This window comes from Anastrepha obliqua, chromosome 6, assembly GCF_027943255.1.
Source record: "Anastrepha obliqua isolate idAnaObli1 chromosome 6, idAnaObli1_1.0, whole genome shotgun sequence".
Taxonomy (NCBI): domain Eukaryota; kingdom Metazoa; phylum Arthropoda; class Insecta; order Diptera; family Tephritidae; genus Anastrepha; species Anastrepha obliqua.
This window is the reverse complement of record NC_072897.1, coordinates 53,297,817-53,369,905: the sequence shown is the minus strand read 5'-3', so window position 1 is coordinate 53,369,905 and position 72,089 is coordinate 53,297,817. Positions and strand designations below refer to the sequence as shown.

Here is a 72,089-nt window from a genome sequence, read left to right as displayed (position 1 = left end):
GAAGCAAAAATATTTGCAGGCAAGATTATTATGAAGAACTGGAGAAGAGAATCAATAAAACCGCAATTCAAAAGAATGGTGGAGCCTTGCCAAAGAAATAAGAGGAGAATCATTTAAAGTTGGTGTAGATATTACACCATCGGAGTTTAAAAACTATTTTCAAGACTTACTAAATCAGCCTCAATTAATAAAAGATATTCATTATGCACCTGCTTTGCATACAGATACGGTCCTTGATAAAGATGTAACAATAATCAAAGCCCAACAAGTAATTAAAAATGCTAAAACAAACAAAGCACCTGGAGAAGACAGAATACCTTATGAGCTACTAAGGCTGCCTCAACAGAATTTATCACGGAGCTAACGAAAGCATACAACATCATCTTCGAGACGGGAAGAATCGACGAAGCATTATGTAAAACAATCGTTTTCCCAATCTTTAAAAAGGGAAATGCAAATACAGCAAGTAACTTTAGGGCAATATCCTTTATGAACTGTATCGCAAAAGTTTTAATGGGATTGATTAACGAAAGACTTACAAACTGGATAGAAAACACTAACATGCTCACTAAATTTCAAGCCGGATTTAGAAAAAACTACTCAACGGTGGATAACATATATAATCTTGCATCTATAAAACATTTAAAGTTCAACGAAAACAAAAAAGTTTATGCATACTTTGTGGATTTCAAAGCGGCTTTTGACAGGGTACCCAATCTGAGATGATGGTCTTTAGAAAAGGTGCTCAACTAGCCAAGGCAGAAAAATGGTGGTACAAAGGTGAGGAAATAAAAGTGGTAGGAGAATATAAATATCTTGGTTTCATTCTAACATCCAAAATGACGTTTGCTAAACATGTGCAAGCCAGAAATAATTCAGCAAAAGCTAGCATTAATAGTACATGGAACGATTTCTTAGCTAAGCCATACATCTCATACAAAGCCAAATTGAAGCTGTTTCAGGCTGTGTGCAGAGCCATACAAACATACGCCGCTCAAATCTGGGGTTATACGCTGTTCGAAGAAGTACATAAACTTCAGCGTTATTTTATTAAAATAATTTTCAAGTTACCTGACTTCACCCCGAATTATGCAATAACGCTAGAAACTAACGTAGAAAATAGCTACTGATGCTTTCCATTTCAATTCAACCGGGCTATTCGGGTCATGTTCTTCGATTTCGATGTAACTCAAATATGTTGCTCTCTGGTCAAAATAATGAGACACGTATTTTTTTGTTCGCCCGAAAAAAATTTTTTTCAAGAGTTATCGGCAATTTTGTTTTTCGGCTCAAACTCGATTTTTTTTAATTATATAAGAAAAAATTTTTTTTAAATGCCCATAACTTAGTCAAAAATGAACCGATTTTAATAATTCTGGGTTCAAAATGATCGTAATTACTTACACGAGCGACTTCATGTAGAAACAATTGCAAAAAGGTAGTTGAAAATTGTTTATTTAGCAAAAAAAAAAAAAATTGAAATTTTTTCGAAATTCAATATTTCAAAAAGTGTATTTTTTTTTTTTATATTGTAACTTTTTCCAAATCAAAAGGACATCTCAAACTTTAATAGAGCTGAATGCCTAGTAGCTAAAATGAGTTGTTTTTGAGTAATGAATTTTTGAGTAAAAAACCTGTTCGCACTTTTTGTTTTTTGCAAAATAAAAAATTTTCAACTACCTTTTTGCAACTGTTTCTACATGAAATCGCTTGTGTAAGTAATGACGATCATTTTGAACCCAAAATTATTAAAATCGGTTCATTTTTGAGTAAGTTATGAGCTTTAAAAAAAAAATTTCTTATATTATTAAAAAAAATCGATTTTGAGCCGAAAAACAAAATTGCCGATAAAGCTTGAAAAAAAATTTTTTCGGGCGAACAAAAAAATACGTGTCTCATTATTTTGACCAGAGAGCAACATATTTGAGTTACATCGAAATGACCCGAATAGCCCGGTTGAATTGAAATGGAAAGCATCTACTTATATTTGTTAGAACTACATATGAAATATTATATTATATATTTGGAAAACTATCTATAAATACAACAGCAGTAGACTTCCACACAAACTTACACAGTGCATATTACGAAAAAACGTGTTTTGGCTCAAACAACTCAATGACTTAGGGATGGAGTTTGGGCTAAAGCTTGAAGAAAATATAATTACTACGGACTGGCAAGATCGCTGTACCCAGCTTTTATCAAACATTAAACTACAAAATTTAAACACGGCAAAACAAAAAGCACTATCAAGCACCACACAAATATATAAACATTTCGATCACTCAAAAGGAGAATCATACTTTAGAGAAGATATGCGGTTAGCTGACATATCAACAATATTTAAAGTAAGATGTGGTTTGTTAAAACTGAATGCAATAGCTTATGGAAACGCGGTAAAAATTTGCACACTATGCAACTCAAACGAAGAAGGAAAGTGCCCTGTACTGAAGGAAATCAGACAAAGATACTTAATTGCAGAGAAACTAAACGACGCTGAAGTAATATATATACTAAATGGCCAAAATTGGAGAACACTAACTGGCTTCATATACTCAGCCTGGCACTATAGAGATTTTCTTATAGCAGAGTTCCATTATTAATTAATTTAAGAGCTGTGACAGACAACATCGTTATTGTCACAAACATTTTTATTTATTTCTTTATATACTTTAATATATTAAATGAATTAAGGTATGAATCAAATCAATTGTTAACCATAATTTTTTTATAAATTAAATAAAGAATTACCTACCTACCTACATACGACAGCGATAAAGCGGCGAAGGCTACAACTGCATTAAACCTGATTACGATGAATACGAAAGGCCCTAAGCAGGCTTCTAGGAAACTACTTAGCAGTGTGGTATCATCTATCTTGCTATATACTGTACCGACCTGGGTTGAAGTAACAAACTGCAGCTTATACATGAAAGGCCTTAAATTGGTATACCGGTAATGTGCATTCAGGGTATACTACGCATTGGAGGATGATGTATTAGTCCACGCTGGAGTGCTACCGGTTAAACTAAAATAAAATAACAACACAGCTAACCAACCGAAAGACTGAACGGCAACGAAGCATCCGTGCGTGGCAGAAGAAATGGAGGAACTCCATGAACGGACGAAGGACGAATCGATGGATTTCGAATATCACCAAATGGATAAATCGAAAATATGGACAGATAGATTTCTACCTGACCCATGAACTTAGTGAGCATGGATCCTTTAAATCTATCTATTAGATTTAAGTATGAAGACGACCCGTATTGCACCTTTTGTGGTAATCTAGTTGAAGATGCAGAGCATGTTTTCTTTGTCTGCCCTCGTTTTGAGCTTTTAAGCTATGATTTGAGCAATAGGGTTGGGAAGCCAATAATGGTTAGTAACCTAGTAGATATTATGCCTGACCTAAGAAGTAGTACTACTTAACGGTTGTACCGCGGGAAGTGCTAACGTGGGCACTTTTCGGCTTTCAATACTTTTTGCCACCTCCAAGCCCAAGTGAGATTTACGAGTTGCTGAAAAAACTTAATAATTCGAGAATGTTTGTTTACTGCATCATCAATCGTTTTCCCAAGTGTCGGAAGGGACAAACAGAAAACGGAGTCGCCGGCTTCGCGTGGTTCGGACCAGGGCAGCCATAAAAGCCGGCTGAGAAAGAGTTCGCAGAAATCTCCTCATGAAGCAGAAAATCATGTCCAGGGAAATGAATTTATCGACCACATCCATGTCAACTGGTCATCTTTTGACAAACAACAATACTCGTATGCACTTTAACCTTGTGTGATAACGATGTACAAAACAACAAAACTTATCTCAACATGATTCACTACCGAACTACAACGGACAAACAATATAACAATAGAAATACACTATTCCTAAGACAAACAATAATAACCTCTACTAGCAAACAGATAACGACCTATGTACGCATATCAATGGTATAAATAGTTCTAAGATTCATGTAAACGAGTCAGTCTAAGATTATGAATAAAGAATGCACATCTTAGTGTAACAACATATTCTTTTACTCAATTATCGATACAAGATAATAACTGGGGGCTCAACCGACTTTAAGCCACTTCTATACCTAAATATAAAAGGATAGAAAAAATAAATTCCACGGGACATAAGACGTCCAACACTATATATTTGAAAAAAGTGTATAAATAAGCAATAACCAAAAAAAGTTTCTAAAAACTTTAGAAAAAAGTTAAAAGAAACTGGATACCTTACGGAAGCTCCGGTTAGCAGACAAGCATAAAACTCACGACGCTCTCAGAAGACTAAGTAGAGTTACAATGGAACAACAAATGACCCAACTAACTGCCCAAATTACCATGCTGAGGGACCAGATGCAGCAACAAATAACGGACTTCACGGGGAGAATAGCTATGCTAGAACAACAAAACGCTCCGCAAGAATTAGTTTTATATGATGAAGTAAAACTAAACATCACCGACCCCAAGGATATCGACCTTGAGCTATTAAAATCTCTCCCAAAATTTGACAGAGATAAGGAACAATACCGATCATGGAGATCACAAGTCTGGACCTTCATGGAAGCCATAAAGATCTTCCAGAATCATCCAAAATATTATAGCGCCCTGGGAATAATGCGAACGAAAATCACAGGACCAGCTGCTCATATCCTTACGAACCACAACACCAAATTGAATTTTTATTCAATCATAAACAGATTGGACTACACGTATGCGGACCAACACCCACTATATGTGCTTCTTAATGAATTGAAGAAAATCACCCAAGGAAGAAAAACTCTTGCAAAATTTCACAGTGAGGTTTCTAAGGCCCTTAACTTAGCCTTAACGAAAATTGAGATGTCTAATGATGACAATAGCGAAGGAATGAAAACATACGCTTATCAGGAGGCAGTAAGAACATTTATTCTCGGGTTAAGCTCCAAATATACCAGCGGTACATTGTACAGCCATAACCCAGGGAATTTGGAATCAGCATATGCAACAGCCTGTACCATTTCCCACGACAACGTGAACGAGGAGTTTGAGACGCAGTTCAGGCCTCTAAATCAACGCCAACACTACTCGAACCAGAATCGACATAACTACCCACAACCACATAAAGAAGAGAGGGAGTACAAGCCGAACATAAGGATACAGAGGAGCACCTATCAACCAAGAAATTTTTACCAGCAGCAACAACAACAAACACCACAACAACAACAACCCACGACTATTCCAATGGACGTAGATCACTCCAGGCAGTATATGCAGACAACCAGGTACAACAACGCCGTAAGTCGAAATCATTTTAAACCAAACAATGCATATAAGAGAGATAGGGCATCTAACTACAATAATGCGACTTCCCTGCAAGATAGGAAGTTCCAAAGAATAAATCAATTAAATAGAGAAGATCTAGAGTCAGTAGATGTATCAAATTACGAAGAACAATATGAAACAGGCAGTACTTTTTTAGGCGAGTAAACGAGTTGCCTTGCTTACGAACACAATGCGGCCTAACCGGCACACCCGTTACCTTATTATCCGACACAGGCTTTACTAACAATTACATAAATATAAATTGTAATATAGGGAAATCTATTAAATTGAAACCATTTAAAACCAAAACCTTGCATGGCTACTCAATTATAAATTCTAAAAAAATAATAACGATGTACGGGCATCATTTAACATTCTATGAAATTAAGGAGTTGAACGATTTTCACATGATACTTGGAGAACAGGGATTACGCCAAATAAAGGCAGAAATTAGTTTATTTGACTATAGTTTGAAGTATCAAAAAAATAAGACCTTAGAAGTAAAACCAAAGATTAATTATACAATAAATAATGAAAAATTTAAAGATCAGGTGGAAGAGCTAATGAATAGATATAATAATACTAATGGGAAATTGCCCTTTACAACCACAATACAAGCAACTATCAAGACTGAATCGGAAGACCCCATATGGACAAAACAATATCCATATCCCATGTCCGATCACGACTTTGTCAAGAAAGAAATTGAGAAACTTTTAAATGACGGTATAATACAACCAAGCAAAAGCCCATATAATTCACCTATACGAACTGTTCCAAAAAAAGGCACCGATGACCAAGGGAAGCCCAAGCGAAGAATGGTTGTTGATTTCCAAAAGATAAATTCTCATACGATTACGGACAGATATCCAATTCCAGATGTCAATATGACAATACAAAACCTCGGAAAAGCAAAAATTTTTTCCACAATAGATTTAGAATCAGGCTTTCATCAGATATTAATTAAAGAATCTGATCGAGAAAAGACTGCATTCTCTGTCAACGGCGCGAAGTATGAATTTATAAGGATTAAAGAATGCACCCTCAATCTTTCAACGATGTGTTGACGACATACTAAGAGAATACATTGGAAAGTTCGCATATGTTTATATCGATGATGTGTTAATTTATTCATCTACTGTAGAAGAACATATGGAACACATCCGAATCATAATTAATGCCCTTCACAATGCCAACATGAAAATTTCTGACGAAAAGTCAAATTTTTTCCAGGATTCAGTTAAATACCTTGGACATATTATAAAACATAATAGAATTACTGTAGACCCAAAAAAAGTCGAAACTATAAAGAACAAATTTGAAAGAATTGAGATCTTTCTTAGGACTCACTAGTTACTACAGGAAGTTTATAAAGGATTTTGCTAAAATCACAAAACCTTTAATGATTAATTTGAAAGGAGAATTAGGAATGGTGTCAAAAAATCAAAGTGCTAAAGTACCGATACAATTAGATGTAGCAGCAGAGGAAGCCTTGGAAAAAATAAAAAACTCTTTACAAGAGCAAGTTGAACTTTTCCAACCCGATTTTTCTAAACCATTCAGTCTAACAACCGATGCCAGCAATTTTGCTATCGGGGCAGTTTTGTCACAAAATCGCCACCCGATCGCATTCATTTCACGCACACTAAATGAAACAGAACAAAACTACCATATAGTACTAATGAGAAAGAACTACTAGCAATCGTTTGGTCCTTACAAAAACTTAGAAATTATTTATATGGTGTAGCAAACTTGACAATTTACACGGACCACCAATCCCTAATATTTTCAATTTCTGAAAAAAATCCGAATGCGAAATTAAAGCGTTGGAAAAATCTAATTGAAGAATATGGTGCCAAACTTGTTTATAAACCGGGTCACCAGAATGTCGTTGCAGATGCGCTTTCGCGTCAGCAAATCAATAATACAACAAATTGTTCCGATAATTCACAACAAAGTTCTCCTGTCGAAACTATGAAAAAAGTTAAACAACCACTTAACTCTTTCAGAAACCAAATAATTATTTTACAAGATAATTAAAGGAATGAAGTCCTCAATCAAACAATATTTCCCGGTCAATTTAGACACACAATATTTTATAGAGACACCCCGGATTTACTATCTAAACTTAAAAATGTAGTTAATGCAAAAGTTACTAACGCGATAAAGGTAGATGAAGAAATACTGTTTCACCTAAAACAAGAAATTATCTCCGCCTTCCCAAATTATAACCTGGTACTAGCCCAAAATAAGTTAAATGACGTAACATCTTTAAACGAACAAAGAGAAATTGTCACACAAACACATAAACGTGCACATAGGAACTACAAAAATAACACACAAGAAATATTGTTGACCCATTACTGGCCCAATATTAAGGAAATGTGCCGTAAACTAGTCATAGGCTGTGAAATTTGTTTACAGCACAAATACGAAAGACAACGAAATAAACAACCGATTGGAAAAACTCCAATACCAACACAAGTAGGAGAATACATACAGATGGATGTTTTCCATATTAATAACAAACAGTACCTTAGCTCCACAGACAGATATTCCAAATATTGCTTCTTACGAAAACTAGACACAAAGATAAACTGTCATGAATACATTGAAGAAGTACTTACACAAGTTTACCCAAATGCCAAAAATCTTATGACTGATAACGAAAGAATATTTATCGGAAACATAGCAAAATTCTTGTACAGTCGGCTACAAATAACGCACTCCGTTACGCCTGTACATCATTCGACATCAAACGCCCAAGTTGAACGGATACATTGTACTCTAATTGAGCTCTGCCAAAGTTTAGCCGCAGAAAATCATACAGCTCCTGGCGACGAATTATTCAACGCAGTTCGCCAGTACAATAGAACAATCCATTCTTCAACAGGACATAAACCCGAGGACGTATTTTACAACCGCGAAAAATATCCTGATATCAAGAACATACTTGAAGATAAACAGAAGAAACTACTCAGGCATCACAATAAAGGGAGACAGGCCATAATATACAAACCAGGCGACATAATTTATAGCCGAACGGATCGGCGTAATATGCTTGCAACCAAGTACAATAAACATAAGGTAAAAGAAGATCGTGGGGACACAATTTTAACAGTGAGGGGGAAAATTATACATAAAGACAGCATTCGAAAAAATAGCACACCATGCAACGAATCGGCTTCCTAATTTTAATGACAGTTACTTACGGATTTTGCGATAAAATAACAGATTTGACTGGTAAAAAATATGTACTTACTGAAGTACATAGATACTGTGTATACCTACGAGAGCTCATCCTTTCTTTACCACGTATCGAACTTATCTATAATATTAGAACCATATGAAAGAATAGTGCGAACTAAGTATGAACCAAGTCAAAACGAGGAAGAAAATATACTAATTGATAAAATAGAAACTCTGAAGTCACAATTAATACCATCCGAGTATCGTGCCAAACGTGCCCTTAATTTCTTAGGTTCTGCGTTAAAATTTGTAACAGGAACACCAGATCACGATGATCGTGTTGAAATTAAAACAGGACTGAACCAGCTTATTGAGAATAATAATCAACAAAGGAAAATAAATTCCCGGTTTGAAAAAATTTTAGCAACATTAAATCCAGAATCAATTTTTAATCAGTCAGTACTAACAGAAATATATAACGAATTAATAACTATTACAAACACTATTAACTTTGCAAAAACGGAAATTTCTTCTCTGGCACACTTAATTTTGAAGACGTACAGCAGGTAATAAAAGGCGAAATATATAATATGATATTCCAATAATAAATATACTAGAGTATTCTGATATCCACATATGTACTTCTAATAATGCTATAATTAAAAATAAATAAATAATTGGCGCGTACACTTCGGTTAGGTGTTTGGCCGAGCTCCTCCTCCTATTTGTGGTGTGCGTCTTGGTGTTGTTCCACAAATGGGGGGACCTACAGTTTCAAGCCGACTCCGAACGGCAGATATTTTTATGAGGAGCTTTTTCATGGCAGAAATACACTCGGAGGTTTGCCATTGCCTGCCGAGGGGCGACCGCTATTAGAAAAATGTTTTTATTAATTTTGCTTTCACCGAGATTCGAACCAACGACCTCTCAGTGAATTCCGAATGGTGATCACGCACCAACCCATTCGGCTACGGCTATAATTACAATTTATAAATATCCCATAATAACAAATAAGTGTAAAATGTACAATATAACCCCACTAGCCTTTAAAAACGGAAAATACCAACTTTATAATAAGATTGCTTTGTGTAATAATAATTTCACCAATTTATCAAAATGTAAAAACTATGTAGGTACACATATCTGTAAAAAAGAACCAAATGATAATTGTACTATCCCTTTATTATTGAAACAAAAAGCCCATTGTAATATTATTCAAGAAAAAAAATTTCCCTTACAAATATTAGATAATGGCAATATACTTATCGACAACGAACACACGTGGAACGGAATTAGGATAAATGGCCCACATTTAATCCAATTCCATTTCAACACAACTATTGATAATAAAACATATATTAATCATAATCAAGAAATAAAATATGTAATACATGCTCATCAGAACGAAAAAGTTAATGTACTGAGAATCTTAAACTCTGAATCAGATTATAAATTTACTAATATACAAGAAATGTATAAATTATTTTTACCAATTGAAGAACATCCTTGGAAATTTACTCTATATTTAACCATAATCATAATTATATTAGCCTTAGTCACGTACTTAATTATAAAATTATATACATATCGACAACTACAATTAAACATCAGACACCAAAGAGAGTTCGAATTGGCTTATCTAACCGAGTTACAACGACTACAAAACCTGAGCCCTTCGAAATGAGGACATTTCATTTTTAACGCAGGGGAGAGTTAACGACGTTAGTCATATACATATATACATTAATAACACTGGTTTACAGCCAAAATGCACCAGAGACGCCGTTATGAAATTCCTATGTAAAATCACCGTCTGATTCCGAAAATCAAGGTTATTTTTTATTCTATGGTAACGTTTTTGAGATATTTACGAATTACCGTTATTTCAAAAAAACAAAAAATTGGGCCCACTTAATCATATATATCTCGAAAACGAATTGAGCGATTCCAAAACCGTTTAAAGCTTTTAAAAGGTAATAAAATTTCCTATAAACTGTGTGTAAAACACTTTTTGCTAGGCCCTGCAGATTCAAAGATAACGAACTATCATAACGGATTTTTTAAATTTTTTTAGTAAAAATATAAAAAAAATTGTACTTTGAGAGAAAGGATCTCGAAAACTTTTTACTTTTTCGTGTATTTTTTGTTTTCACTCTAAGCTCTGTTTTATTACAAAAAAAATAAACTTTGATTAAACAAAATCGATGAACTAATACAAAAGTTACAAGCATTCAAGTAAATATATCCATATAGTAAAACTTAAGTATCCTACAAATAATAGCATATGTACTGTATGTATTCTGTCTTAACTCTATGATCTTATTTTATAATTGAAAAAGTTATGTGTCTTGTTTTGACGCTTATTTATATAAGGATCGGTTTCTCTTATGAGAAACCAACAGTAGTCACCCATCATAGCGACATCCCAGAATCCTTGATACCGACTTTCAATCATTTTCATTTGCTGGTGAAACCTTTCGCCATGCTCGTCACTTTCGTCGCCAAGATTTTGCGGGAAAAAATTTAAATGGGAGTGCATAAAATGAATTTTTAAAGACATATTTACTCCTGAAAGAAAATTAAAAAAGGAATTAGATAAATACGTAAGTGACACATTAGCATATAATTTTCTTAGGCTGGGTTAATCTTCCAATTCAGAACAAATTTTGGTCGTTCTTGTTTGTTCGGAGCAGGGCAATAAATTTAGATTAAGAGCTATATATTCTCATGTAAATTTAAAAATTTGCTTTAACATTTTTTGTTTAGTTTTAAAGTTAACTGAGAAAACGGTCTTATATACATATATATATATATTGTATATATAACGGTCTTATATGTGTTTTTTATTTACCCATTTCCGCATTGTTTTTGATTAAATCGTTCTCTATCAGCTCGAAGGACTTTTGTGTTTGCCTAAAAAAGAAGTAACGACCTTTTCAAAAGAGTCCCACGCCGCTGCCTCCACTGGTGACAATAGTTCTTTGAAATGGGTATTGACCATTATTTTCCTTATTTGCGGCCCCACAAAAATCCCTTCCTTTATTTTTGCTTCTGAAATCTGTGGAAAGATTGTTTTCAAATAATGAAAAGCTTCGCCTTCTTTGTCCAAAGCCTTGACAAAGTTTTTGATAAGGCCGATCTTGATGTGGAGCGGAGTATGAGTATTTTATGTTATCCACCCCAACTTGAAACGCGATTCGTTCTGGCCAATCCTTTATGATGTAGTGGTCTTGACGTGCTCGGCTATCTCATTTGCATAGAAAGCAACAGTATTTTGTGTATCCAGGTTGTAGACCACATAGCTTTCCAACGACTTTTAGATCGGTACATATTTTTCAATCATGTTCTTCGTATTTAATTAATTCAAGCAATTTTTGCATTGTCTCATATGTTTCCTTCGCATTTACTGCATGCGCGATCGGGATAGATGGCTTTTGGTTGCCAATATGCAATAATACGGCCTTTAAACTTAATTAATTGCCGTCTATGAACAATCGCCACTCTTTTGAATCATATGGTTCACCAAACTGTTTAAATAGACCAGCAATGTTTTTGCAATAACAAACACTGTCCTTCTTCGTATAGTACTGGGAGAATTGTTCGTGACGAGTCATATAATATGTTACCTTAACACCGGATGAAACAAATTTAAATTGTTGCATACGAGAGGCGTGTAGTTTGGCCTTTTCTTTTGACAATTCCAAATCCCTTATCCAATCATTGAGTTGTGCTTGTGACAAAGGGTTTCTTTCGTTTTCCGTTTGCAATTCAGTACAACATGATGCCGCGTAATCAGATACTGCTGTTGACAATGAAACTGGAGCCGAAACTAAAGTTAAATTTGATTCTGGCAATGTAGCTTCCGTTGAATTTAGTTCTGGTAATGACACTGTAGATACGCTCGCATAGGTTACTTTTCTTGACTTTCCAACCCCAAATACTTTTGTAGTACAAATATAGCAGTCCGTTGAATGGCAAGTTGGTTCCCTCCTCTTCATTGGTGTAATAAATTTCATATGTCGCCTAAATAGATAGTTTAAGAATCATATGTACATATGACAGAATCATATGTACATATGCTACTATTTGTAGGGTACTTAAGTTTTACTATATGGATATATTTACTTGAATGCTTGTAACTTTTGTATTAGTTCATCGATTTTGTTTAATCAAAGTTTATTTTTTTTGTAATAAAACAGAGCTTAGAGTAAAAACAAAAAATACACGAAAAAGTAAAAAGTTTTCGAGATCCTTTCTCTCAAAGTACAAATTTTTTTATATTTTTACTAAAAAAATTTAAAAAATCCGTTATGATAGTTCGTTATCTTTGAATCTGCAGGGCCTAGCAAAAAGTGTTTTACACACAGTTTATAGGAAATTTTATTACCTTTTAAAAGCTTTAAACGGTTTTGGAATCGCTCAATTCGTTTTCGAAATATATATGATTAAGTGGGCCCAATTTTTTGTTTTTTTGAAATAACGGTAATTCGTAAATATCTCAAAAACGTTACCATAGAATAAAAAATAACCTTGATTTTCGGAATCAGACGGTGATTTTACATAGGAATTTCATAACGGCGTCTCTGGTGCAGAAAAAAAGTTGAAATTTGTGATCCAGTGTAATCAATGGTTACTCATCATTGTCTATACCGACAAACAACAATACTCGTATGCACTTTAACCTTGTGTGATAACGATGTACAAAACAACAAAACTTATCTCAACATGATTCACTACCGAACTACAACGGACAAACAATATAACAATAGAAATACACTATCCCTAAGACAAACAATAATAACCTCTACTAGCAAACAGATAACGACCTATGTACGCATATCAATGGTATAAATAGTTCTAAGATTCATGTAAACGAGTCAGTCTAAGATTATGAATAAAGAATGCACATCTTAGTGTAACAACATATTCTTTTACTCAATTATCGATACAAGATAATAACTCGGTCAACGGCCATGAAAATATTCATCTCCCAGATGAGAAAATTTTGCCCTGTTGAAGAAATGTTTAATGAAAGAACGACAAAAGATATGCTTAAACTAAAGGGGCAAAAAATGTTGTTGTAAGGGTTCAGCGTGGCCGACATCCAGCCTCCTTAATGGTTTGGTGGGGAGGGTATTGTAAAGGTGTTACATCTCTTCATTTTCCCGAAAAAGGGGTTAAGACCGCAGATGTTGACCAGTACTATCTTCAATGGAGAGCGTTGAATCTTTCAGCAAGATTCCGCTCCAGCCCATAAGACAAAGACCACGTCTAGAAGTCCAGATCTGAATTCATTGGACTACAGTATGTGGTTAGAATTGGAGACCACGGCCTGACCTGGACCTGGCCTGAATAAGACCTCACAGAAATTGAGGATTCTCAAACCATCTTCGTGCGTGCTGCAATAACTGAATAGCCTAACCGTTTGAAGGCTTATTTTAAAGCAAACGGTGCCGATTTCGAATGAATATTTAAATTTTTTTTAAATATTTAGATGATTAAAAAAAATTATAAATATAGCCGAGCGACTCCTTCTATTTGTCGCGTGCGTCTTGATGTTGTTCCACCAACGGCTGCCCCCGTAGCCGAAATGGTTGAAACACCGGTGAAACACCAAAATTAAGAAAAACATTTTTCTAATAGCGGTCGCCCCTCGGCAGGCAATGACAAACCTCCGATTGTATTTCTGGCATGAGAAAGTTCCTCATAAAAATTAAATAAAATTAGCTTTATGGAAAAAAGTATAATTTCATATCTATAACAGACTTAATTTGTACCAGAATTTATGGCAGGACTAAGTAGAAAACGTGTTACATGGGCAGGTACAATGTGGGCACTTGCGTAATGTAATAAAGGACTCCACCCCGAAATCATGCCAGTGCGGTTCCTGGGGGACCTAAGTTTATGATGAGGATAATGTTTTTTTTAATGGACGCAAGTCTCCAATGGAGGATGGTTCCATATGTAGAAGTCCACACAAGTGGGGAAAGTTATTGATCGCCATTCACTTGTGAGTGGCAACGACGATTTTTCTACATATGGTTCAAGCAGTTCACAACTTCCGGGATTAGCCCACGTATTCTCTGGGTAGCTTCCGAACACCCGTTCGGGAGTGAGCCAACGTGAGAAGGCGAAGCATCCCAGGATAGCTGGTTGTACGCTGGATTTGGGACCCGCCACTTAAAAGCGTCGCCCAATGAAAACACGAACAACGCCTCGGATGAGAACTTCCTATTCTGATGACGACCCGTGCAAAAGAACTAAGGACTACGATTTGAGGGCATGCACCTGGAATGTTGGGTCTCTTCAAGGGGACGGTGTCTCTGCCCAGCTGGTTGATGACCTCGTGAGAATAAAGGCTGACATCACTACCATTCAAGAGATGCGATAGACGGGCAAGGCAAGAAAAACATAAGACCTTACGACGTCTACTACAGCTGCCATGTAAAGGGGCACCAATTCGGAGTTGGATTTGTTGTGGGAGAAAGACTTCGTCGCCAAGTACTGTCATTCACTCCGGTGAACAAACGTTTCGGAATAATCCGCACCAAAGTGCGATTTTTTAACATCTCACTCATTTGCGCCCACGCCCCGACGGAAGAGAAGGATGATGCGACCAAAGATACCTTCTTTAAGCGCTCGGAACGTTCCTATGAGCGCTGCCCTCGCCACGACACAAAAATCGTGCTTGGAGACTTCAACGTCAGGGTGGGAAAGAAGGGAATTTTAGGTCGCACAGTCGGAAAATTTAACCTTCACAACGAAACATACAGTAACGGACAGAGGCTGGTCGACTTCGCTGGGCCCGAAATATGGTAGTCAGCAGCACCAGATTCCAGCATAAAAAGATACACCAAGCTACCTGGCTGTCTCCTGATCGGAAAACGCGAAACCAAATCGATCATGTTGTAACAGATGGAAGACACGTTTCTAGTGTTTTAGATGGACGTACGATGGACTCAACATCGGCTCGGATCACTACCTCGTTGCAGCCAAACTGCGCACATGCCTCTCGTACATCTACGCAATTCTCTACGCAAAGAATGTTCAACATCGAAATGCTGCAATCACAACAGACAACCAGAAGATTCTCCACTCGACCCTCACTCCTGCTATCAGAGAGTACTGCCTAAAAAACCAGCATGCACGAGCAATGGAGCAACATATCTCGTTTTATACGTTCCGCCGCTCAAGAAGAAATCAGATTCCGGCGAGCCCAAAAAAACAGTTGGTACGAGGAGGAATCTCATGCTGCCCCAGAAAGGAAAGATTAGACAGCAGTCACGCTGTGATCGGGCGCAACGCGAGCCATGTAGAATCGCTACCGAGACCTAAGAAAGGAAGAGAGACGTATTATCAGAAAGAAAAAAACGTGGGGAGGAGCTTGAGATGTTGGCCAATAGGAACAACGCCCAAAAATTCTACCAGAAAGTTCGACGGCTGACAGAAGGTTTTAAGACAGGGGCGTTTTCCTGTAAGAATAATGACGGCAATCTGCTGACTGACTTCCAGAGCATATTTATATAATGGAGGGAACACTTCTCGAACTTGTTAAACAGTAATACCTGCGCATATGACAGAGAATGTGAAGATCCCGATACCGCAATCGTTGCTCGGATGAAAGTATGCCTGCCGATTGGAATTTAAGTGGGCTCTACCCAATCCATAAGAGTGGTGATCCTGCAAACTGTGCCAATTATCGCGAGACTATTCTTCTAAATATCGCCCATAAGGTTCTAGCGAGCGTATTATATGAAAAGCTTAAGCCCACCATCAACCAACTGATTGGACCTTATCAGTGTGGCCTTAGACCTGGAAAGTCTACCATCGACCAGATATTCACAATACGCCAAATCTTAGAAAATACCCATGAGAGGAGAATCAACACACACCAAAACTAATACGGCTATGCAAGATGACGTTGCTCAATACTAGCAGCGCCATCAGAATTGAGAAGGACTTCCCCGAGCCGTTTGATACCAAATGAGGTTTCAGACAGGGTGACTAGCTGTCGTGTAACTTCTTTAGCTTGATGTTCGAGAAGATCGTACGAGCCGAAGTGCTTAATCGCTCAGGCACAATTTATAATAGCGTACAATTGTTGGCGTATGTCGATGATATTGACTGAGGCAAAGTGAATGGGTCTGGTGGTGAACGAGAACGCACTCGCGTATCGGCACCGACGTCACTATTGACAGTTATAATTTCGACGCTGTAAAAAACTTCGTTTATTTAGGAACCAGCATTAACACCGATATCAATGTCAGCCTTGAAATCCAACGTAGAGTCTCTCTTGCCGACAAATGCTACTTTGGACTAAGTAGGCAAATGAATAGTAAAGTCCTCTCTCGGCGAACGAAACTAACACTCCACAAGGCTCTCATCACGCCCGTTCGAACGTATGGCGCAGAAGCGTGGACGATAACAACATCCAATGAAGCGACGCTTAGTGTGTTTGAGATAAAGGTTCTGGGCACGATTTTTGGACCTTTGCTCTGTGGCAACGGCGAATATTGCAGGCGATGGAACGGTGAGCTGTATGAGCTTTACGACGATATAGAAGTAGCGCAGCAAATAAGGATACAACGGCTACGCTGTCTGGGTCATGTCGTCCGAATGGATACAAACGCTCCGGCTTTGAAATTACTCGATGCGGTACCAGCTGGTGGTAGTAGAGGAAGAGGAAGGCCTCCTCTGCATTAGAAAGATACGGTGGAGAAGAACTTGGCTTCACTTGGTGTGTCCAACTGACGCCGGTTAGCATGAGAAAGAAACGACTGCCGTGCTTTGTCAAACTCGACCAAAGTCGCGTAAGCAGTTATCGCTCCAATTAAGAAGAAGAAGAAGACCAAAATGCCAGGGTTTCGAACCTGGGCACTTTCGAATGACAACGTACCATCCATTCGGCAACGGGGGCCCTTTATATATTTATATATACCATCTTGATCAAAAAGTTCCCGGAATATATTTCGAAAATTAAAAATGTAAGTTTATTTCTCTAAAGAGATATTGTTGCCTTCAAAGTACTCCCCATCAACTGTAACACACTTGTGCCAGTGTTTAATCGAGCTTTCAAAACATATCTGGAACTTTTTTCGGTATTGTCATCAGAGCATCTTCGATTTTTCCATTACTTTCTCTTACCAGTCCATTACTTTCTCTTACGCGTTCCTCGTAATTATATTTTGACTTGATCAAATAGAAAAAAACCGCAACGAGCCATTTCTGCAGGCAGACTCGTGGGAATGTTTTTATTATGTAAAATAAAAATAAAAAAATTTTATCAATTCTCAGATTTTCTTGAATTTTTTTTTTTTCTAAAAAAAAATTTTTTTTCTAAATTTTCGGCATAACTTGAAGGGACTCCAAATTTTTAAACAACTTATTAACCTTTAATTTATTGTTTCATACTACACACTCTGTGCCGTTTGTGTGTTTGTTACAGCTCCGGAAGTTCCGATCATCTGACAGTTGCGCTACTAGGAGACGTATACTTTGACAATTGTTTTAAGTTCTGTTGCGCGAAAACGTCTTTCTGTATATTTCATCTTACGAAAAATGCAGTGCCCGACTCGAAATAACTTTTGTTACGTTTGTGGCTTACTCGCACCAAGTAAAATTTTTAAAAATATTACGAAAACAGTGGTTAATTCGTTTCAGAAAATATTCAAGACTGCTTATGTTTCTTGGGGGGTTAAATGGGAAAGTGATGCGAACAATATAGCCACTCCTCTCCAATTGGCAACCTCTACCCACTGTCCAGGACCTGATGCCCTGGACTTGGTACTCCCTGTTTTCGCTAACGAGGTCGACAGAGCCGGTATAACCTTGTCAGAACTTAAAGCTAAGGTGTCGAGGTACCCGTGCCGAGAGTTGCATGGCTGGTAGTGTCTAAATAACCAGTCTTTAACGGTCCCCTCCTACGCCCAGGTTAGGTCGGTTGTATTAAGTGTCTTACCACGGCATGCCGGCTCTGCCGTGGCGGACCACCCCTTCCGTGTCTACTCGTGGGACCAAAAAGCTAATGGACTCTAAAAATAAAAAAATAAAAGAAGCAGTTAAGGAGTTAACGGAGAGTGTGCTGGGCACTCTCTCCGAGGACGATCTTCTGGCCTCCAGCCAGGAAACGATCGTCGAGCCATGTTCGAGCGGTGCAAAACACAGCACCCCGCTTCTAAGACCAAGCCTTCTCCAGTCGGCTACCAAGACGACCTCTGGTGAGGTAATAAAGGCGGCCTCTGGAAAGGTTTCCTTGGGGGCCTCTGGTAAGGCCGCCAAGGTGACCCCTGGCAATGATGCCCCGGTGACCACTGCGAAGGTCACCAAAAAGAAGAAGAAGAAGAAGTCGTCCGGTACCCTGCTCAAAGCGCGCTACCTGAGGGCGAAATTCATTCTGGCAAAGATTGCCAAGAATGAACAAGCCGGTAAAGCGCACGAGCGGGACGCTGAGGACCGTGTGAAGTACGAGGCCGTGATCAGAGACTACGAGGCCGCGTCCGCAGCAAAATTAGACCAGCCACAACAACAACCACAACAACAGCCAAAACCGGCACGGAGCTCGGCTAAACGTAACCGCTCACAGGATGTGAGTGGACGTGTGGCCAAAAGGAGCAAATACTCCTCAACCCAGGGGGCTGGGGGCCCTTCAACCAGTGCGGCAGGCGCGGCCTCGAGGGCGGCTTACAGTGAGGTGGCCAGAGATTATTTCCAAGTTGCCCTCGTGGACGCAGAAACCAAAAGTGGAAGAGCGGTGGTACCCCTTTGGGATGCCATTGAGGGACGGCTATCGGGTATGGTCGTCAGACACCTCATGGATAAAAAAGGGCCAGCACCTCTCTTCGACTCGGGTGAAATCTGCCGAGGCTGTAGGGTGATAAAATGTGCCAATCAGTACTCGAAAGAGTTTCTGGAGAAGAGCCTTGCTACGGTTAGCAACGCCTGGGAAGGGCTTTCGCTAAAGCTCATCCCTGCCTCAGAAATTCCCAGGCGACCACGAGCCAGAATCTGGTTGCCGAAAATGGAGCTGGACAGTTCGGAAATTGTCCCGTGTCTCAAGCTTCAGAATCCTGAGGTTCCTATGGATGACTGGTCTGTCATCAAAGTAGAAGAACCTTAGCAGCATAGCTCAGCCATATTACTGCTGATTAACAACGAGTCGCTGGAGGCACTCGAAAAACAGCAGTTCAAACTTCGCGTTGGCGTCAGGTTGGCCAAAGTGAAGGTCTTCCCCGCCTCTGTCGCCCTGGACGATGACCTGGAGAAATTGGGGGATGACACCAAGAAGCTGCTCGACGATCTGCGGCTGTCTGGGACGGACGCAGATTCTGAACTGGGGGAGCAGTCGTAAAGGTATGTAACACTTTTGAACAGTCTGTTAAAAGTATTACAAATTAACCTTAGTCATTCCAAACTAGCCACAGATAACCTACGAGTCACCCTCCGGGAGGAGGACATCGATGTCTGCCTGATACAGGAGCCTTGGATCTGGCAGCAAAAAATCATGGGACTGAGGGACAGATCCTATGACCTTTTTTATGTCCATACTGATGGTAAGCCAAGGGCCTGTATCCTGGTAAGGAACACAATTAATGCCTTTTTGCTATCTAATTTCAGTTCACCGGATGTGACTGCGGTCAGGTTGGAACCATCCAGTGGCAGTTGCTTCTGCTTGGTGTCTGCCTACATGGCCCACGGCAGATCGGCGCCTCCTGAGGAGTTGCAACATCTAGTGGATACTCTCCAGCCCAAGAAGAAGAACATCCTGATCGGATGCGATGCGAATACCAGACACACCATTTGGGGCAGCAGCGAGATCAATGAACGGGGTGAGCCTCTGTTTGATTTTATACTAAGCCGTAATTTACTTATCTGGAACAAGGGCAACTCCCCAACTTTTGTCTTCCTGGCATCGGGAACATCAAGTGGTTGGGAGGAAGTTCTTGATATCTCTCTCTCTACAAACTCATCTGCTGTTAGGGCTGAAAATTGGACGGTCTCCCAGAGGAACTCGTTTTCGGACCACAGGATGATCCTCTACGAAATCGATTTCATTCGGGAGACCTTGCTACCCCGCAGGAACCCTAAACGAACAGACTGGTCTCTTTTCCACAGGGTTTTCTGCAAGAAGCTGAATAGGAGTAAGTTCTTGACTACCACTAAGGAACAACTGGACACGCAAGTTAGACACTTAGAAAGGTCCTATCAGCCTGCCTTCAAAGTGGCCTGTCCAGTATCCTTTAGCAAGAAAGACTTTCCTTATGAGAGTCTTCAACAAATGTTACCAAATAAGGAACTTTCAAGATTACCGGGAAATTTTGAAAGTTTATAAGAAAGCCATTAGAGATGCGAAGCGCAACTCTTGGAAAGAGTACTGCGAATCCATCGAATCCGTAAAAGACTCGGCCAGACTCAGCAGGATCCTATCCAAGGACCACTCCTGTAAAACTCTTGTCAAAAGAGAGAACGGGGAGTGGGCTGAATCTGCAGGCGAATCCTTAAAAATCCTTATTGATGCCCATTTCCCGGAAAACTCTAGGTGGTAGCATATGCCGATGACTTGGTCCTGATGGTCTCAGGTCCCTTCCCATCAGTAATGGCTGAAATTTTGGAAGGTGCACTGGCTACACTCAGCAGATGGGCCGCCAGTAGCGGTCTCAGAGTCAACTCTGACAAAACGGAGTTGATGCTATTCACCAGAAAATACAAGCCTCCACCTTTTAAGCTTCCTAGACTTAACAACCAGTGTCTTAAACTTTCATCGGAAGTCAAGTATCTTGGTGTAATACTTGACCCCAAGCTCCACTGGAAGCTGCACATAGAAAATCGAATTAAGAAGGCTAATATAGCCGTCTACGCCTGTAAAGCTATATTCGGCAAAAAATGGTTCCTCAAGCCACGTGTCGTACTCTGGATGTACAACTTAGTGGTTCTGCCAATTTTGACATACAGTTGCCTAGTTTGGTGGTTAGCTCTTCAGAAGGGCTGCAACTTCACTAAATTAGAGAGAGTGCAGAGAACTGCATGTGTGGGCATCACTGGTGCCTGTAGAACATGTCCCACCGCTGTGCTCAACGTTATTCTCCACTTAATTCCTGTGGATCTGCAGGTTAAATCCATTGCTGCTCAGAGTGCTATTAGACTGAAGGAGTTTGGCCTTTGGAGACAACTCCCTGTAGGGCATAGCAGCATCTTGAAGCAGATCTCCCCTTCCTTCTCTGATATTTGCACCGACCTCTCCATCCGCAAATTGTGCTTTGAGGGTTGTGCTAGGGCTATCTTTCCGAGCAGGCAAGATTGGAAAGAGGGGAGAGTTGTTGCGGATATAGATGCCTCTGTTTTCACTGACGGATCCAAAATGGAGTCTGGAGTGGGAGCGGGGGTCTACTCCAAATCAGCCAACATTTCGGTCTCCTATAAACTGCCGGAGACTAGCAGCGTCTTTCAAGCAGAGGTCTTCGCGATCCTGCAGGCATGCAAAATGCTCCGGGATCGCTGTTGGGAGGGAGACATTAATATTTTTTCCGATAGCCAAGCTGCAATCAAGGCACTGTCGTCGCCGTATTGCAGCTCTCTTCCCGTGAACTCCTGTAAGGAGGAACTTAAACGCCCCGAACGTGCAGGAAACATTTCCCTCATCTGGGTTCCTGGGCACAGGAATATAGAGGGAAATGTAATTGCCGATGAGCTTGCCAGGAAGGGGGCGGCAGAACCGAATCCAGCTGCCCTCATCTCAGACATCGGTATCCCCTTGGCCTTCGTTAAAGGGAAACTACACAACTTCTTTCTAAGAAAAGCGCAAGACAGATGGAGGTCCGTCTCATCGTGTGCCATTTCAAAAGCACTATGGCCTCAATACGATATAAACAGAACGCTTAAGGTGATGGGAACCCCCCACCATTCAATTTCCAAACTCATTGCGGTGATCACTGGCCACTGGGTGATCGGCACTCATGTGGAGAAGCTTGGAATTCCGTACAACCCCCATTGCAGAAGCTGTGGGGATCCTACAGAGAAAGAGGCTGTGGAACACTTTCTCTGCAGATGTCCGGCTTTGGTGGCTAGGCGCTTGAGATTCCTCATCGTCCCCTTTGGGGATGACTTGATGAAATTCTCCAGCCTTGATCCCTTTTCTCTCCTCCGCTACATCAACAGCACTGGATGGCTGTAGACGGTCTTAGCTCCTCCCTTAATCCTTTCACAGGTAGTGGTCCACTTTATGGTATCAAAACGGCACGTAAGTGCTACTTGTAGCGTACCTGGGCACTCTTGCCATCTTACCTACCTACCTATGTTTCTTACTAGTGGTATACTCCGGAAGTCGTGTGCGACTATTGCTATAGAAATTTATGCAAGTTTACTGATGGAAGGTCCCCACGTACGGAGCACTGCAGTGAACTGTGCTACTTTAGCGTAACTTTTACTCAAACTAAAGGGTAGCAATACTTTCGCCGCAACAAAATTCGCTACGCTAATGTAGAATCGGTTATTCCAGCGGTTCTGTACTCACCAGAAGAACGTATAGCGGCTTCACTGGAGATTTTTGATGATGTTTCCGAATTAAGGGATGGAGAACCAACAGTAGCACCAAAAATGTTATCAACATTTCTTGCATCGAATGCGAGATGGGGGGAACCAGAAGTATCGGAATTTGTACCAACATCCAGTGAACTTGGGACTGCAGTGCCGCATTTAGTAACGCAAGCCGACTTCAATGACCTTGTACGATAAGGAAATTTGTCAAAGAGAACAGCTGAACTCTTTGCATCACGCTTTAAGCAGTGGAATATAGTGGCACTGATTTTAAAATAACAGCCGCTCGTGATCGACGTAGCAGTATTCCATATGACGAATTTATTGAATTGCACGAAGATCGGGAAAAAAACCTGGCTTATTGTTGTGATATTGATTCGATGTTTGAAAAAATTGGTTACCCTCATATTTCAGAGGAGTGGCGACTTTTCATCGATGCATCGGTCAACAGCCTTAAAGTAATGCTGCTTCATATCGGTAACAAACATCCAGCTGTCCCGATCGCATATGCCACCAACCTCAAAGAAACATACGAAGGCATGGAATTAATATTACAGCTGATAAACTACCAAGAGCATAATTGGAAATTAAAAGTGGTCGGGTTACTCATGGGTGTTACATAGGAAGGTCGCAAAAGAGATCAGCATTACACTGAATTTAAGTGGAAGCCGCGAACATGCTACAAAGTAGGTGTAGAAAGTATAGAAAATCTACCATTAGTGCAGCCATCTCAAATCATTTTGCCATCACTACACATTAAGCTCGGTGTCGTATCAAATTTTGTTAAAAAACTGGATCGTGAGGGCGAGGCGATTGCAAGTTTGCGCAATATTTTTCCGAAACTGAGCGGCGCAAAGATTTATGCAGGTATTTTTTTACGAAGGCTTTTAGTAACTTTATTGAAGTGAAAACTTCTTTAGAATCGTTGGGAGTGATTTGAGACTCGATGAAACGAAAAAGCGACACTACGAAGCGTTATATGTTGATATACGTATATGTGTGTGGCTGCATACTGCTGAGCCACGCTAGTATAGTGAGTATTGCAGTATGTATACTACACTGCCTATTACTTGCTTTGGTGTTTAGTTCAAGCGTCATACGTATGTATGTTTGTATGTATACTAGTACGTATGTGTGCGCGCCTGTAATGTGTAACAATCGCACTGAATCGACAACACGATCAAAAACAACAATTCACGCGGTATTTCAAAGATAAGTTGACAACATCGATATTTATAGCATTATTATAATGAACCTATAATTATCCCGCTCCTAATGCTGCTTTCGTCATATTCTCTCTCAGTTTATTTTACGGCAGGTTTCACTTCTATCGCGTCTAACCGTTAGACTGGTATTTTTTTTTTCAAGAAGACGTCACTCCACCTCTAATTCCGTAACTGCTGCAGCTAACTCCATCGCTAGTAATAAATTACTAAAATTGTATTTTCAAAATATATGTATCTAGACTTTGGACTAAATGCTCCACGGTGTATATGAAAAGTTCTTTCTTAGACTTTGATATTTTTGTATTCGTTGAATCTTGGCTGAATAAAAATTTTTTCGACTGTAAAATTTTTGACGATGTTTTCCGTAAAGACCGTGGCCCTGTCAAATCTGGATGTTCCAGAGGAAGTGGTGTTCTCATTGCTGTTCGGAGAAAATTTCGGGCATCATTGGTAACACTTACCAATTCTGACACACTCATCGATCAGCTTTGTGTACGTATTTATGGCTCATCTGGAACAGTTTATGTGTGTGCATCCTACATTCCACCGAATAGTCCGGATTATTTATTCTTTGCACATGCTGACTGTTGGGAACCGCTGTAATGAATATAACCCAGCACTTTGACTTTGCAATTTCTTTCGTTTTGTTGTCACTTACAGTCATTTACACTCAATGCATACTTATATTACATACATACACACATACCAACTAAGCGCTCTAATTTTAATCATTTTGCCTATTACTTATATTCGTTTCTAATTTACTGTAACATCTTGTACATACATTTTTGCTATATAAGGTCCTACTCAACTTATGTACATACCATTAGAAAAAATACACTAGCGAAATAAAGTGAATTCGAAGTCAAGACAAATCAGTCTTCCGACTCTTAACATTGGTGACCCCGACGTGATCATACATTTGATACGTCGTACAAACAAAACAAAAACAAAAAAAAAACAAAAACTAGTAAGCAAACGTTGTTGCTCATCTTAAGTACATTCACCTGCATAACCGTTGCATACACGGTCAGCTACCTTGGCCTACGGTACTTTCCCAAAGAGGTGGAAGAAGCAAACACTTGTGCTTTTACCCAAGGGCAACAAAAAGCCTGGCGAGTCCGAGTCTTACCGACCAATATGTCTACTAGACACAATGGGGAAAATTCTGGAGAGAATTATTTGCGACAGGCTGTCGTCTTTCGCTGAAGACAAAGGTATTCTATCCACTTACCAGTTTGGCTTCAGAAAATCCCGCTCAACAGTGGATGCTATCAAATGCGTGGTAGATTTAGCAACAGAAGCCATTAAGGCAAGAGATGGCGCGGCGGGAAAAAAGAATACTGCGCTGTGGTAACTCTGGACGTTAGAAATGCTTTTAACACAGCTAGTTGGCAGCGTATACTAGAAACCCTCGCAAAAATAGGGTCGCCTAGTTATATAATCAAAATAATTGAGAGCTATTTCAGGGACCGTAAACTGAGGTATAGAAGTGACAAAGGCGTTGAGGAGTATATCGTATCAGCAGGGGTTCCTCAAGGATCATTTCTGGGCCCACTGCTATGGAACCTAATGTACGACGGGGTTCTAAGACTGAATATGCCCCCCAGAACTAAAGTCATTGGATTCGCGGATGACATCGCGGTGGTAATGGTAGCAAAACATATCCACGAAATTGAGAGGATCGCAAGCGAATCAGTAAGCAGGATCAAGACTTGGCTAAGGTCTATGAAGCTGGAATTAGCTGAGCATAAGACCGATGTAGTTCTAATAAGCAGCAGGAAGATAGTAGAAACTATAAGTGTAAATGTTGGGTCTGTAACCATTACTTCAAAACCTGCTATAAAATACCTAGGAGTGATGGTTGACAGCCGTTTAAACTTCAAAACACACCTGGAGTACGCTGTAAAGAAGGCATCGAGTGTGCAGGCCTGCCTGTCGCGAATCATGCCAAACAATGGCGGACCTAGCCACAGCAAAAGAATGCTATATAGCAGGGTAGTCAGCTCGGTTCTTTTGTATGCCGCACCGATCTGGGCTGATGCACTGAACTTAAATAGCTTCACAAAAAAACTGACAGCCGTCTATCGGCTAAGCGCTTTGCGAACTATCTGCGGCTTCCGTACAATTTCGGATGATGCTTCCTTCGTTATAGCAGGGCTAGTCCCCGTGGACATCTTGGCGAAAGAAATGCAGAGAGTGTACATAAGGCTATCTGAACACGACAGTAGAGCAAGTCGTAAAACTATTGCAGAGGAAGAAAGACGTCGTTCGATCGCCCACTGGCAAGACCGGTGGAACAGATCACCGAAAGGTAGATGGACGCATGGGCTAATACCCATCCTTACGACGTGGTTAGAAAGGAAGCATGGGGAAACAAACTTCCACCTAACCCAATTTCTTTCAGGGCACGGAGTATTTCGAAAATACCTCCATAGATTCGGCCATGACAGTTCCCCAAACTGCCCAATCTGCACGGATAGGGAAGAAGACGCTGATCACGTCTTGTTCCAATGCCCACGCTATGCCCCCGAAACTTGTGGTATTTTAAACGGAGAAAATATTATAGATTTTATGCTAAAATCGAGCGATAACTGGAAGCGAATCTGCGCGCATGCAAAATATATCCACAATGATCTAAGACGCGCGGAGGTTCGTAGACGAAGTAACTAGCAGCCTATGAGCTAACCAGCCCCGTGAGGTAATTCCTTCCTGGTTAGTTCCGCGGGGAGAGTGGTAGAGTGGAGAGGTATTTAGTACGTAGGTGTAGCTGTGAGGCTACAAGTCGTGCATACTGCTATGCCGGTATAGCAATACTCATGAGAGTTTCCTCTTCATGGGCGTCATCCCGAAAAAAAAAAAAAAAAACCTTGGCCTACGGGACTTGCATTTACTTTTGCGGCTGTAAACTCACGCCATCCTACCGCTAACTTAGTACTGTATACCGCATACAGTTGGGAATTTTTGTAATCGCTATCAAAGGCACTGTGAAAATGTCAAGGAATGAAGACTCTCTATCCGCACGACCAGGATGGTTCCTGAAAAGGAAAAGTGAAGCTATTTTTAGGCAAATGGAATCCATACATCGTCTCGCAACAACCGAAGCCCTACGCTCACTGGATCATGTAGATCTCACTTTAAAACTGGAACTGGTAGACAACATACGGAGTAATTTTAAGCTCACACAAAACCGCCTGGAAGAAGAAGATCCTGACGAATTGGATACTGATGCTCGACAGCAGTTCTTGAACATATTTCTTTCAGTCAAAGGCGCCATCACTCGCGAGCTACAGTCCAACCGCTTAGATAGCCATTTACATTCAACCACACGCAATTTTTCGCCTCAGGACTCGCAATCTGTGGTTGTTCTAAAGCAACCAAAATCTTGTTTACCGGAACTGAAGTTGCCAACGTTTAGAGGCAACTACTCAGATTGGCCACAATTTTTCTCCATGTTTCGCACCATAATTGACCGAGAAGCTGAATTAACTAAAGTGGAAAAACTCCAACATCTCCGCTCATGCCTTGCAGATGCCGCGTTGGACACCATCAAGTCCTTAGAAATTCGCGAATCTAACTATGATAAAGCTCTTGAATTACTAAATAACCGATAAGCGTTTAATTTTTCAGGCACATATCCGTGAGTTGTTTGGACTAGAAAGTGTCGAAGGAAAGGTGGCAACAAATCTCCGGCGGTTAACGGATAAATTTTTGTCACATATTCGTGCATTACAGACTTTAGGCAGCATAGAACAATTGGCCGACAGCTTGCTGATACACATCGTTATGCAGAAACTTGACTCCACTACTCAAAACATGTGGGAGGAAAAAGTGTCATCCAATGAGCTACCCACTTGGGAAGGCATGGCGTTGTTCCTAGAAAAAAGGTGTCAAACTCTGGAGAATGTTGCGTTTGCTACGCTCGGTAAGACTCCAACTAAACAGGTGAGCAAATATGTGAATCGCAACAAGTCTTTTGTGGTCTCGAAGCCTGCGCAAAGGTCATGTGTGTTTTGCAAACACCTTGATCACCTCATTTATACTTGCCCGTCATTTGCGAAACTCTCCCCAAGCGAGCGCTGGAAAGAGGCAAAAAATGCTGAACTTTGCTTGAACTGTCTTAAGCTTGGACATCGAGTACAACAATGCAAATCCATTCACTGTTTTCGTTGTAAAGGTGCTCATCACACTCTTTTACATAAGGATATTCCAGAGCAACCCTTCCAAAATGCCTCATTGGCAGAAAAGTTTCCTCAACCAGGATCAGCAGCATCTTTGGTTTCCATGGCGCCTCCATGCATATCAAACGAGCACTCAAGCATTAAACTAAACGAATCCGTACTACTAGCTACCGCAACGGTGTTTGTAAAAAACAGTGTTGGATGTTTTATCCCCTGTCGTGCTATTTTAGACTCAGCTTCGCAACTAAATTTCGCTACGAGCAGGTTATCCAACCAACTACAATTGAAGAAATCGAAGTTCCCAGTAGCAGTTTCGGGAATTGGAGACTCAGATACAACAGTTGAGTACACAATCAATATTATTTTTAAATCTATTCACAGCGATTACACAAACACTATTACGGCGTCAATAATTCCCACCATTACTGAGCAGCGACCAACCACCACTTTCAGCATATCGCAATGGGTCATACCTAAGAACATAAAATTGGCCGATCCATCATTTACTACTTCTCGTAGGATTGACCTCTTAATTGGAGCCGGCATATTTTTTGACTTGTTGTGTGTCGGCCAAATACGTCTTAAGGAACGAACACTCATTTTGCAAAAGACACGTCTCGGGTGGATCGTCTCTGGCGGTAAACAACGCTGCAACATCAGCTCTTCGTGCGCGGTGTCATCCAAACTCGTCGAAAGCAACGAACCACATGGATCACTTGATCAAATGGTCCGCAGTTTTTGGGAAACAGAAAATTGTCTCGAAGGAACCACGAAGGTAACAAAAGAAGAACTAGATTGTGAAATACATTTCCAAACAAACCATCGCCGTTTGGGTACTGGCGAGTACTCAGTCCGTCTTCCTGTCAAACTGAGTCCAAATATGCTTGGTGACTCATATCAATATGCTTTACGCCGATTAATCTCTCTAGAACGACGCTTGCAGCGAAACGACAACGTAAGATTACAGTATTCAGCGTTCATGCGAGAATATCTCGATTTAAAGCACATGACTCTTGTGGATGCTCTCCCCAATGTACCAACATATTATCTTCCTCATCACTGCGTTTTTAAAGAAGATAGCACAACAACGAAATTACGGGTAGTATTCGATGGTTCAGCTTCTACAACAAGTAACTACTCTCTGAATGAAATTCTTATGACAGGTCCAACAATTCAACCAAAACTTGCAGAAACTTTAATACGTTTTAGGTCAAGGCCCATCGCATTAACAGGTGACATATGCAAAATGTACCGCTGCGTACGCATCACCTCACCAGATGACTATCTTCAGTGCATACTTTGGAGGGAAAACCCGATGGAAGATGTTAAGACCTACAAATTAGAGACTGTCACTTATGGAACACGACCAGCATCATTCTTAGCTATTAGAGCTATGCACCAGCTGGCTAACGATGAAGCCGAATCTTACCCCCTTGGTGCTCAGATAGTACTGCGGGATTTTTAATATATGTTGATGACATGATCACTGGATCCGATACTGCTGAGGAGGCAATTGAAATAATGGGGCAAACTTCGCAGCTACTTGCAAAGGGTAACTTCAAAATACGAAAGTGGTGCTCCAATGATCAAGCTGTAATAGCGCAGATTCCTCTAGCTGATAGGGAAAAACTTCTAAGGTTTGACGACGGCAGCAACATAACAAAGGCACTAGGGTTGCAATGGAACACAGATCATGATTTATTTTTCTTTGCATTTACCCCATTTCAGAAACCAACAAAAATAACGAAACGCTCTGCACTTTCCATTATTGCCCGTTTGTATGATCCGCTCGGCTTAGTCGGCCCATTTGTATTAAAGGCAAAAATATTTCTTCAGCGTCTATGGATGGAAAAACTTGACTGGGACGAAAGTTTACCGATGTCTCATGAAACAAGTTGGGAGAACCTATGCAGCCAATTCAACGATGTCAAACATTTGACATTTCCCCGCTTCATCGCTAAAAGGAATGCATCGTTGGAACGTCATGCCTTTTGTGACGCCAGTTTGTCTGCATATGGTACGTGTGTTTACATAAGTGCTAGCAATGGTAAGAGCGTATGCATAAATCTGCTTTGCTCAAAGTCGCGAGTTGCTCCGATTAAATCTCTCACTGTGCCAAAGCTCGAGCTGTGTGCTGCCTATTTGCTTGCTCAGTTAGTGCACTCCATCGCTCAACTTAATATCTTCAGCTGTATGTTTTATTGTTGGTCAGACTCCAGTATAGTGCTCTCATGGTTGAAGGAGGACTCATCCCGGTTCAACGTATTCGTAGCTAATCGCATTAACAATATTCAAAATCTCACAGATGGTATGGAGTGGCGTTATGTCCCAACAGCTGTAAACCCTGCTGATATATTATCACGCGGAGCCACACCAACAGAATTACTAAATTCTTCGTTGTGGAAACATGGACCGCCGTTTTTGTCTAATCCGCACAATGAGTGGCCTAAATGCTGCGTTCGAACTCAAGAGCTTCCCGAAATACGCAAAACCTTTTTGCTAACTACGCGCTCTGCTTCTGATATGTCAATCAACTGCAAATACGTAAATTCTTTTGCATCTATGCAACGCATCTACGGTTACGTTTACAAGTTTGTGAAGAAGGATATCTCAGATCATTTAACGCCTAGTCACATTCAGAATGGAACATACTTCTTAATTCGCATGATACAAATGGTACACTTTTCAGCTGAGTATACCTCACTTCAAAGAAAAGCAACAATTTCCTCTAAAAGTGCATTGTTTTCTTTATCACCTTTTCTGGACCCGGTTGGGCTTCTGAGAGTTGGTGGCCGTCTCAAGAACACAAACTTAGATTTTGATTCGCGACATCCTATTATAATGCCAAAACATCATCCTCTTACAACATCTATGATTAGTTATTTCCATTTAAAATATCTACATGTAGGTCCTCAGGCATTGCTTGCAACGATTCGTTTACAATATTGGCCAATAGGTGGTCGGAAAACGGTGGCACAGGTTATCAACAAATGCATCATTTGTTTTCGTGCGAAACCAAAATTGATGGAACAAATCATGGCAGATTTACCGGGGGAACGAGTAAAAGCGGCCAGATCATTTTTTACTACAGGAATAGATTTTTGTGGCCCGTTCTATTATCAGTCGGAAATTCGGAACAGGCAACCACTGAAGTGCTACATCGCCTTGTTCATATGCTTTGCCACGAAGGCAGTTCATCTTGAACTCGTCAAGGATTTGTCGACACCCGCGTTTCTAGCTGCGTTGCAAAGATTCATCAGCACACGAGGCAAACCTAAAACAATTTGGACGGATAACGCAACAAACTTTGTTGGAGCCAAAAACGAGCTGCTGGAACTAAGGCGATTATTTCTGAGTAGCGAACATCAACGTGAAGTGGCCAAATATTGTGTCGAAGATGGAATCGAATGGAAGTTTATACCGCCAAGATCTCCTCATTTTGGTGGACTTTGGGAAGCTGCTGTTAAGTCAGCGAAATTTCATTTCTACAGAGTCGTTTGTTCTTCGAGGTTGTCCTTCGAAGAGCTCCGCACACTTGTTTGCCAAATCTCAGCAGTAATTAATTCACGGCCTCTTATTCCTCTTACAGAGCATCCTGATGATCTTGCAGTTCTTACGCCGGGACATTTTTTGATTGGCGGCCCTTTCACAGCTACAGTAGAACCAGACATCACTGATCTGAATATTAACAGGCTCAGTCGTTGGCAGCGAATTTCTCACATGCAACAAATATTTTGGAAGAAGTGGAGTACAGAATATCTTACCCAATTACAACAACGATCCAAATGACGAACCCATAGGGAAGGACTTAAAAAAGGTGCTCTAGTACTCATAAAAGACGAAAATCTGCCGCCGCTTCGTTGGCCTTTGGCATGAGTTATTGACATAATCCCTGGACCAGATAGTGTAGTACGCGTAGCAACCCTAAAAACAACTTGAGGAATCACCAAAAGAGCTATAACTAAATTGTGCTTGTTGCCATTAGACGATCATCTTGAAAGCTTAAACTTTCAACGGGCGGAGGATGTTGGGAAGCGCTGTAATGAATATAACCCAGCACTTTGACTTTGCAATTTCTTTCGTTTTGTTGTCACTTACAGTCATTTACACTCAATGCATACTTATATTACATACATACACACATACCAACTAAGCGCTCTAATTTTAATCATTTTGCCTATTACTTATATTCGTTTCTAATTTACTGTAACATCTTGTACATACATTTTTGCTATATAAGGTCCTACTCAACTTATGTACATACCATTAGAAAAAATACACTAGCGAAATAAAGTGAATTCGAAGTCAAGACAAATCAGTCTTCCGACTCTTAACACTGACAATGTTGTGACATTAGCATCAAGCATAGCTAGTGACAGTCATGTTTGTATCCTCGGTCCCATATCTTTAACTGATAAACATCATGTTCCTCTTTCTGTTGAGTTGGAATTTTATGAATTTTCTGAGGTATCCGATGAGCCTAACATCCAATTCAACTACAACTCATGCGACTTCTCAATTTTTAATGAAATTTTATTAAGTATTGACTGGGATAATACCTTCCACGACAATGATGTTACCTCTTGTTTTCATTTTTTTAAGCTAAGGTTTCTGAGCTGTGTTTAAAGCACATTCCTATTTATCATAAGAAAGTATATAAGACACCTTGGCATACCAAACGGCTTAGGCATCTAAAAAACAAATTTTCTAAACTGTATAAAAGGTCTGGAGACCCAATGCACTACTAAAAATTTCAATGCCATTTAAAAGAGTTTAACTGTTTGCCAATTTATTTGCCGACCTTTTTTGCTCTAATTTTGAACCCGACTTAGACTTCGATTCTAGTTTGCTCTCTAATAGTTTTTCACCTCTTAATTTTGGGACATTGTGCCTATCTGTTACTGATGTCGTCAAGGGTATTATGAAGCTCAAGCCTACACCGAAAACTGACTCGGATGGCCTTTCGGGCATCTTGCTGAAGAGCTGCTTGTGTCTCGCTGAGCCTCTTACAATTATATTTAATAATCGTTGTCCTCCGGTATCTTTGTTGACGACTGGAAATTTACTTCCGTTAGGCCTATATTTAAGAGTGGAAATAAAAACGATGTTGGCAATTAGTGGCCGGTTTCGAAGCTTTCGTCTCTCTTAAAACTTTTTGAGATAACAGTGGATGATAAGTTATATTTTGCTGCCAAAGACCTAATATCTACCAACCAGCATGGCTTCGTTGGAAGTCGCTTCACTGTCACTAATTTGTCTATTTTCAATGATAACTGCATTTCAGCCTTCCAGAACAGATCTCAAGTTGATACAACTAATATAGACTTCTCTAAAACGTTTGACAAAGTATCGCACCGAATACTTTTGTCGAAGCTGGCATCATTGGGTATACACTCCACGTTTTTGTCGTGGGTCAAATCATATTTGTCCAACAGGCACTGCGTTGTAGCCGTTGATAATACGACATCCTGTGGTGTCCTCTGGTGTCCCACAGGGAAGTATTCTAGGACCCCTTCTCATTATACTCTTTATTAACGATATTGGTTCTTGCTTTTCTTTTGCTGAACACTTGTTGTATGCTGATGATCTTAAAATATTTGCGGTGATTAACAGTGTTAGTGACTCTGAAAAGATGCAAACCGACTTGCACAATGTCCGGAACTGGTGCTATTTAAGCCGTTTGTCACTAAATATAAAATCGCCGATACACGTGTATTTTAATTTTTTATCCCCTTTCCGAAAAAGTATATTTGGATCATAGGACAGAATGTGTGTACCGCGGTGTAATTGGTGCTTACATCCTTTGGTAGGAATTGGCTGAGCTTTTCCTCCATTTGTGGTGTGCATCTTGATGTTTTTCCACAAATGAAAGACTCTACAGTTTTATGCCGCCTCCTAACGGCAGATAGTTTTTTATAAAGAGCTTTCTCACAGCAGAAAAACACTCAGAGATTTGCCATGTGTTTAATATGGCCGTTTTTTATCATTAACTGATTTGTACAATATATAACTGACACAAACCGGTCAAAGAGCGAGCTAACGTTTTCTTCAATGAAGTTAATTTGCTCATTCCTAGATTTTTAGTTGTTGATACGTCACGATATGAATACAGGTAACATGTAGTCATAGGTCAATGGAAAGTCAAAAATTAAATCATGCTTTGAAAAATTTGGTACAGAAAGCTGGTCAAATAGCAGAATTTTGCGGTATCACTAACAAAAATTATGTCTAGCAAAGAGCTACTGGTTTGCGTGAAGTGTGTAGGCACTGAGCCATTTGCCGGGAATAAGCCCAAGTTTTGCATGGCTACCGCAAACTTACGTTCACATAGCAGGTCGCTGTTAAATCCCCTGCTACTTATAACAATGTTTTTATAATTGAGAGACAAGTTTTCAATGAAAGCAACAAATGGCGCGTATACTACATACATATATACCCAAGCAATAAGGATTTTATCATACTTACATGTTTTTTCAATGAAAAGGTATTCTATTAAGTTGGCAGTTTCTGAATTACACTTAAGGGAAAAAGTACAACTATTTTTGACAAACACTGCAACTCCACCACCACGCTTGGCTCTAACTAAACGAAAAATTTTGTAACCATTAACACAAAACGAATCGTCGTTAAGCAACGTAGAAAGCCATGTTTCAGATAGACCCGCAACATCTACGACGAGTGTTAGAAAAAAGGTGAATTTTCAAACTTCGCGGGCTATGTACATTTGACTTTCGATTATAATTTTGTTTGTTTATGGTCGTACACTCGTCTTGAAGATATGTTCACGGTTAGCCATATAGCACGTTTAGTTTGTTTGTGAAAGGTATAAATAACGACAAGTGTTTTGCGTCTTCGGCGATTTTCTGCTTTTGAAAATATTGACCAAAGAAGTTGCATCAAATTTTGTGTAAAAAATGGAATTAAGTGCTCAAAAAAAGTGGTACAAACTTTTCACAGAAGGTCGAAATGATGTAAATGACGACGCTCGCTCTTAACGCCTCAGCACATCAACAATCGATGAAAATGTTGAGAAAGTGAAGAAAATGATTATGGAGAATCGTCGAATTACAATTGAAGAAGTTGCTGAGGATGTTGGCATATCGGTTGGTTCATGCCATGCAATCTTTTCGGAAATTTCGGCATTAGGCATGTGGCAGCGAAGTTTGTTCCAAAATTGCTTAATTTTGACCAAAAAGGATCTTAAAAGGATCATAATTGGTCACGAATCATGGGTATATAGTTATGACATCGAAACCAAACCTCAATCGTCCCAATGGAAGAGTCCTGGAGAGCCAATACCAAAAAAGTACGCCGAATTCGTTCAAATGACAAGGTTTTGCTCACTGTTTTCTTCAATTACCATGACGTAGTGCATCAGGAGTTCCTACCACAAGGTCGTACGATAAATACGGAGTAATACCTTGAAGTAATACGCCGTTTGCGTAAAACAACACCGTTATCATGCCTCTTCCACCGTATTCATCAGATTTAGCTCCCTCCGACTTTTTCCTGTTCCCAAGATTGAAGAGACCCATGAAGAGACGGCGTTTTGCGACGATTGAGGAGATAAAAACCGAATCGCTGAGAGAGCTCAAGAACATACCAAAAAGTTCATATCAGAACTGCATCTAGGATTGGAAAGAACGCTGGCGCAATTTTATTATATCTGAGAGTGACTACTTTGAAAAACTTAAGAAACATGAAAATTCACCTTATTTTTCGAACACACCTCGTACATCAGAAAACTGAAAAGTATACCTAGTTTTAGATAGCAGACTTTCAGAATTTAGATTGCATAGTTTTAATCCACATTTTACTTACTTACTTACTTAGAACGCGAATTACAATAAAAGTGGTATCTTTTCCCTTGGAAAAGTATTTATCTTTACTCATCATTGGCAAAAGAAGCAAAGAAGAGAACAAGAAAGGAAGGGAGAAATAATATAATAGAAGAGGATACACTTTATTTTTAATAAGCTAAATAATAAGATACAAATGAAGTACTCAAAACAAAGTAGTCACTTGTTGCTTTCTAATATAGATACAAATGAATCTTTGGTAAGTACCTTGACAACTGCGCTACCAGAATGCGCATAAGTACAGGGTGGCGCACGAATCGTGCTACAAAAACAAAACGTAATAACTTTTTTTCTAATCAATGTATTTAACTATTTGTTTTTTTATTGTATAGATAATTCAATTTTATTTTATGTAACTAATTAGTTTTGAAAATAATAGAACGTAAATGACCTCCATTCTCATTCACGCATATGCGACACCTGATGAGAAAATTGTTCATTGCGCACTGAAGGGTTGAAGTCGGGATCGCCTCAATTATTGTTGTGATGGACTGCTTCAATTCAGTCAAATTACTTGGTTTTGTTTTATACACCTCTTGTTTGAGATAACCCCATAAAAAAAAATCTGGTGCAGTGAGGTCAGGTGACCTTGGGGGCCGGCGGAAAGTGGAATTTCTGGATATCAATTTATTTCTAAATTTTCGTTGGAGCTCCTCCATAACCGGTCTGGCTATATGTGCAGTTGCTCCATCTTGCTGGAACCAAATGCTGTTAAAAGGGATACGTCTTCGCCGCAGTTCTGGATAAAAAAACTCCTTCAACATGTTTAAATAACGGTCCCCATTTACAGTCGCTCTTACACCGTTTTCTTCGAAGAAGTATGGCCCGACAATGCACCTTGATGAAACTGCGCACCACACTGTGACTCGTTCTGGGTGCAGTTCCATCTCATGGAGTATTTGCGGATTTGATTGACTCCATATACGGCAATTTTGCTTGTTTACATTGCCGTTTAGATCAAAATGGGCCTCATCAGACATAAACAAGCAATTTATGAAGTTGTTGTCTTCTTCGGCCATTTCAATAATTTTTTGGCAAAATTCCAGGCGAATAGGCAAATCCAGAGGGTTTAATTTGCTTGTGATTTGAACTTTGTACGGAAACAAGTTTAAGTCATCATGAACTATCCGCTGCAATGACCGTCTGCTAACTCCAATTTGCGCCGACAAGTTACGAGTCGAAACTCTTGGATTTGCCTGAATTGACGATGCTACAGCCGCGATTGTGGCTTCGACCCGAACATGGGGATCTCGATGGTACGGTCTGCGTGCGATGTTTCCAGATTCAGCAAACATGTTCACCAGCCTCATAATGGTCCATCTGCTCGAGGGAGTGCCGCCAAACTCCCGCCTAAATTCCCTTTGGACGGAAATGATGGACTGCAAAGCATGGTACCGCTGCACTATCCAAATCCTCTTTTCGGTATCCCAAGCCTCTATTTTTTGTAAATCTAAATACTAATCTGCAAAATAAAAAAAAAAGCCGATTACTCACACAGAAAAAAAGTTATTACGTTTTGTTTTTGTAGCACGATTCGTGCGCCACCCTGTACATCGCTTCTCTAAGAATAGGCAGATGATGAACGTTTTTGCCTTTTAAGTTTTGTCGCAAACTGCATAACTTCTCGATTGCCTTTGGTAAGACAATACGTATATACGTAAACATTCGCATCAGTTATGCCTCTTATGTGACGCAGTTGAAAACATCTCTTTTCAGTTTTGTAAAATTTGGCAGCAGCTTTCAATAGTAGATATCGATCAAGTGGGAAGTGCAACTTGATAATGAGAGGCGCATGTTTAGTATTGCCTTTCCCGCTGCGCACTCGAAAACCTGCGCGAACAGGTGGCATTTACTTCCATCGCTTTGCAAAGCTTTCCAAAGATGTCACAAGAACAATTATGGTGTTCACACTCATCAACGTAAACGTACACCCGTGTTAGCTGACACGATGAAACTAATGAGAACCCCATGAAAATGAAAAATCACCAACAATGTTGAATAATGTTAATTATAGATAAATGAACCATTTGTACATAAATGATAACGCGTTCGTGTGTAAAAGTGTGTATGCAAAAATATCAATGACAACATTGTATCGATACCTCGAAGCACAAACCCACTGAAATCGATGTATTGTGTAAATATGTAACCAAAGGAAAGCAGCTGTTATCCACAGGCTCAATTTTGCATATCCTACAGACAACGGAAAGGAACTATGATAACGTCGGTGAGTGCTGACACCATTACACCTAATGCAGTGAATAGAAAAGCGGCAGAGGTGACAGCGGCTGCGTCAGCAGTGAATAATCGGTCCGTTCCGTCCCTTACAGCAACGAATTTGACTGACAGCAAAATAGATTATGTGTGTTTGAGTCGAAAATAACAACTGTTTAATAAAGAACAATTGTGTATCGCTCAAATTTTTACCGATGGTGTTTTTTATTATTTCAAATTAAATGCACAAAATAAATGGAATTTAAATAAATTGCGACAATTCAAATGCACCATTATCTTTCCAATAAAATTTTGAAAGAATAGAGAAAAGACTAGGATTAACAAAGTTGTTCTGCAAAGTGAATATGCGTCCAGATCTCGAAGTTATGATCGTTGCGCTGCAATAAGCATTAATAATATAATAAATTTCACAACCCACAAAAACCTTTTTATGCACAACGAAATATGGTACTTGCTTTGACGAAAAGAACATCTGCTGCTTATTTGTCTATATGCGGCAACACTTTAATTGCGGTACCACAGTACGTTGTACACGCCACGTCGGTCAAATACGTTGCCGCAATAGACACAAATGACCCATTGTGACAGCCCTATAAGTCAACGGCAAAAGTGACCTAAAAGATGCGCAGGAACGCTGACGCGGCGATTATTGCACATCTAATTTAATTTAGATGCACAACAAAGCTGAATTTGTGACAGGATATAGAAAAAGTCGCAATTGGTATGTAGAGGAACGTTTAAACACTCTGTTAAGATTTTATGTGGCAAAATTACCTGTTTAATTAAATAGCTTCACACGTTCATGGCATCAGTAAGAACGTGAGAGCCGTTCAACATTACCATCTGGAAAACTAGACCGCATATTAAGCAAGAATTGAGCTTTTCTTTTAGACCAATATCATACAGTAGGCTGATCGTCGAAAATCAATTTTCTTGATGTTAGCGTAGCGCTACTTTACGATCTTCTGGCGCCATTGTCAGCACCCAGTTTTACGAAGCATTAGATGGGATGCTACTCCGTTATTTGGTATGCGGTCTTCGGGCTTGGAATTTCTTCGGTGTAGCCTCCTTGCCAAGTTGGACATCCATTTACAAGATATTAACTCCATATAATCATAGGCCTGCCACTTACCAGAAATTCTAGAAAAAGTATCGCACTTGAGTAAGGATATGGAGGACTGTATTCATTCCTAAAGCAGCAAAGAAGGGCCCAGTTCAACCTAAATCCTTGATGTTAATTTGTCTTACGTTATTTACATTAAAGAAAAGGAGGATGAATTTGAAGGAATACTCTAAATCCAAGAGGGGGGGTGAAGTGTACGTTGCTTCTTGGGGGAATGCACACAGAGGCGTATGGCAATTGTGCCAGTAGCCTAAAGACCGACCATTGTGGTAGAATGCCACTCCTGCACGAGGTGCCCCTGCTTTTAACCAAAAATGGCGGATCTAGAGAGGCATAACTCGAAAAAACCCGTAATCCTAGGTGTAATTCGAACCGTGCCTATAGGATGAATGGCACTACGTAAGTGTGTCTTATAACGGTGACCTCCAGATATCGGGCGCCCTCTGGTTGTAATTAGCCTTACCGCGACACCGGGGCACTGTCGTGGCTCGACCTTCCCTTCCCCTTCACTCGTGGGACCACATGGCAGAGTCAAACAATTTATTAAAAAAGGCAGGAGTGCCTAGTATAAACCAGGTCGATAACGACCTTTCGGTAAACTGTGCCGAATTACCAACAACATCGCAAGCAGCTAAGGGCAAACAATGCCCTCCAACTGTCAGCGAAACCACGGATATGGAAGTTGACGACATGGCCCTGGGGCCAGATGGCAAAGCTTCTACCATATCACCAGAGGAAGAGGAGAAACTATTATCTTCTCCCACTCGTGACTCAGGAAGAAAGGACGAAGACAAGGTGCGGCTTTGCGGTGCCGCCAGAAAGCGCCTAAAGTACTTCCTGAGAAAAGGTCACAGCATTGACGAGGCAAGAGAGTTGGCTCAAAAACCAGCTGATCTGAAGCGACAACGCTCCAGCAGCACCACGCCAAAGCAAAGCTCCCCTAAGCGTGCCAATTTACAGGGGAGCTCTAGCGTTGGAAAAAAGGCAGAAGAGACTACCGAAACGGAAGGACCAAAGGCAGCAGTGCCTAATCCAGAAGTCAAGGTAGACTCAACAAAAATGTCTTACAAAGACGCGGCGTGTAGCACGAAGTTGGGAATAATTCCTCCTGACTATCCCACTACAGTATGGTCGACGGAAAGACTAACGGCCATACAACATGCTATCCTGGAGGCGATAAGGAAAAAGCAGCCTGGTGCTGCAAAGCCCAAATTTAATAGCTGCACCTTTCGCCCAGGATATATAGTTATATCATGTGGCTGCGATGATACGGCTAATTGGCTAAAGGAAGTAGTTCCTAACCTGAAGCCGTGGAAAGATGCACAGCTGAAGATTGTGCAGGAGGCGGACATACCGCGCCCACAAATCTTCGTTGGTCACTTTCCAGAATTGGACAGCACCTCAACTGAGGATATTATTAGCCTCCTTGACGGCCAAAACGAGCGCCTCAACACTAATGACTGGCGGGTGCTCAACAGAGTGCGCAAGGGTACTGTGGTAGAAATTACTATTGCTATCGACTCAATCTCCGCAGAAGTCATAAAGACTTCCAACAACTGGCTGAACTACGGGTTCGGTAAAACCCAACTTCGGCCAAAATCTAAAGGCCCGATTGATCCGCCTAAGGTTACCGAAAAGGACTCTGACCCCTCGCCGAAATAAAGCTCTGAGGAAGCGGGAACTTTGACTCCAACGGCTTCAATAGCCCAGGACAATAAGGCCAGCTGCTCCAGACACGAGGCAGAAAAGCCAACAACATCCGGCACATGGCGCCATAACGTGGCCGAGGGTATTCGCATGCGACCCCCTCTGCAGGCTGATAAAAAAGCGCACAGCCACAACAAGGATCGAAGAGGGGATCAGATGTCCGCTGAGAAAGCAGTCCTGCTGAAAAGCAACCGAGGCAAGAAAAAGGCAGCCATTGCCAAACGAAGGTTCACTAGATGACCTGGCCTAAGCGAAAACCTTACAACACCAGAAGGCAACTCGGATGCCTTCAAATAAATCTCCATCACGCAAAAGCAGCCTCGGACGTGCTTACGAGGAGATTTAACCAAGAACTCTTGGATGTAGCTTTCATTCAAGAACCATGGGTACGTAAAGGAGTCATTCTGGGACTCCAGAGCACAAACGCTAAGTTGATATATGCTGCCAACAAAGACCGTCCCAGAGCGGCGTTGATAATAAATAATCAACTAACCTTTATCCCAATATCACAGTTCATTACAGAAGACCTGGTGGCCATTTGGGTAAAAGTGCCAACGAGCAAAGGTGAGCATGAGGTAGTACTTGCCTCCGCCTATCTTCCAGGAGATGAGGTTACTGCTCCAACAAGGGAGGTTATAGCCCTGGTGGAATATTGTCAGCAAAAACGTCTCCGGTGGATCCTCTGCTGTGATGCAAACGCGCACCACACAGCGTGGGGAAGCACAAACATCAATCCAAGAGGTGAGTACCTTATTGAATTTCTACTTAGGTATAATATATCTCTCCTAAACCGAGGCAACGAACCTACATTCATTAATGCAATCAGAAGTGAAGTCCTTGACATCACTCTCTCTAGCCATAATGTTTTGTCCGAAGTCTCAAATTGGCATGTGTCAGAGGAAACATCTATGTCGGATCACAGACATATTAGATTCGATATAGGTGCAGCCGAACCACAAATGACAATTTACAGAAACCCCAGAAAAACTAACTGGGACTACTTTCACTTCTATTTAGAACAAAGTGTTAACTGCTCTAAGCGTCACATTCAGCTTATATCTGAGCTTGAGTTCGAATCGAACGAACTACATTCAAACATAATATCTGCGTTTCACGAAAGTTGCCCAGTAAAAGTGAAAAAGCCACAAAGAAATGTTCCTTGGTGGAATAGTACACTTTCCAACCTGCGTAAAGAAACAAGAACCCTATGGAATAGAGCTAAAGCAATGGGGGACTGGTCCTCCTACTCAACAGCCCTAACCAACTACAATAAGGAATTGAGGAAATCTAAAAGGGCTACTTGGAGGAATCACTGTGAAAAGATTTGTAGTCTTCCGGATGCTATTCGTATCCAAAAAGGCCTACTAAAAGATAACTCAAACGGCGTTAGTACCCTGAAAAAGCCAGACGGAAGTTACACAAGGAGTCCCGAGGAAACCAGTCAACTTCTGCTGGACACTCACTTCCTTGGATCACTTGTGCTAGACGAGATCTCTGTACCGGCAGAAACTACTACATCTGCGAGTGCTGAGAACTTAAAACTAGCAAATAAGCTATTTCATGAAAAGCGGGTACAATGGGCGATGCCAACATTCAGCCCATACAAATCTCCTGGTCCTGATGAGATATTCCCCTGTCTTTTACAGCAGGGTGCACACCATATTATCCCTAATTTGACCAGACTATACAAAGCAAGCTTACTGCTAGGATATTTGCCTACAAAATGGGCTGAGGTTAAGGTTGTATTTATTCCAAAGGTAGGGAAAAAACCCGAACAATTGCCTAAATCATACAGACCAATTAGTCTCAGCTCATTTTTCCTCAAAACAATGGAAAAGATAGTTCATCAGTATATTAGGGAATACAATCTAGCTAAACTCCCACTGCATCGACTTCAATTTTCCTATCAACAGGGAAAATCCACTGAGATTGCAATACACAGCCTGGTAACAGTTATTGAAAAGGCTATTGAGTCCAAACAGATAGCTCTATGTGCATTTATTGACATATTAGGAGCTTTTGATAACACCTCCTATGAGGCAATCTATAATGCCCTATATCTAAAGGAGGTACCTGAACCCATCACTAGATGGATAATATTCATGCTGAAATCTAGGACGATCAGCACCGAACTAGGAGGAACAATCAAATCTATTAAAGCCACAAGAGGTTGCCCTCAAGGTGGCGTACTTTCTCCTCTTTTGTGGACTCTAGTCATAGATGAACTTCTGCACAAACTGAATAACCTAGGATTTCACACTCAGGGTTACGCTGATGACCTAGAAGTTTATGTATTAGGCTGGCATGAGGAAACCATTTCGGATCGCATGCAGCAAGCCCTTACAATAATAAACAAATGGTGCACGGAAAAAGGGCTCTCCATCAACCCATCCAAAACAACACTTGTACCGTTTACTAGGAGAAGGAACATAAATCTCAAATGTCCGACCCTTAATGGAACAACACTTGAACTCTCGATAGAAGCGAACTATCTTGGCGTTAGTCTTGACAAAACGCTTACGTGGAACTCCCATATTGAGAGAGTTACTTCAAAAGCCACAAGGGCATTCTTTGCCTGTACAAGGCTTTTTAGTAAGACATGGGGACTAAGCCCTAGAATGACCTTCTGGACATTCACCACAGTTGTAAAACCCATAGTCACTTATGCATCCTTAGCATGGTGGCCCAAGGTCAAGCAGGGAAAGGCGGCAAACGAATTAAGCAAACTGCATCGCCTGGTATGTGTTGGTATTACAGTGGCTATGAAAACATGTCCCACGGATGCATTGGGTGTGCTCCTGAACATACCACCGCTTCCAATTCTAAATGAAAGGGAAGCTAGCTCGAGTGCCTTAAGACTAAAAGGTATATCTGAACTTAAAAGTGGGGATATGAAAGGACATTTAAAGATCTTAGAAGACTTCCTACATAGTCCCATTCTTCATAGGGATGATATACTATCACCCAAACCAATACTCTTCAGGAACTTCCAAGTTATAATCAATGAACGAATAGACTGGAGAACTAACTCTATCACTTTCAAACCTGGCTCCCAGCTATGGTTTACTGATGGGTCCAATTTGGAAAATGGTAGAACAGGGGCAGGAATCAATGGGCCCAAATTCAAAAAATCGATTCCGATGGGATCCTACCCAACAATATTCCAGGCAGAAATACATGCCATTGAAATATGTGTGAGAGAATGCCTTAGAAGGAAAATGAGAGGTACTCACATCTACATACTTTCAGATAGCCAAGCGGCTCTAAAAGCCCTTCTATCAACAACTATCACGTCTAAACTGGTAAATGATTGCCTAAACCTCCTAAACACGTTAGGAAACCTCAACACAGTAACACTATGTTGGATTCCGGGACATGAAGGACATGAGGTCTTTTAACCGGATACCTTACAGATCACTGCAGCCTGAGGTACCATCTAAACAATATTGGTCTATCCGAGACCAATGTCTGCCGCTTTTGCGAAATGGACATAGAAAGCTCAGAACATGTGCTTTGTGAATGTCCTGCGTTGGGCAGACAAAGACTCCACCACCTTGGTGGTATCGTAGTATCTCCATGCAATCTTTGGAACAACAAACCCAAAACTGTGCTAAAACTCTAGGGTTACAAAATAGGCCTTTCACAATAGATCAGCTCTGGTCACAGTGCGTAATGGCCTTCTAATAATAATAATAATAATCCAAGAAGAGGAATCTTTCAGGTCGCAGTGCTAAGCCCTATACAATAATAATATAAATAAACAACTCCAAATTCACACGTATTATATAGTAGCTGTTATTTTAGTTATACCTATAGATTATAGTGAAATGAATTGATATGGTGAGCTTTTTAATTGGTATTTAAATAGGGTGGTAAACCGTTTTTTAGCGGTATTGGATGGTTTGATGCAAAAACAAGTTTCGCATTTTTTGATAATTTCTGTCACCGCTTTTTACCCACCCTGATGACAAAACTCCTCGCATATCAAGTAATTTAACTTATGTGCCTAAAAGCGTGCCCCAAAAACTTGGCTTAGGTTTTCTACTAATGAACATTTTCTATGCTATTGTTATGATCTACTGAGTACGTGACAATTACGAAATTAATCTTATATTTTTCTATACTAATATTATAAAGAGGAAAACTTTGTTTGTTTGTTTGTAACGAATAGGCTCAAAAACTACTGGACCGATTTTAAAAATTCTTTCACCATTCGAAAACTACATTATCCAAGAGTAACATGGATTACATTTTATTTTGGAAAAAAATAGGGTTCCGTAAGATATTTGGATTTTTCGGACACAAACTGAAAAAAATCTTATATATAAAATAAAGTCAACTTTTTGTGTGTGTTCGCTAACCGGCCGTGTCTGCACCGAATTAAACCAAACTTACACACAATATTAAGAAGGTATTGAAGATGGTTTCCGTATAGCTTGGATACCTATTGGTGGATAGGGCTCGAGATATAGGTCAAAACGTGGACCCGAGTAACCTTCGGATGTGTATATACAATATGGGTATCAAATGGAAGCCGTCGGTGAATGCTTTAGTTCAGAGTATTTTTCATGCCGCTCCGTGACTAGGGTCTCGAGATAGAGACCAAAACGTGGACCCGGGTAACCTTTGGTTGTGTATGTACAATATGGGTATCAAATGAAAGCTGTTGATAAGTGCTTTAATACGGGGTAATTTTCATAGCTATTGATGACTAAGGTCTGGAAATATATGCCAAAACGTGGACCCGCCGTGTCTTTGAACCGAATTAAACCAAACTTACACACATTGTTAAGGAGGTATTGAAGATGGTTTCCGTATAGTTTGGATACCTATTGGTGGATAGGGCTCGAGATATAGGTCAAAACGTGGACCCGGGTAACCTTTGGTTGTGTTTGTACAATATGGGTATCAAATGAAAGCTGTTGATAAGTGCTTTAATACGGGGTAATTTTCATACCTATTGATGACTAAGGTCTGGAAATATATGCCAAAACGTGGACCCGCCGTGTCTTTGCACCGAATTAAACCAAACTTACACACATTGTTAAGAAGGTATTGAAGATGGTTTCCGTATAGTTTGGATACCTATTGGTAGATAGGGCTCGAGATATAGGTCAAAACGTGGACCCGGGTAACCTTCGGATGTGTATGTACAATATGGGTATCAAATGGAAGCTGTTGGTGAGTGCTTTAGTTCAGAGTATTTCCATCCGCTCCGTGACTAGGGTCTCGAGATAGAGACCAAAACGTGGACCCTAGAATGTGTTTGTACAATATGGATATCAAATTGAAGCTGCTGGTGAATGCTTTAGTACAGAGTATTTTTCATGCCGCTCCGTGACTGGGGTCTCGAGATATAGGTCAAAACGTGGACCCGGGTAACCTTTGGTTGTGTATGTACAATATGGGTATCAAATGAAAGCTGTTGATAAGTGCTTTAATACGGGGTAATTTTCATACCTATTGATGACTGAGGTCTGGAAATATATGCCAAAACGTGGACCCGCCGTGTCTTTGCACCGAATTAAACCAAACTTACACACATTGTTAAGGAGGTATTGAAGATGGTTTCCGTATAGTTTGGATACCTATTGGTGGATAGGGCTCGAGATATAGGTCAAAACGTGGACCCGGGTAACCTTTGGATGTGTATGTACAATATGGGTATCAAATGGAAGCTGTTGGTGAATGCTTTAGTTCAGAGTATTTCCATCCGCTCCGTGACTAGGGTCTCGAGATAGAGACCAAAACGTGGACCCTAGAATGTATTTGTACAATATGGATATCAAATTGAAGCTGTTGGTGAATGCTTTAGTACAGAGTATTTTTCATGCCGCTACGTGACTGGGGTCTCGAGATATAGGTCAAAACGTGGACCCGGATAACCTTTGGTTGTGTATGTACAATATGGGTATCAAACGAAAGCTGTTGATAAGTGCTTTAATACGGGGTAATTTTCATACCTATTGATGACTAGGGTCTCGAAATATATGCCAAAACGTGAACCCGCCGTGTCTTTGAACCGAATTAAACCAAACTTACACACATTGTTAAGTAAGTATTGAAAATGGGTTTCGTAAAGTTTGGTTGTAATTCGGAGTAGTGGCAACGGGTACAGCGTTCTTTTCAGCCAGTCATAATGTTGCTTACTTTTTTAACGCTTGGGGCGGAACTGAACTGTCAAATTTACAGTGTGAGTTACAATGTGTCAATATTTCTTTCTGATTTGGATGCCATAAGGAAAACACGTAAGTGCAACATGTAAAAATTGTTTGTGAATTTTTTTGGAGTGGATTTTGGAACAGTGAATAATTTCTTACGAAATTTGAGAATTTAATGTGAAATCCGAATGAAATTATGTGTTCGTGGAAAAAAAATTTGTTTCGTTTTTTTTTTTGAAAAATAAATGGATAATGGTTAAAAAAGCTCCAATGCTTAATAAAACATATAAATTGAAACGAAAAATGCATGGATGATCAGGAAAAAAGACGATTGTTTATTCATATGCGTTGATTTGAAATTTAAAAACAATCTTCCTTTTTCCTGATTTTCAATTTATATTTTATATTTACTCAAAAACAAATAGAAAAACAAAAAATATTGTTTATGCCAAAGCGCTTGAATAAAGAATAAAGAAATAAATAATATGAAAACCATATATTTTTTGTTCTAAACCATATCTATTCTATTTTAGTGTGCCCAGCGAAGGGGGCCGGGTTTGCTAGTATTAGATACTTTTCTTATGCAAAGTTTTAAGCGCAGTAGTTAAAACAATTGGTATGCGATGAGTTTTGTGCTTGGTGTGGGATAGGGCGGCTATAGAGTGTAATTTCTAGACTTACATACATATGAGATTGACGCTTTATCTCCTTACGTTTTCACTAGATGGGTTTGTTGTTTTTGTACTAAATCAAATGTAATGAAAAATCTCTTATCTAATTTTGAGCTTTAAGTTTAGTTTTAAAATTAACTTTTTGGTTTTAAATTTAGTGCCATTATTTGATAAACGATAGATTTAAGAATTTGATTTTGAATTTTATCACTTAATACTTGTTCGTGCACTGTAAATAACCAAGTCTTATATATACATCCTCATATATCAAAATAAAAAGATAAATATAGGTAAAAGCTGTTGGATTGGGTTTTGTTCAATATCTGAAGCACTATTCCTGTGCCCTGAAATATGCAGCACAAATTTGGCGAACAGTCTACGAATAGTCTAGCTGTCCAACTCAAGTTTATTTTCATCTACTCATTTTATGCAGGTACTGACATTTCTGGTAGTCTCTTCACGTTTAAATTTTTGCTCATCGTTCGTAGCTTCTTCATCGGAGGGAGGAACTGTCGTCAATCAGTATCTAGTGGTAAATGGTCTTTATCTCTTGCTAGCCAAACACTGATTTTAGATTGTTGCGATTGATGACTGGCAGTATTAATTTTCTGCAGCATTATACCGAGATCACATGATTCTTGCTCCTGTTTTAGAACCGACAACGAAATATTGTGATCGGAATCCTGATGTTTCTGCGGTATAGCAGAATTAATGTGTTGTTTTTTGTCTAATTATTGAAAATTGCATTATAGCGTGGTATTGCGCAGACGGTGGCGTTGATGGGGATTAATGTCTTAATTCGGAGTTATCTCAGGAATTAAAGGCAACTAAGCGGATTAACTGCTAGATTTAATCCTAATAATTTGAGCGGATTAGTGGAATTTTCGATTGCCGAAACACGATAGTTAACATCTATTCTGAATGAAAATTTGGCAAAGTTTAAAGAGTAGAACAAAAAAGACTGGATGCAATGGTAGTTTGCACTAACACGTTCGAAGTTATATTAATTGTGTTAATATTTCGAAGCAGTTTGAGAGATTGCAACTTAATTTTTTATAAATAAATAATTATTTCTTAGTATCAGGGCAGTTAGGTAGGTATGCCTATTGTGATACGACCAGGGAGAGGTATCTACATTGTCTTTATTGAACCGGCCTGTCGCTTTAATGTATCTAACAGTTCTTGTTTGTTTTAAATTGTTTGCTGTAAGCCTCAATCGGTAATAGATGCAGCATGACATTCATCACTACCGTGAGCGTAGTATTTAGTGCAGAGACTAGCACCCCTTTGAATACTTTCTAAACGTTTCACCAAAATTTGTTTCGCAAGTGTTGGCCACCAAACTAAAACACCGTATGTCATGGGTCTTACCACTTCTGTATGTAGCGAATGTACTATTTTCGCGGTTAAGCCTCATTTTGCTCCCACAATTATTTTGCATGCATAAAGTCCTATCTATTACTAGTCCTAGGTAGCTTGCTTCATCCCCACCGGCTTGCATCGTTTAAAGCGTTTTGCATTATATTGCAGAAGGTTAGGCCCATCTATAACTGACAAAACTATCCAATAAACAAATCAGCTATTCTCTAATCCGCGTAACCACCGTCTGTCACACTAAATTTTAATCAGAACTAAGTGCGCCGGTAAAACCGATTACCTCCGCCGTCTGTCTAGCATATTACACAACATCTTATCCGGATAAATGAGACCGTGATCGGAAGGTAAATGATAGAGGTTTTAGCAATAGCCATTATAAACAATTTATAAGACTTATAATGAAAAGCTTGGGGCAGATGCAATGAAATTGAAGTGATATAATTAACACTTTAATTAGATTTAATTAAAAATAAGTCTACAGACTATTAAATGAATTCTTTCATTCAAGATTCAACTATATAACGCATTGAAATTATATATTGTCTACTTACAAATAAAATTTCTACTGCGCAATTACCAACTCAAGATCGATTTTAAGCGATCAGGATTGGGCTTATATCACTTTCCATATCAGTTCGAGCCTATTACATATGTACGTCCCACGTTTTTCATTTTGAATCTCATAAATTGTTTATAATGGCTATTGCTAAAATTTTAAGATCAAAACTCATCAAGACTAATTCTATGAGTCTAGAATAAATTATTTTCAACTTTTTAGTCCATTTATGGGAGCTTGGTATTTTCGAAATTTTGATTTGATTTTTATTTCTTAAATTCTTTTGCATTAACTAGTCGTACTCTCACACATAGTAGACGTCAGCGAGTTGGGATAGTGAACACATCAGCTACATATATACATGCATATGAATAATGTATTTGGGGTTGGTTGCTATACATATATCCTTTTTATATGGCATACTAATGACAACCAAATTAAGAAGAAGCATCTCTACTGTAATTCTCGGAATGGAATAAAATCTTAGTAAAATCAATTATTTTTCATAGCACTTCCTGGTACATGATTCTAAATGGTTTGATGAAAGATAAATATTTTAATCGTTGTATTTCACTGTTTCTTTATGTATGCATTGAATGCAATTCTTTCAATCCATGGAACAATATTTCTCACATGCAAATTTCTAGAACATAGGACAATTACATTACAGCCCCTTTACACAGCACAAAAAAAATATCTCTTATTAATTTAGAGTGAAGAACTTTATGTTCAAATACCTTTTTTCATATTGTACTCAGTTGTAATGACGTTAACTGTTTACAGTTTTTGTTAACTGTTTTAAAAATTTACAATTATAAAATTTTTGTCCTTTAAATTGCGTTGCGTCAGTGTTACTGTCGGTTAAAAACTACTCATAATTCACAGGAAAAAGCTGTTTACTAGCCGCGTACATTACACACAAGTATACACAATTTGACTGAAACTAATTCACAACAACGAGGAACACAAACAGATATTTTATATATTTAACATTCGTAGGAATTAGTTAGTCATCTATGCAAAATAAAAATAGTAAACCATAATTTTTTCACTCGTCTTGATAATAAAAGCATATATGTATGTACATAAATACAGACTGCATAAAGAAGCGCTGAAATTGTGATAAGTCCGAATAAGGAACATTTACTTTCGTAATTTACGTCCTTTCGCATGATGGGTGTAGTTGTAAATACTTATCAACCCAACAAACCTTTTTGATTGATATCAACTTGAATGTAATGCACTCTCATCAGGGAAATTAAATCCTTTATGTACTGAATAAATATTTTTAGTTTTGGCTTATGCTTGATTCCTCAGAAAAAGAAAAGGAACATATTGCACACTAAAACCAAAGAGTCAATTAAATATTTTTTTTTTTGCTTATATTTACTCAAATAGATGTTAGCATAAAGTGGGGTTCCAATTCGGAGAATTATCTTCAGGAATATCTTTTGTACCTGGCCGAACGAGATGAAACAACAAGTTTTTTTAATTAACATCAGGATATTAAAATAGTTTTTCTAATATATAACGCCCCATTACTAACGCATTACGGCCGCTGTAGTCGATTGGATTGGCTCGTGACTACCATTCAAAAGTCCTTAAGTTCGATTTCCGTGCATGAAACCCCAAAATGATGAAAAGAATTTATTGGGTGATTTTTTAAGAGCTATAGGAAAGTTTTTCAAAAACACACGTAAAATTCAGAAAAATGCTTGAAATTTTTATTTAAATCGATAGTACAGTCCGTATAATTTAATGTTTGAAGATTATTTCATGCAAATGTTGACCGCGACTGCGCTTCAAATGGTCCATCCGCTTAGTCCAATTTTGGCATACTCTTTCCAATGTTTCGGCCGGTATCTCACTTAATGTTGTCTTCCAATGCATTAATTGAAGCAGGCTTGTCTGAATAGACATGAGCTATAAAACATAGCCCCACAAAAAAGAATATAAAGGCGTTATATCGCACGATGTGGGTGGCTAATTGACAGGTCCCGAACGTGAAATAAAATGTTCACCGAACTCGCCTCTCAACGAGTCCATTGTTACGCGTGCTGTGTGGCATGTGGCACCGTCTTGCTGAAACCACATGTCATGCCAGTCAAGCTCTTGCATTTTGGGCAAAAAAAAGTTGGATATCATTCCACGGTAGCGATCACCATTCACAGTTACGTTACGATTCGCAGCATCTTTGAAGAAGTACGGTCCAATGATACCTGCAGCCCATAAACCGCACCAAACTGTATCTTTTCTGATTACATTGGTAGCTCTTGCAATTCTTTTGACTGATCTTCACTCCAAAATCGACAATTCTGCTTATTTACGTACCCATTGATCCAAGAATGAGCTTCGTCGCCGAACACAATTTTTCGATAAAAAAGTGGATCTTAAACTTTCTTATAATAAAATTCAATGATTAGCAAGCGTTGTTCGTTTGTAAGACGATTCATGGTTAAATTATAGACGAAACTGAAGATGTTTGACAGTGAAACAAAACACGAAACGTGCGTCAGCTGTTTAAACCAACTGTTAAAAAAGATAATAGCTAAAAAATCACCCTTTAGAAGGAGGAGCTCGGCCAAACACCCAAAAAGGGAGTAAGGGTCAATTATATATATATCGCTCATCTGTAGAACTGTTGTTTTCATTCGCTGGAATTGGAAATCGGTCCAATCATTCCAAATGAAATGCTAGTTTAAAGCGAATTTAAGTAATAGCGAATAATAAGTGTAAAATACATGTTTCAAAAAACAAAATCTCGTATTTCCTTAAAGAATACATTGAATCTAGAGTTTGGATTTACTGGTAAAGCAAATTTCTTATCAGTAAAATTTTACTGGCTACTGCTATTTGTAGCGCAGTAAGTACATTTTACAGGGTGGGCCATATAGCGTTTGCTTTTTGACCACCTATTTTTTTGAGAATGGTAACACAAATGGCATGTCAAATGTGTTCAAAATTTACTTAAAGGTTTGACATTTACGAAATGGGACGCTATTCGCTTGAACAAAATTGGGAAATATTGAAAACCTATTTCCAAAGTGGTGAGTCTTCTTCTTCTTTTCTGATGAAGCTCATTTTCACATCGGTGGCTACGTCAATAAGCAAAATTGTCGGGTTTGGGGCTCAGAAAATCCACACGTTACTATAGAGAAGCAAATGCATCCACAACGAGTCACTGTTTGGTGCGGTTTTTGGTCGGGCGGCATCATCGGGCCATTTTTTTCGAAAATGAGCGAGGAGCCGTGGTTACAGTAAATGGCGAGCGTTACCGTGATATGAACGAGTTTTTGTTTCCAAAAATTGAAGAAGATGAGATGGACGACATTTGGTTTCAACAGGACGGTGCAACTTGTCACACTGCCAAAGTTACACTCGAACTTTTGACTACCGTTTTTGAAAACTGAATAATCAGCCGAAATTCCGATATCAATTGGCCGCCTCGGAGCTGTGATTTAAGCCCGTTGGACTATTTTTTGTGGGGAGCCGTTAAAGACAAATGCTATGCGAACCATCCACAGACGATTGATGCTTTAAAACACGAAATCGAAGTTGCCATTCATGAAATTGGAGCCCAAACAATCGAAAATGTGCTTAAAAATTGGGTTGATCGAATGGCCTACTGTAAAGCCAGTCGTGGCAGTCATTTGAACGATATTATTTTTCATTCATAAATGACAATGTTCAATCTTCAAAATAAAAAAAAAAAAGTTTGAAAAAATATTGATTAGTTTTTTTTTTTATAGCCGATTCAAAACGCAAATTTTACATGGCCACCCTACATAATGAAGTGTACCCATCTTTGGAATTTAGTAATTATTCACTTGACCTCAAGCAAATTTCCCCATACCAATTAAAATAATCTTATTTTTAAATGTCAGCTAATTTCTTATTTTATTAAAAAAAAAAAATTATAAAAACTTTTAAAACATTAATTAATTATATTACATTTACTTAGCAACGGCACAAAAGAAATTGAAAGTAAATAAACAAAAATATAATAATGGCCAAAATCGACCACTTTTTGAAATAAAAGATTTGTATGTTTAGTAAAATTGCAAGGAGTAAGTAAGTGTAGCGAGAAAGTAAGTGCAGCGAGAAAGTTTTGATGAGATTTCAAATATTCCTCAACTTCAACACAAGTTGAGCAATACCGTTAAAAAAATAGTAATACCGAATGAAAACTAAGGGTTTATCAAACGTTGTAGGATAGTTGTTATTGTGTTTGCTGGGAAGTGACAGGTTAATTGTTTGTTTGTATTGTGCGTATTCTATTTTAATTTTTGTTTATAACCTTTGACGTGGATAAAACGATGCTCAACAATTAAAAAATAACTATTCAAAAAAATTTCAATGCAATTCAAAGCAAAGTTAATGAAAAAAAACCTAATCTTTAACGTTAAGACGAAGTAAATTAACGAAAAAACTGTGCTGATAACACGTAAACGAAGTACAATGTATTTGCATGTTTAATTCTTTTACTAATTATCCCCCTCTATTTATACTCGGCCGCCGTAGCCGAATGGATTGGTGGGTGACTACCATTTGGAGGCGGCTTAAAACTGTATGCCCCTCCATTTGTGAAACGACATCAATACACACGCCACAAATAGGGTGTACTTGCCATTTATATACAATATATACATTACGTTATATATATACATATATATATGTATATATATATCTATATTTGTATATATATATATATATATATATATATATATATAATATATCTATATAATCTTATCTATCTAATACTATAAGAATATTTTTATATTATTAAGGTTTTATAGGGGTTTTAAGGCATTTCCATATGTACGCACATAATTTAAGTACAGTTTGTTTGTCTACATTCGTATTCATATTTTTCCGAAAGGTGCAACTTCGGGAACCAACTAACAACAATAGCGAGCGAACGATAAGCCAAAACAAAAACATGAATTAGCTTTAATGAGGACAACAGATGGCGGGTCAGAACTCGCCAGAAGTTATGAGTTGCCACGTCTAGAAATTACGGTAGTTGGTTAGCACATGTATATAAGCAGAGGAGCATGCTTTTAAGCGAATAAGGAAATAGTAGTAGAGTTTGTTTGACTGCATTCGTATTCATATTTTTCCGAACGGTGCAACAACGGGAACCGACTAACAACAATTGCAAACGAACGATAAGCCAAAACAAAAACATGACTTAGCCTTGATGAGGACAACAGATGGCGGGTCAAAACTCGCCAGAACTTATAAGTTGCCACATATAGAAATTTCGGTAGTTGGTTAGCACATGTATATAAGCAGAGGTGCATGCTTTTAAGCGAATAAACGAGAAGTAGTAGAGTAATTCAGTCATAAGGAGAACGTGTACATGTAAAGTAAAGCAGTATTGGAAATAAAGTAAAGCAAGTGATGTTGCCATTAGCTTTTGACTTTTATTTGACAATCTAGTGATCGAACTCAGAGGAATTATGGTGAGCGATTTTATTTGGATTTTAACGTAACAATATTTGATGTTTTTGGCTGCGCCCTAGCTCTTTGATGAAAAATCTTAGTTTTAGAAATGTATAACGATTAATTACCAGAAATCTGATTCAACACACTTAAATATTTTATTTTCCGCAACCCAAGATCGTGGCAAAAAACAGACGGATATTTATCTAGAAGAATTTTACAGAGCTCCATATATCTTAGTTCTTGTCGCATGTTTCTGGATTCTGGTAGAAAAGTCAACATGACCATTTGCGCTCTTATTTTCTTTGTTTGGTCCTGATCGTGATGGTTAAAATGACACTTTCATACACATGCCTTAGTTTATATAAATTTAAGCTTAATTATGGAAAAACTAGCTCCAGCAAACACGTAACATAGGATTACACGTACATATATAATGCTGTTTAGAAAGATATATGCCCATAATTGAGAGAAGTTTTGATTATAACTTCTGCTCAAATATGAACGAGACGGTATCAATAAAACGGTCCGCGGATGACATATGGCAAAAATAAATTTTTTGTTTTTTGGTAGGACTGTTATAAGCTTACATGGCAAATTTCAGCGTGATATGTCACATAGTTTGTTTTCTGTGCTTCTGTAAACAAGTCAAGCTCGAGTGTTCTTCGTCCGAAAATTCAAAGAATTTGTTTGAAATTTTGTTATTCCAACAAAATTTCGGCGTCAGAAGCCTTAAAAATGTTGCAGACAACCTATGGAGACTCTGCTCTATCGCATGCACGTGTTTTCCAGTGGTACAAATCGTTCAAAGAGGGCCGTACATCGGTTGAAAACTTGCCTTATGAATGTCGTCCAGCAACATCAGTAAACGACGAAAACATCGGAAAAGTGAAGGAAATTGTGCTTGAAAATCGCACAAATTGCAAAATCGGTTAACGCTGAATATTATTTAGACGTTTTAAAGCGTTTGCGCGAGAACATTCGTCTTAAAAGGAAGGAATTGTGGGACAACAAGTCATGGTTCTTGCATCACGATAATGCACCAGCTCACACATCACGTCTTGTTCGCGATTATTTGAACAAAAATAATGTTAATATCGTTCCGCAAGCACCGTATTCGCCTGATATGGGTCCATGTGACTTTTTCCTGTTTCCCAAGCTCAAGTTGCCGCTCCGTGGAAAACATTTTGAGACAATTGAAGACATAAAAGAGAATTCGAAGAACACACTCGAGCTTGACTTGTTTACAGTAGTACAGAAAACAAACTATGTGACATATCACGCTGAAATTTGCCATGTAAGCTTATAACAGTCCTACCAAAAAAAATATTTTTGCCATACCTATGTCATCCGCGGACCGTTTTATTGATACCGTCTCGTTCATATTTGAGTAGAAGGTAGTACTATTGTTCTCCTAAATGAGGCTTTTTCTGCCGTTACGAGTTACTATTTCATGCGGTATTTTATAAATAAAATCGAAACATTGGCCGAGTTGAATAATAATCATCACTTCTTTCTGGAAGATTAAAATGATTATGATCACTTAACAAAATATTTTCTGCAATTTTCCAAAGAATACGAGTTCAAGCAAAAATTTATTACACGATATTCTCTACATCCATCACCTATTCGTTTTATTATTTCTTCATTCAAGAAATTTGTCGTATCTAACAGCTTTCACCCATGTTTCACACTTTCTCTGAAATCATAAATTTAAATCTTTACATTGAGTTTATTGTGGACTATGATTCTCTTGAACTAAATATTAACAGAAATATGTTGCATACTTCCTGTCCAATGTCATTTCAATCTTATCAAGAAATGTGAAGGTTTGTTTACCAACCCATCCAGTTACAGCGGCACCGATATATGTATCCAAAATTGGCCTCAGTCTTAACGATAATCCCTTCATTCGACCAAAATTTTTTTCGATTATTCGGCGAGCATTTTTTTCGATCATTCAAAACAATTTTGTAAATTTTGTGGATTTTTTGATGTTTCCTGGTGTTACCGCCTCATTTGCACGTCCATTGCGTTGTGCATTGTGTCTCTACAACCACGTTTGAAGTCAGCAAACCATCGTTTTTTTGTTTTTTTCAGATGGAGCGGAGCCCTATAACTCTTTTCAATCCATTGCTTCACTTAAACAGTATATTTCCTATCAAGAAGCAGTGTAAAATTAAAACACGAAATTCTTTTTGAACCATTGCTTTGAAAATAACAACAGTAGCGCCACCCTTATCAAAATAACTCACGAACTAATGCATAGAGTATCATGAAATTTTAACAGTTGTCTTTTCAAGGTTAGTATTAACTGAAAAAGGGGTGAATGCAATGAAACTACCGTGGCACTAGTTAGGGCTGGGACTTTTCAGCCCATGTGTTAAGACAATGCGATATCAAACAAACGACAGGTGCTTGAAAATATTTTAACTCAAATTGTTTTTATGTTTAGGGATAGGGTTTCCACCTTACGAAACAGTAAAAATAACACGAATGGTATATATTTTGATAGCAATTTTTGCAATTCGACGCGTCTAAAAGGAAAAGCTACCCAAAGGGGACTTCTGAATAAAGTGTAAATCAACGCCCTTAAGGAGAAAAAAATTGATTTTTTTTTATAAGCTTAAAAAATTCTTTGAACCTTTTAAAATACAGAACAAAAAGTTTTATACGTTACCGAAGTCTATTTCATAAATATTTTAAGCTTTTAACCAAGCGTTAGTGACTGCTACCTAACGACTTCTTCAAATTTCCAAACTTTAAACGCGTTTTTCTCAAAACACGTTTTCTGAAATTGGCACGCAGCATAACTCAAACAATTTTAAATATTTTTAATCAGGTTTTTCACTACGTCTGTATAATAACCTTCTTAAGAGAAGAGCGTAGGGGATTTTCGATAGATTCATTTAAACGATTCATATAAACGAAGCCATAAAGTTATCATCCAGCCCACTGGACTCCTAAATTACCTCGAATTTCCTAGTTTGACATCGCTTGGTCAGTTGATAGCCAGTTCCGTGTTCTTTTCACAAATTCATATGATTCCGAATGCATTCAGCTTTCTGCTCTGTTTCCTTTCGTAGTAACAATCAATAAGACACTAGTTATTGAAGAATTGGAATTTTCCGTTGTTTTCATTAATTAATGTCTTCTTCGTCGTTGTATTGTTCAGTAAGTAAATCCATTTTAGACAAGAAATTTACCGAGCCTACTAGTATGTCATACATCTCAACTAAACTTTCCCTGCCAAAATAAAATGTTTGGTATATCAAAACTGTTTAAAGATTCAACCCTAGGTTAACATTACTCCTCTTTCAATAATAAATTAAATAACAAATCAAAAATTTAAATATAGAGTCATTTAACTCATTCGTTCGTCACAAAAAAACATTTTTTTAATTTTTCAATATACATACATGGCATCCTTCTAGCTCAATACGCTTCATTCAACACATTTCCTTTTGTTATAATATTCAAATAATATCAAGGATCTCGTAATATGTGTTTTTTCATGAAATAAAAACTTTTTCAATTTTTTTTAATTAGATATATCTACGTCTTCAAAAATATCTTGAAAATGGTTTGATTCAAAATGTATTCAGTGTCGAGTTTCTGCTCGACTTACTTCTCGTCCTACATATGGCCTACACATTCACATCCGAGCATGAAGTTTATTCGTTGCATCCCAGATAAAAGAACTGAAAGCTGTAAAGCAATACCCATTTACAAATATGCGTAACCATTATATTCTATAATACACTGTACACCGGGGAGATGTAAAACTTTTTTCAGTTCTTTGAAATTGTTCTATTTTCTATTATTTATTTTAAACTTCAAATATGTTGATTTTTCGTAAGCAAATGGTAGATGATGCATTTGATAAATAAAATTAATATAGCGTCTGAAATGAATTACCTTCGTTTTCGGTGTGTTGCATACAAAAAATATGTTATCGACGGGCAAATAGAAAGCCATATGTTTTTGAAACCGCTAAGTTAGACTCTGATTATATTTGAACGTATTCCATTTAATTCTGTTGTCTTAAATGCCTTCGTAATGTAGACACAGATCGGTTATATTTTGCATATATGCATTTCTGGATAAGATAACGTTAGGAAAATATGGCATCATTACAAAAACTCGCCAAATGTAGACACTAATTCGACATGTAGACACTTAACAGCAAAAACTAGAATACATATATATAAATACTTGAGGCGGCATAGATTATACATATGTATGTACATACATATGCTGATGTTTATTTAGACCATCATTCTGGGATTCATATATTATGTTAACTGAAGTCCAAAGTATTATATTTTTTAATTCACTTGGAACAAAACAAGTAATTGAGCTTTTGAGTTAACAACGAGATAATATTTTTAATTTGAATTTGTTTAAGGAAACAAACACCATTTTTGTAAAATTATTTCAGATTTTTATCGTGCAAACCTGTTCTCTATGGAGATTATAATTTACTTAAGTTTGTCAAATATAAATACGGAATGAAATCAAAACAAATGCCTTCTACACGTTTAAGCCTTCGGATTCTGTTCACCTTTTCGACTATACTAGATACTTACACTCTGATTCATGTGTATGAAGATCAATAGATGCATATTGTATATACATCTAGGCATGTGTATATATGTACATTCATATGTATGAATCCTCAAACGGAAGTGTATACTTACATATGCCTCTCTTATTTGTGCTCGCCTTTCTTCCCACTTTAAAGTATCGCCTTTTTTGTGCTTTGATGTTCAAGCTGTATTTTCTTACTCAACACTTTTTATTATAACACATGGAAAATTGTCTTGCAATTCTTATGCATTTAAAATTTTTTATCCGGTGTAAGCCAAAAACTCTCTAAAATCAGCTCATCGTAGCATCAGTAAATAAGCGAAATTTACACATGTGATCGTCAACTTCAAAAATAAACTGATGCCAGAATAAACATGCCATCATACTAACACACTAAAAGTATAGTCTTAAGCATAACACATACACATTTTTAGTAAAAAACGTGGCTAACCATTCATACGGTTTTTTATATATGTACATATAATTTACACATAAGTATTTTATTTTTTATACTTTCTACTGTGTTGCTCAGCGCGAAAATTTACAAATATAAAAAATCTGACATTAATTATCATAACTATAAAGCCTATTACGTGAAGAACCTAAATATTAATATACTTTCCTAAGGTACCAAACCGTTAACACTAAAATGTAATTCCCTTTTTTGAAATGCGTTTTGTCCGTTTCTATGATTTTCTCCAGAGTAAACAACTAACGGCCGCCGTAGCCGAATGGGTTGGTGCGTGATTACCATTCGGAATTCACAGAGAGAACGTTGGTTCGAATCTCGGTCAAACCAAAATTAATAAAAACATTTTTTAATAGCGGTCGCCCCTCGGCAGGCAATGGCAAACCTCCGAGTGTATTTCTGCCATGAAAAAGCTCCTCATAAAAATATCTGCCGTTCGGAGTCGGCTTGAAACTGTAGGTCCCCCCATTTGTGGAACAACATTAAGACGCTCACCACAAGTAGAAGGAGGAGCTCGGCCAAACACCCAAAATAAAAGCGTGTACGCGCCAATCTATACTAATATTATAAAGAGGAAAACTTTGTTTGTTTGTAACGAATAGGCTCAAAAACTACTGGACCGATTTTAAAAATTCTTTCACCATTCGAAAACTACATTATCCAAGAGTAACATGGATTACATTTTATTTTGGAAAAAATAGGGTTCCGTAAGATATTTGGATTTTTCGGACACAAACTGAAAAATCTTATATATAAAATAAAGTCAACTTTTTGTGTGTGTTCGCTAACCGGCCGTGTCTGCACCGAATTAAACCAAACTTACACACATTGTTAAGAAGGTATTGAAGATGGTTTCCGTATAGTTTGGATACCTATTGGTGGATAGGGCTCGAGATATAGGTCAAAACGTGGACCCGAGTAACCTTCGGATGTGTATGTACAATATGGGTATCAAATGGAAGCTGTTGGTGAATGCTTTAGTTCAGAGTATTTTTCATGCTGCTCCGTGACTAGGGTCTTGAGATAGAGACCAAAACGTGGACCCTAGAATGTGTTTGTACAATATGGATGTCAAATTGAAGCTGTTGGTGAATGCTTTAGTACAGAGTATTTTTCATGCCATTCCGTGACTGGGGTCTCGAGATATAGGTCAAAACGTAGACCCGGGTAACCTTTGGTTGTGTATGTACAATATGGGTATCAAATGAAAGCTGTTGATAAGTGCTTTAATACGGGGTAATTTTCATACCTATTGATGACTATGGTCTGGAAATATATGCCAAAACGTGGACCCGCCGTGTCTTTGCACCGAATTAAACCAAACTTACACACATTGTTAAGTAGGTATTGAAGATGATTTCCGTATAGTTTGAATACCTATTGGTAGATAGGGTCTCGAGATATAGGTCAAAACGTGGACCCGGGTAACCTTCGGACGTGTATCTACACTTCTACACTAATATTATAAAGAGGAAAACTTTGTTTGTTTGTTTGGTTGTAATGAATAGGCTCAAAAACTACTGGACCGATTTTAAAAATTCTTTCATCATTCGAAAGCTACATTATCCACGAGTAACACAGACTATATTTTATTTTGGAAAAAATAAGGTTCCGTATGATATTTGAATTTTTCGGACACAAACTGGAAAAAATCAACCAAAGAAGTTACTTATTTTGCGTACGCTGCCTAAACTACAAAAGATAGAACCATAAAACGTTATAATTAATTGTAGATCTTATCAATATCTGCATATCCGTCACACACTATACCTATCTATGTCGAGTGAGGCACAACAACCACATTTTTATTTAAAAATCTTGAATTTTTTTTGGACTACATTTAAACGCGTTTATTTTACTCATGCTATTAATCCTTATCAAAAGAAATTATTTCATCAATAAGTACAGTTTATGTTGATAATATTTGGTCTTTGAATGATTAAAATTGGACGTTTGGTTTTGAAGTTGTGGTGAAATTAAAATACTACGATTTCTGCTGCACGGCCCGTTGCGAAGTGGGCGTCACCAAGGCCAGTGGTGCGCGTGCGGGAGAGGGGTGTTTAGATCTATGAGTAAGGTACCCGCGAGGTCGGCTCCCTACGCAGCGGTCGTGCGCGAAGTCTAATAATTTTCATGAGATTTTTTTTAGATTTTGTTCTTAAAACTACACCCACGCAAAAGTTCTTCTCAGAGCTAAACAACAGTCCTTCTCATAGCTATACAATAGTTATTTTCAGGGCTAACAAACAGTTCTTTTCAGGGCTAACCAACAGTTCTTTTCAGGGCTAAACAACAGTTCTTTTCAGAGCTAGAATATTACACGCTATTAACATTTTCTTAAACATTTGAAAATGCCTAAGAGAGCCAGGTCTCAACTTTCTAAACATAGTTCTCAAGCACGAGCAGCAAAAATACGTCGTATAGGAGAATCTTCACCTGAACATTCACAACGCCTTGCTGAACAAAATCAGAGAAACTCTCAGGTACGCCTACGAGAGTCGAGTGTCGAGGCCGGCTCCCTATGCAGCGGTCGTGCGCGAGGTCTAATAATTTTCATGAGATTTTTTTTAGATTTTGTTCTTAAAACTACACCTACGCAAAAGTTCTTCTCAGAGCACTCAGCACTCGCACAGTGAACAGTTGTCTACACGCGATAAACCCACCGGTAATTGCCCGCACAACGATAATTGTTTTTCCCACAATAGAAATTACGCGGAACAAGCACGCGCAATTATAGCATTCCTCGCTACCCGCACAGCGATAATTGTTTTTCCCACGGAACACGTGTTACACCGAACGGTTCCGCGCAATTATACCGGCGCCCACTTAACGGGAAGAACCCGCCGACAATTACACGCACAGTTTAACAATTATCCTTCGCACACTCAATTACGCAGTTACGCCGATCAGGCACGCGCAATTATAGCGTTCTTCGCTACCCGCACAACGATAATTGTTTTTCCCACACAACACGTGTTACAGCGAACACGTGCGCGCAATTTTAGCGGCGCCCACTTAGCGGGAAGATCCCGACAGCAATTACACGCACAGCACTACGCAGCGGTCGTGCGCGAAGTCTAATAATTTTCATGAGATTTTTTTTAGATTTTGTTCTTAAAACTACACCTACGCAAAAGTTCTTCTCAGAGCTAAACAACAGTCCTTCTCATAGCTATACAATAGTTATTTTCAGGGCTAACAAACAGTTCTTTTCAGGGCTAACCAACAGTTCTTTTCAGGGCTAAACAACAGTTCTTTTCAGAGCTAGAATATTACACGCTATATCCATTTTCTTAAACATTTGAAAATGCCTAAGAGAGCCAGGTCTCAACTTTCTAAACATAGTTCTCAAGCACGAGCAGCAAAAATACGTGGTATAGGAGAATCTTCACCTGAACGTTCACAACGCCTTGCTGAACAAAATCAGAGAACCTCTGAGTTACGTGCACGAGAGTCGAGGCTGGAGCGTTCCCAACGTCTTCATGAACAAAATGTAAGGACCTCTGACTTACGCGAACGAGAGTCAAGTGTCGAGCGTTCGCAACGTCTTGCCGAACTAAGCTTGAGAACCTCTGAGTTACGTGCACGAGAATCGAGGCCGGAGCGTTCCCAACGTCTTCATGAACAAAATGTAAGGACCTCTGACTTACGCGAACGAGAGTCAAGTGTCGAGCGTTCGCAACGTCTTGCCGAACAAAGCTTGAGAACCTCTGAGTTACGTGCACGAGAGTCGAGGCTGGAGCGTTCCCAACGTCTTCATGAACAAAATGTAAGGACCTCTGACTTACGCGAACGAGAGTCAAGTGTCGAGCGTTCGCAACGTCTTGCCGAACAAAGCTTGAGAACCTCTGAGTTACGTGCACGAGAGTCTAGGCTGGAGCGTTCCCAACGTCTTCATGAACAAAATGTAAGGACCTCTGACTTACGCGAACGAGAGTCAAGTGTCGAGCATTCGCAACGTCTTGCCGAACAAAGCTTGAGAACCTCTGAGCTACGCGCTCAAGAGTCGAGGCTGGAGCGTTCCCAATGTCTTCATGAACAAAATGTAAGGACCTCTGACTTACGCGAACGAGAGTCAAGTGTCGAGCGTTCGCAACGTCTTGCCGAACAAAGCTTGAGAACCTCTGAGCTATGCGCTCAAGAGTCGAGGCTGGAGCGTTCCCAACGTCTTCATGAACAAAATATAAGGACCTCTCAGTTGCGCGAAAGAGAGTCGAGTGTCGAGCGTTTGCAGCGACTTAGAGCTCAAGCAGAGAGGCAGCAGTTGTCCACAAATAGAGTGCGCAATCGAATTTTAGCTAACAGGAACAGACTGACTTTCAGATATGATCCGCAGCTTGATTATGCACAACAAGCGTCCGTCCAAATCGGAGTCATGAATAAGATCTGCTCTAACTGCTCTGCCAAGAAATGGGAGGACGAACCTAATGGTATGTGTTGTGCTTCAGGTAAAGTGTGTCTTCCTAACCTTCAGGAGCCGCCACAACCAATAAAAAATCTTTTAACTAATAACCATCCATTATCTGGTCATTTTTTAACAAACATACGTAAATACAATAGTATTTTTCAAATGACTTCGTTTGGCGCAAAAGAAATCAGGGAAGGAAATTTTATGCCCACTTTTAAAATTGAAGGACAGGAGTATCATCTCATTGGTAGCCTTTTACCATCATCACGCCAAAACCCACAGTTCCTGCAAATATATTTTATTTCGGATGCATACCAGTTATCATTGCGATCAAGCATCGCACCAACCTTAAAAATGGATTTAATTCGCGAATTACAGACCACTTTGAATAATCATAACGTGTATATACGAAGTTTTAAACAAAACTTAGAACTTAACTCATTACATAATTTAAAGCTAATTATTCATTCTGATCGCACTCCACAGACAGCACACAGAGGCAGATACAATGCTCCTACTGTAAACGAGGTAGCCGTTCTCTTGATCGATGAAGACAAAGGTCCCAGGGATATAGTCTTACACGGTAGAGACGGACAGCTCAAAAGAGTTTCTGAGCTACATCGGTCCTATGATCCACTACAGTATCCTGTAATGTTTGTGACAGGTGAAGACGGTTATTATTTGACTATTCCTCAGCAGGGTTCTGCGCGTAATAAAACTGTTTCGTGTATGCAATTTTATGCATTTAGATTAATGTTTAGAACTAACTCTTTTAATCCGTTACATTATTACAGAGACTTATTTAGTCAATATTGTGTTGACATGATGGCGAAAATGATATCGGAAAGATTAAATTATATTTCGCGGAATCAACAAAGACTGAGGGCTGATGACTACATCCATCTCAGAGATGCATTAAATCATGATGCAAATGTTGACCCATCAAATATCGGTCAACATGTCATATTGCCATCATCATTTACGGGTTCTCCGCGTTTCATGCACGAGAAAACGCAGGACGCGATGACGTACGTCCGAAATTATGGTAGACCTGACTTATTTGTCACTTTTACATGCAACCCCGAATGGCCTGAAATTAAAGCAGATCTGCTACCAGGACAACGGTCTTTCGACCGTCATGACATAATTTCACGTGTGTTTCATTTAAAAATGAAGAAATTCATCAAATTATTTGTCAAAGAACAGATATTCGGTAAAGTAAAATGTTATATGGCAAGTGTAGAGTGGCAGAAGCGCGGTTTACCTCATTGTCATTTGCTGTTCTGGCTAGAAACTAAAATACAACCAGATGAGATCGACAGTGTCATAGTTGCGGAGCTACCCGATCAACAAATTGATCCGGTACTACACGACATTATAACTAAAAATATGGTACATGGACCCTGCGGAGAACATAATTTAGCTGCACCATGCATGAAGAACGGTGTCTGCACAAAAAAATACCCTCGGCGTTTCATTAACGACACCCTGACCGGAGAGGATGGGTATCCAGTTTATCGTACGCGCGATACAGAAAATGGCGGTCGGAGCACTATAAACGTGGAGTATTGCCACTCTGTCCAAGCCATTAAATATATATGTAAATATATAAATAAAGGTTCAGATCAGGCAACTTTTAGCCTTAGAAACCCACACGATGAGGTCGAAAACTATTTAAATGGAAGGTACATAAGCACATCTGAAGCTGTCTGGCGCTTATTTGAATTTCCTATTCACGAGCGGCATCCTACTGTAGTGCATTTGGCCGTTCATCTAGAGAACGGTCAAAGGGTGTATTTTACACCAGGGACAGCTCATCAAATTGTCTAAAACCCACGCAATACCACATTACTGGCATTTTTTCTCTCTGTAATGAAGATGAATTTGCGAAAACTCTTCTGTATCATGAAGTCCCGCAATACTATACATGGGCAAATAATAAATTCACTAGAAGGAGGCGTGGTGAAGATGTAGTTGGACATCCGGGGATAAAAAAAGATGCCGCTTTAGGTAGAGTCTACGGGATACATCCATCCCAATCAGAGTGTTTTTATCTTAGGATTCTACTGCACCACGTACGCGGTCCGACCTTATTTGCATAACTTAAAACTGTAAATGGTATTGTCAAAGAGACGTATCAAGCAGCATGCCGTGACCGAGGTTTACTTGAAAACGATGACCATTGGGGAAACACTTTAAGCGAAGCTTCGTTGTCACAGTGTCCAAAAAAACTAAGGGAGTTGTTTGTAGTCATACTTTTATTTTGTCAACCATCGGAACCATTGAAGTTATGGGATACTTTCAAAGATCAGTTCTGTGAAGATATTAGACATCGGATCAGACAACAGAATCAGGATAACACTTTACCCTTCACTGAAGTTTATAATGAAGGATTAATTGAAATTGAAAACAAACTTATAGAATGAAACGACAAAAATTTAAGTGATTTTGGATTACCTTCTCCCGTTCGTACCCAGAATAATACTATTGACACAATGGTACAACAGTATAACAGAAATGATCTAACAGCGTTTGTTAATGACAATGTGCCCAAATTAGTACCGGATCAAAGACATGCTTATGAGACTATTGTGGACAGCGTGATCAATAACATGGGGAGATTATTTTTTTTGGACGCACCAGGAGGCACTGGAAAGACTTTTCTCGCCAATTTGATACTTGCTAAGATACGGCAATCAGGGAAGATAGCGATTGCAGTTGCTTCGTCAGGAATTGCTGCAACTCTCTTGAACGAAGGAAAAACTGGTCACTCTACGTTTAAACTCCCGCTATCCGTATCTTTAGATCAACGGTCTACATGCTCTATTCGGAAAAATGGGCCTCTTGGTAAGTTGCTGCAAGACGCGTCGTTGGTAATATGGGATGAATGCACCATGAGTCATAGAGCTCATGTGGAGGCCGTGGACCGTACTTTAAGAGACCTCCGAAGCTCTGCTGATGTCATGGGTGGTATCACTTTTGTATTTGCTGGAGATTTCCGACAAACGCTTCCAGTCGTCAACAGAGGTACGCGAGCAGATATTATGAAAGCATGTTTAAAATCATCTCACCTTTGGACATCTGTACAACATTTGAAATTGCGCACCAATATGAGAGCTCATCTACATGGAAATATGCATAGCAACTTTCCACAACAGCTTCTGAAACTTGGAGAAGGAATTTTTCCATCTTTAAATTTGGGCACCGATTATGCGGTTACTTTGGATGAGTCTCTAGGCCAAATAGTCCATAATTTAGATAGTCTGATAGATGCTATATATCCTGACATCGAAAACTTAGATCAAAATGATTTTCGTTGGCTGTGTGGTAGAGCAATAGTTTCTCCCAGGAATGAAACAGTCAACGAAATAAACAATTTAATTATGCAGAAAGTACCGGGTGAAGTTAAGTGCTATAAATCCATAGACACCGTCACTAACATCGAGGACGCAGTGCACTACCCCCAGGAATTTTTAAATTCCCTGAACCCTGCTGGGCTACCACCTCATGAACTATCGTTAAAAGTTGGCACGCCGATAATGCTTCTCAGAAATTTGAGCCCCCCCAACATGTGCAATGGTACGAGACTTCTTATCAAGGAGCTAAAAGATAATTTAATAGTAGCGAAGACTATCACCGGCCCTGCAGCTGGTGAATTAGCTCATATACCAAGAATACCCATGATCCCTACTGATTTGCCAATACCTTTCAAAAGGCTCCAATTTCCAGTAAAAATTTCTTTCGCACTAACGATAAACAAATCACAAGGCCAAACATTCAAATTAGTAGGAATTGATTTACGAAAAGAATGTTTTACGCATGGGCAACTTTACGTTGCCCTATCACGGGTCGGGGCTCCCGACCATCAGTATATTTTGTTAGCAGAAAATAATTTAACGTCAAATGTTGTTTATAGAGAAGCTCTACAATAATTTATTTATGTATCCTAAAACAACAGGTTGCACTGCGGGACTGCAGGCAGAAGCGAACACTTTTGCCGGGAGCAAGACTTAGTTAGCGCTTTGCGGGCGGTCCTTTAGTTAGTTCTAATAGAAATCATCAAAATGTTTATGAATATTAATGTTAAGGCATATCCGACTTATAATCATACTACAGGAGCCTTTTGAAAGGTATTGGCAAATCAGTAGGGATCATGGGTATTCTTGGTATATGAGCTAATTCACCAGCTGCAGGGCCGGTGATAATCTTCGCTACTATTAAATTATCTTTTAGCTCCTTGATAAGAAGTCTCGTACCATTGCACATGTTGGGGGGGGCTCAAATTTCTGAGAAGCATTATCGGCGTGCCAACTTTTAACGATAGTTCATGAGGTGGTAGCCCAGCAGGGTTCAGGGAATTTAAAAATTCCTGGGGGTAGTGCACTGCGTCCTCGATGTTAGTGACGGTGTCTATGGATTTATAGCACTTAACTTCACCCGGTACTTTCTGCATAATTAAATTGTTTATTTCGTTGACTGTTTCATTCCTGGGAGAAACTATTGCTCTACCACACAGCCAACGAAAATCATTTTGATCTAAGTTTTCGATGTCAGGATATATAGCATCTATCAGACTATCTAAATTATGGACTATTTGGCCTAGAGACTCATCCAAAGTAACCGCATAATCGGTGCCCAAATTTAAAGATGGAAAAATTCCTTCTCCAAGTTTCAGAAGCTGTTGTGGAAAGTTGCTATGCATATTTCCATGTAGATGAGCTCTCATATTGGTGCGCAATTTCAAATGTTGTACAGATGTCCAAAGGTGAGATGATTTTAAACATGCTTTCATAATATCTGCTCGCGTACCTCTGTTGACGACTGGAAGCGTTTGTCGGAAATCTCCAGCAAATACAAAAGTGATACCACCCATGACATCAGCAGAGCTTCGGAGGTCTCTTAAAGTACGGTCCACGGCCTCCACATGAGCTCTATGACTCATGGTGCATTCATCCCATATTACCAACGACGCGTCTTGCAGCAACTTACCAAGAGGCCCATTTTTCCGAATAGAGCATGTAGACCGTTGATCTAAAGATACGGATAGCGGGAGTTTAAACGTAGAGTGACCAGTTTTTCCTTCGTTCAAGAGAGTTGCAGCAATTCCTGACGAAGCAACTACAATCGCTATCTTCCCTGATTGCCGTATCTTAGCAAGTATCAAATTGGCGAGAAAAGTCTTTCCAGTGCCTCCTGGTGCGTCCAAAAAAAATAATCTCCCCTTGTTATTGATCACGCTGTCCACAATAGTCTCATAAGCATGTCTTTGATCCGGTACTAATTTGGGCACATTGTCATTAACAATCGCTGTTAGATCATTTCTGTTATACTGTTGTACCATTGTGTCAATAGTATTATTCTGGGTACGAACGGGAGAAGGTAATCCAAAATCACTTAAATTTTTGTCGTTTCATTCTATAAGTTTGTTTTCAATTTCAATTAATCCTTCATTATAAACTTCAGTGAAGGGTAAAGTGTTATCCTGATTCTGTTGTCTGATCCGATGTCTAATATCTTCACAGAACTGATCTTTGAAAGTATCCCATAACTTCAATGGTTCCGATGGTTGACAAAATAAAAGTATGACTACAAACAACTCCCTTAGTTTTTTTGGACACTGTGACAACGAAGCTTCGCTTAAAGTGTTTCCCCAATGGTCATCGTTTTCAAGTAAACCTCGGTCACGGCATGCTGCTTGATACGTCTCTTTGACAATACCATTTACAGTTTTAAGTTATGCAAATAAGGTCGGACCGCGTACGTGGTGCAGTAGAATCCTAAGATAAAAACACTCTGATTGGGATGGATGTATCCCGTAGACTCTACCTAAAGCGGCATCTTTTTTTATCCCCGGATGTCCAACTACATCTTCACCACGCCTCCTTCTAGTGAATTTATTATTTGCCCATGTATAGTATTGCGGGACTTCATGATACAGAAGAGTTTTCGCAAATTCATCTTCATTACAGAGAGAAAAAATGCCAGTAATGTGGTATTGCGTGGGTTTTAGACAATTTGATGAGCTGTCCCTGGTGTAAAATACACCCTTTGACCGTTCTCTAGATGAACGGCCAAATGCACTACAGTAGGATGCCGCTCGTGAATAGGAAATTCAAATAAGCGCCAGACAGCTTCAGATGTGCTTATGTACCTTCCATTTAAATTGTTTTCGACCTCATCGTGTGGGTTTCTAAGGCTAAAAGTTGCCTGATCTGAACCTTTATTTATATATTTACATATATATTTAATGGCTTGGACAGAGTGGCAATACTCCACGTTTATAGTGCTCCGACCGCCATTTTCTGTATCGCGCGTACGATAAACTGGATACCCATCCTCTCCGGTCAGGGTGTCGTTAATGAAACGCCGAGGGTATTTTTTTGTGCAGACACCGTTCTTCATGCATGGTGCAGCTAAATTATGTTCTCCGCAGGGTCCATGTACCATATTTTTAGTTATAATGTCGTGTAGTACCGGATCAATTTGTTGATCGGGTAGCTCCGCAACTATGACACTGTCGATCTCATCTGGTTGTATTTTAGTTTCTAGCCAGAACAGCAAATGACAATGAGGTAAACCGCGCTTCTGCCACTCTACACTTGCCATATAACATTTTACTTTACCGAATATCTGTTCTTTGACAAATAATTTGATGAATTTCTTCATTATGTCATGCCGGTCGAAAGACCGTTGTCCTGGTAGCAGATCTGCTTTAATTTCAGGCCATTCGGGGTTGCATGTAAAAGTGACAAATAAGTCAGGTCTACCATAATTTCGGACGTACGTCATCGCGTCCTGCGTTTTCTCGTGCATGAAACGCGGAGAACCCGTAAATGATGATGGCAATATGACATGTTGACCGATATTTGATGGGTCAACATTTGCATCATGATTTAATGCATCTCTGAGATGGATGTAGTCATCAGCCCTCAGTCTTTGTTGATTCCGCGAAATATAATTTAATCTTTCCGATATCATTTTCGCCATCATGTCAACACAATATTGACTAAATAAGTCTCTGTAATAATGTAACGGATTAAAAGAGTTAGTTCTAAAC

General features: G+C 39.1%; 2 protein-coding genes across 2 annotated transcripts; both read left to right on the top strand.

Annotated features, from left to right (window-relative positions):
- Nucleotides 1-27,321: 27,321 nt before the first annotated feature.
- Nucleotides 27,322-27,864, top strand: LOC129250535 (uncharacterized). The gene has a single exon (XM_054890154.1). It carries the CDS (start codon nt 27,322-27,324, stop codon nt 27,862-27,864), a length of 543 nt encoding a protein of 180 aa, XP_054746129.1.
- Nucleotides 27,865-28,036: 172 nt separating this feature from the next.
- LOC129250534 (uncharacterized) lies at nt 28,037-29,896 on the top strand. Its single transcript, XM_054890153.1, has one exon. The coding sequence runs from the start codon at nt 28,037-28,039 to the stop codon at nt 29,894-29,896; it is 1,860 nt and encodes a 619-aa protein (XP_054746128.1).
- The last annotated feature ends 42,193 nt before the right edge of the window (nt 29,897-72,089 follow it).

Coding starts and splice junctions, on each gene's coding strand:
- LOC129250535 (XM_054890154.1), top strand. CDS start 27,322: ATGGAATCCATACATCGTCTCGCAACAACCGAAGCCCTACGCTCACTG.
- LOC129250534 (XM_054890153.1), top strand. CDS start 28,037: ATGCAGAAACTTGACTCCACTACTCAAAACATGTGGGAGGAAAAAGTG.